This window comes from Bombina bombina, chromosome 8 (assembly GCF_027579735.1).
Source record: "Bombina bombina isolate aBomBom1 chromosome 8, aBomBom1.pri, whole genome shotgun sequence".
NCBI classification, from domain to species: Eukaryota; Metazoa; Chordata; class Amphibia; order Anura; family Bombinatoridae; genus Bombina; species Bombina bombina.
Window position 1 is genome coordinate 135,381,357 of NC_069506.1, and position 72,089 is coordinate 135,453,445.

The 72,089-nt window shown below is 36.9% G+C and overlaps 1 long non-coding RNA gene across 1 annotated transcript; it reads right to left on the bottom strand.

Moving 5' to 3' along the window:
- Window positions 1-906: 906 nt before the first annotated feature.
- Window positions 907-48,566, bottom strand: LOC128638560 (uncharacterized). Its single transcript, XR_008399106.1, has 3 exons — window positions 48,303-48,566; window positions 1,740-1,835; window positions 907-1,120 (listed from the first exon to the last, which is right to left on the bottom strand). It is a non-coding gene; the product is annotated as an uncharacterized LOC128638560 (long non-coding RNA).
- Between the last annotated feature and the right edge of the window lie 23,523 nt (window positions 48,567-72,089).

Below are 72,089 nucleotides of genomic sequence, written 5' to 3' on the forward strand. Positions count from 1 at the left end.
GTTTGAGGCTTGTCTCTGTGCTGTTTGGCATATGGTAAGCAGGATACTTTGTGGCATTTGCGTAGTAATGACTTTCTTCTGGCGACTCGACCATGCAGCCCATCTTTCTTCAAGTGCCTGCTTATTGTGCATCTTGATACAGCCACACCACATGTCCTGTATTTCAACTGAAGTTTTTTTGTGGGTTTGTCTTTGTATCCTGAACAATTTTCCTGGCAGTTGTGGCTATAATTTTAGTTGGTCTACATGACCGTGGTTTGGTTTCAACAGAACCCCTCATTTTCCACTTCTTTATTAGAGTTTGAACACTGCTGATTTGCATTCTCAATTCCTTGGATATCTTTTTATATCCCTTTCCTGTTTTATACAGTTCAACTACCTTTTCCCACAGATCCTTTGACAATTCTTTTGCTTTCCCCATGACTCAGAATCCAGAATCGTCAGTGCAGCACTGGATGAAAGATGCAAGGGTCTGTCAGGAGTCCAGAAACTCATTAACCTTGTACACACAAACACTAATTACAAGAAAACAGATCACAGGTGAGAATGGTTACCTATAATAGCCATTCAAACCTCTTTGTGTCAACTTGTGTGCATGTTATCAGGCCAATATCACCAGGGTATGTAAACCGGTTTAATGGAATACATTTTTTTGTGGTTTTTTTTTAATTTAATTTTTAGTAATGGTTTTAATCTTTTCAGTTATGTTACATATACATATACTATTTTACATTTTACATAACTATGAAGATTTTGAGGATTTTAATATGTTTTCAACCATTGTTTTCCTAGAAAGCTTACATTACATAACAAATACCATAACTTTTTTTCCCTTGATCTCACTCAAAGTATCTGGCTCTACCACTTTGGCGGTTCCCTCAGAGATGCATTAAACTTAAAGGGAGATGAAACTCAAATTTTTTATTTGATTTAGAAAGAGCAAGCAATTTTAAACAGCTTTCCAATGTACTTCTATTATCTAATTTGCTTCATTCTCTTGCTATCCTTTGATGAAAAGTATATATAGATAGGCTCAGTAGCTGCTGATTGGTGGCTGCACATAGATGCCTCGTGCGATTGGCTCACCCATGTGTATTGCTTTTTCTTTAACAAAGGATATCTAAAAAATTAAGAAAATTAGACAAGTAAATTGAAATGTTGTTTAAAATTATTTTCTCTATCTGAATCATATAAGAAAAAAATGGGGTTTAATGACCCTTTAAATGGACATAGAAGTATGCAGCATATAATAATAATAATAATAATAATAATAATAATAATAATAATAAAGGTTTTTTTGGTATCTTTATTGACACTTAACTCCTTTCCACAAGAGCAGGCTAAGGCCGGCTTAGGAGAAAGATTTTTAAAGTGAATGTATATGAATGATGAAAGTTTAAAGGAACATTACACACTAAATACATTTTATAAGCTTAGTACTGACGTGGTTCCCAACCTCCCTCTAAGCATGGGTGCTGCCATGTTGAAATCTAGCTTTCACTTTTTTCCCAGTGCTGACATATTTGAACATGTGCTGCAACTCACATTCCCATACCTGCAGTGAAATATAGGTTTTAAAATGGTGGCACCCATAATTAGAGGGCAGTGCATGAAATGTATGAAGTGCTTAATGTCCCTAACTTTAACTTTATCTTCCATATCTATTTTACCACTGCTAAATCTTCTACACATGGACATTTTCACAACTGTTATTATGTGATCATGGATTATGAACTTACCTGAGCTTACATCAAATTTGTAAACCAAGGGATTTCATACATTCTTTATAGGCTTGAATTAGATCATGACAGTTTTCTTCCCCTTTCTCATTTGCACTGTAAGAATAATATACACAAATAATGAAAAAAAATTCACAATGAATTTATTTAACTGACAGAACATGAAAATATACTAAACTATAGGCAAAAGCAAGTTAAATTGTAGTGAAAATATTTCAGTTAAATTTGTATTTGCTGCAAACTGAGGTTTTATATCAGCTCCATTGAATTTCTCTCTCTCCTGGGAAATTCTGTATCCCAGATAGCCTCATTACTTTGTGTGGAAAGCATCTCTCATCTCTCAGTGAGTTCAGCACCTATGAAGTCTGCACTATAATTTCTCTCAAATCTAGAGAATCTTTGCTTATCGGGCCAATAGAAAATAATGAAGCTGTCAGTTTTTCAGTTTTATTTTAAATAGAAGAAATAAAAGGATACACATACAGTAAATATACAAAGTGTGATCCAATTTGTTACAGTTACACAGAAACTGTGAAAGCATAATCAGAGTTTGTAAAATCACAATCCTAAATACACTGCTGTAGATAAATAAAATACAAAATAGAAAGTGCAAACCTTAAATGTAATACAACGTAATTTAAAGTCTAAAGTAATATAATAATTCACTTTGGTATCCAAGCACAAAGCTATCCATTTGCATTTGTCCTTAGATATAAGTGACGCAGCTGTTGCAGTTGGCATTATGGTCCAATCTAAAGAGGGGCAGGCATTTAACAGACCTCTAGTGGGTTCATATACCCATATTCTCTAGCACCGAAAAATGAGTGATTAAATTGTAGAATCACCACAACAGAAGATAAAAGATAGTGTAGTTAGTAGTTTATATTTAGGAAGGGGTGAGTACCCTGGAACATCACATTAAAGCCTTATGCTGTTTTAAATCCAGAGTGCTGGTCCTTTTCTGCTATATATAAATCTAGTCCTGCACTCTTGTGCCAGTGACTTGAGTTTGTGAGAGTGCATCTACTGGGAGTTATAATAAGACTCAAGACAGTTGGCAGTAGGGGCTGTGCATGAATATGTGGGAATATCAGACACTCTGCATAATAACTTGTGTTCTGGCTTTATAGCATGCTGTGGAGATAAGAGAACTGTTTAGCACTTTTCTTTTTTTTATTTACCGAGGACATTTTATTGACATTTTTAAAAATAAACACACATAAACCTGTGGGTCCAAATAATATTCATCCAAGGATTTTAGGAGAAGTTTGATAATCTGTGCTAGATTGACTATTAAAAGATCTGTTCAAATAGTCAATGTTGACAGAACCTGTTCTAAATGACTGGTGAATTGCTAATTTAATACTCATAACATAAATGTTTAACATATTTATTAGTGAAATTGGTAGGGTGCTTGAGTGGAAAGAATGCCTTTTTGTAGATTATATAAATAGTTGATGCTGTTAGGTAGGGAAGAGGAATGCATGGTACAGATAAAATGAAAAATTAAAAGAACAAGATGATTGGACAAAGCAGAGCATCCAAAATGTCTTTGTTCTGCTACTTTGCAGATTGTGAAATGGATCTCAGTTCGAGTACCTTGTACCGTTCTAAAAAAACATATCTTCCAAAGGATATAAATATACTAGTAACTAAGAGGTCTACTAAAATGGTAAATTATATGAACAGGCTTTTCATTAAAGGGTTATTACCTCAAGTTGGAAAGTAGTCAGTTCAGGAATAATTTGCATGGAACTTTTAATAGAGTCTTACAACAAACAGAGCTGGTTAGAACAAATTCATAGAGCAGGAGAATAATGTCTAGGATATGCAAGAAGTAACAAGAAGTTACACTTCAAAAGGAAATATTATGGGCTTTCTGGTTCATGTTTTTCCATCAAAATCTATGTTTATAGCTACTTTTGGATTCTGATTTTGGACATATTTTCAAAATTGCTAAATTACAGATTTCTGAAGGGTCTTAGCTCAAACATTTTGAAGGTTTGGGTCTCAGTTTTGTTTGCAAATTTTGGAGCTAAATGAACTCAGAATTCGTTTGTCATTTCACATAGTTTAAACCAGATATAATGTATCCATGAAATTTATCCTAATTCCTGGAAGCTTTGATGGCCTTTTCCTTTGAACATTTGTGTGGAACATCCCTCTTGAATCTTAAATAAAAGACACTTCTCTCTAAGGCCTAGATTTGGAGTTCGGCGGTAGCCGTCAAAACCAGCGTTAGAGGCTCCTAACGCTGGTTTTGGCCGCCCGCTGGTATTTGGAGTCAGTGATTAAAGGGTCTAACGCTCACTTTTCAGCCGCGACTTTTCCATACCGCAGATCCCCCTACGCCATTTGCGTATCCTATCTTTTCAATGGGATCTTTCTAACGCCTGTATTTAGAGTCGTTTCTGAAGTGAGCGTTAGAGCTCTAACGACAAGATTCCAGCCGCCTGAAAATAGCAGGAGTTAAGAGCTTTCTGGCTAACGCCGATTCATAAAGCTCTTAACTACTGTACCCTAAAGTACACTAACACCCATAAACTACCTATGTACCCCTAAACCGAGGCCCCCCCACATCGCCGACACTCGATTAAAATTTTTAACCCCTAATCTGCCGACCGCCACCTACGTTATATTTATGTACCCCTAATCTGCTGCCCCTAACCCCGCCGACCCCTGTATTATATTTATTAACCCCTAACTTGCCCCCCACAACATCGCCGCCAGCTACTTAAAATAATTAACCCCTAATCTTCCGACCGCAAAGCGCCGCCACCTACGTTATCCCTATGTACCCCTAATCTGCTGCCCCTAACACCGCCGACCCCTATATTATATTTATTAACCCCTAATCTGCCCCCCACAACGTCGCCGACACCTGCCTACACTTATTAACTCCTAATCTGCCGAGCGGACCTGAGCGCTACTATAATAAAGTTATTAACCCCTAACCCGCCTCACTAACCCTATCATAATAGTATTAACCCCTAATCTGCCCTCCCTAACATCGCCGACACCTACCTTCAATTATTAACCCCTAATCTGCCGACCGGAGCTCACCGCTATTCTAATAAATTGATTAACCCCTAAAGCTAAGTCTAACCCTAACACTAACACCCCCCTAAGTTAAATATAATTTTTATCTAACGAAATAAATTAACTCTTATTAAATAAATTATTCCTATTTAAAGCTAAATACTTACCTGTAAAATAAACCCTAATATAGCTACAATATAAATTATAATTATATTATAGCTATTTTAGGATTAATATTTATTTTACAGGCAACTTTGTAATTATTTTAACCAGGTACAATAGCTATTAAATAGTTAAGAACTATTTAATAGTTACCTAGTTAAAATAATAACAAATTTACCTGTAAAATAAATCCTAACCTAAGATATAATTAAACCTAACACTACCCTATCAATAAAATAATTAAATAAACTACCTACAATTACCTACAATTAACCTAACACTACACTATCAATAAATTAATTAAACACAATTCCTACAAATAAATACAATTAAATAAACTAGCTAAAGTACAAAAAATAAAAAAGAACTAAGTTACAGAAAATAAAAAAATATTTACAAACATAAGAAAAATATTACAACAATTTTAAACTAATTACACCTACTCTAAGCCCCCTAATAAAATAACAAAGCCCCCCAAAATAAAAAATTCCCTACCCTATTCTAAATTAAAAAAGTTACAAGCTCTTTTACCTTACCAGCCCTGAACAGGGCCCTTTGCGGGGCATGCCCCAAGGATTTCAGCTCTTTTGCCTGTAAAAAAAAACATACAATACCCCCCCCCCCAACATTACAACCCACCACCCACATATCCCTAATCTAACCCAAACCCCCCTTAAATAAACCTAACACTAATCCCCTGAAGATCTTCCTACCTTGTCTTCACCATCCAGGTATCACCGATCCGTCCTGGCTCCAAGATCTTCATCCAACCCAAGCGGGGGTTGGCGATCCATAATCCGGTGCTGAAGAGGTCCAGAAGAGGCTCCAAAGTCTTCCTCCTATCCGGCAAGAAGAGGACATCCGGACCGGCAAATATCTTCTCCAAGCGGCATCTTCGATCTTCTTCCATCCGGAGCGAAGCGGCAGGATCCTGAAGACCTCCAGCGCGGAACATCCATCCGGACCGACGACTGAACGACGAATGACTGTTCCTTTAAGGGACGTCATCCAAGATGGCGTCCCTCGAATTCCGATTGGCTGATAGGATTCTATCAGCCAATCGGAATTAAGGTAGGAATTTTCTGATTGGCTGATGGAATCAGCCAATCAGAATCAAGTTCAATCCGATTGGCTGATCCAATCAGCCAATCAGATTGAGCTCGCATTCTATTGGCTGATCGGAACAGCCAATAGAATGCGAGCTCAATCTGATTGGCTGATTGGATCAGCCAATCGGATTGAACTTGATTCTGATTGGCTGATTCCATCAGCCAATCAGAAAATTCCTACCTTAATTCCGATTGGCTGATAGAATCCTATCAGCCAATCGGAATTCGAGGGACGCCATCTTGGATGACGTCCCTTAAAGGAACAGTCATTCGTCGTTCAGTCGTCGGTCCGGATGGATGTTCCGCGCTGGAGGTCTTCAGGATCCTGCCGCTTCGCTCCGGATGGAAGAAGATCGAAGATGCCGCTTGGAGAACATGTTTGCCGGTCCGGATGTCCTCTTCTTGCGGATAGGAGGAAGACTTTGGAGCCTCTTCTGGACCTCTTCAGCACCGGATTATGGATCGCCAACCCCCGCTTGGGTTGGATGAAGATCTTGGAGCCAGGACGGATCGGTGATACCTGGATGGTGAAGACAAGGTAGGAAGATCTTCAGGGGATTAGTGTTAGGTTTATTTAAGGGGGGTTTGGGTTAGATTAGGGGTATGTGGGTGGTGGGTTGTAATGTTGGGGGGGGGGTATTGTATGTTTTTTTTTACAGGCAAAAGAGCTGAAATCCTTGGGGCATGCCCCGCAAAGGGCCCTGTTCAGGGCTGGTAAGGTAAAAGAGCTTGTAACTTTTTTAATTTAGAATAGGGTAGGGAATTTTTTATTTTGGGGGGCTTTGTTATTTTATTAGGGGGCTTAGAGTAGGTGTAATTAGTTTAAAATTGTTGTAATATTTTCCTTATGTTTGTAAATATTTTTTTATTTTCTGTAACTTAGTTCTTTTTTATTTTTTGTACTTTAGCTAGTTTATTTAATTGTATTTATTTGTAGGAATTGTGTTTAATTAATTTATTGATAGTGTAGTGTTAGGTTAATTGTAGGTAATTGTAGGTAGTTTATTTAATTATTTTATTGATAGGGTAGTGTTAGGTTTAATTATATCTTAGGTTAGGATTTATTTTACAGGTAAATTTGTTATTATTTTAACTAGGTAACTATTAAATAGTTCTTAACTATTTAATAGCTATTTTACCTGGTTAAAATAATTACAAAGTTGCCTGTAAAATAAATATTAATCCTAAAATAGCTATAATATAATTATAATTTATATTGTAGCTATATTAGGATTTATTTTACAGGTAAGTATTTAGCTTTAAATAGGAATAAGTTATTTAATAAGAGTTAATTTATTTCGTTAGATAAAAATTATATTTAACTTAGGGGGGTGTTAGTGTTAGGGTTAGACTTAGCTTTAGGGGTTAATCAATTTATTAGAATAGCGGTGAGCTCCGGTCGGCAGATTAGGGGTTAATAATGAAGGTAGGTGTCGGCGATGTTAGGGAGGGCAGATTAGGGGTTAATACTATTTATGATAGGGTTAGTGAGGCGGATTAGGGGTTAATAACTTTATTATAGTAGCGCTCAGGTCCGCTCGGCAGATTAGGGGTTAATAAGTGTAGGCAGGTGTCGGCGACGTTGAGGGGGGCAGATTAGGGGTTAATAAATATAATATAGGGGTCGGCGGTGTTAGGGGCAGCAGATTAGGGGTACATAGGGATAACGTAGGTTGCAGCGGTTTACGGAGCGGCAGATTAGGGGTTTAAAAAAATATGCAGGGGTCAGCGATAGCGGGGGCGGCAGATTAGGGGTTAATAAGTGTAAGGTTAGGGGTGTTTAGACTCGGGGTACATGTTAGAGTGTTAGGTGCAGACGTAGGAAGTGTTTCCCCATAGAAAACAATGGGGCTGCGTTAGGAGCTGAACGCTGCTTTTTTGCAGGTGTTAGTTTTTTTTTCAGCTCAAACAGCCCCATTGTTTCCTATGGGGGAATCGTGCACGAGCACGTTTTTGAGGCCGGCCGCGTCCGTAAGCAACTCTGGTATCGAGAGTTGCATTTGCGGTAAAAATGCTCTACGCTCCTTTTTTGGAGCCTAACGCAGCATTTGATTAAACTCTCGATACCAGAGTTAAATTTATGGTGCGGCCAGAAAAAAGCCCGCGGAGCGTTAACAGCCCTTTTACCGCCGAACTCCAAATCTAGGCCTGTGCGTTTATTTCTTCATCTCAGAAGAGTGGGCAGATTTAACTTTGACTTTTGGGATGGCCATTCCCAGTTGTCGCTGTATGACCTGATTAATCTGGATTGTTTAACCTTTTTGCTTCTTGGTGCTATTCCTTATATACACAAAACATCAAAAAACAGGGGTCTCAGTTATCCCAAATTTTCCATGATTGTAAATTGGAAAGTTGTTTAAAATTACATTCCCTATTTCAATCATGAAAGTATTTTGGGACTTGACTGTCCCTTTAATCACTGCACAGTGTAGGGTACTGCTATATTAGGGTTAAATCCTTGTATTTTGTGAGGAATCCTATGTACAGTATATGGTAAAATCCTACCAATAACATTTTGGGGTATTAGCTATATTTAGTATAGAAGTCTGGCTGCATAACGTTTCAGGCAGGAACAAGTAAATATCTGCTTTTTATTTGTGATAGTGAAATGTGGTTAAATTACTTAACTGTTTAGGGTACTGACTATATAGGGGTTTAATCCCTGCACCATGAGGTGTGTTCCTATATTCTGGTTAAATCACTGAGTTTTGGGAGGTACTATTTGTATAAGATTAAAGGGACAATAAAGTCAAAATTTTACTTAAATTGATTGGCTAGAGCATGAAGTTTTAAACAACTTTCCAATTTACTTCTATTATCAATTTTGTTTACTTCTGCTGTACAGTAATCTTAGGTGAGCTCAGGTGCGTGCATGTGTCTTAAGTGTTTGCAACATTGTTTATAGCAGTCTCTTACATAGTTACAAACACTCCTGCAATAGACTGCTATAGACACATAAAAAGGAACATTGTTTAAATTGCATGCCCTATCTGAATCATGAAAGTTTCCTTTTGACTTTACTGTCACTTTAAATCTCTGCTTTGTGTTAGTTTCTGGCACATTAGGGGTTAAATCTCTATTTTATTTTGGTTAATTACAATTTGCTGCTAAATCACTACACTGTTTGGGTGCTGCCATATGGGGGTTAAATCACTATTCTATGTTGGTTAGTAATAATATGGGGGTTAAATCACTTATCTGTGTGGGTTACTGGAATAAATAACTGCACTTTATGAGATGATGAAACAACGCTGTTTATATGCTGTAACAGATCCAGCACCAGTCTAAATCTTATTCACAAGTGTGCACACTTAAAGGGACAGTCAAGTAAAAAAAAAAAACTTTCATTATTTAAATAGGGCATGCAATTTTAAATAACTTTCCAATTTACTTTTATTACCAATTTTGCTTTGTTCTCGTGGTATTCTTAGTTGAAAGCTAAATCTAGGAGGTATATATGCTAATTTCTTAGACCTTGAAGGCCACCTCTAATCTGAATGCATTTTGACAGTTTTTCACCACTAGAGGGCATTAGTTCATGTGTTTCATATAGATAACATTGAGCTCAGGCACGTGAAGCTCCTAAGAGCAAGCACTGATTGGCTAAAAATGCAAGTCTGTCAAAAGAACTGAAATAAGGGGGCAGTTTGCAGAGCCATAGACGCAAGGTAATCACAGAGGTAAAAAGTATATTATTATAACTGTGTTGGTTATGCAAAATTGGGGAATGGGTAATAAAGGGATTATCTACCTTTTTAAACAACAAAAATTCTGGTGTTTACTGTCCCTTTAATTTAAGGAGAATCCACAGACTGATATCACTAACATGGGATATAGTAAGCTAGCAAAGATATGGCTTCTGAATTACATGCTGCTACTTTAACAGAATATCACAGAGTCAAGTGCATCCTTAGGCATCTGAGAGTGAGTACTTGCCTTCATTGCTAGCAGATGATGCTGAATATTACTATACGTTTAAGTGTATTCTGAATAAGTGTACCTTGGATCTGTTAGTGTTAACTGGAATAAATAAATTTGCCAGTAAAAAAATCTACTGCGTATTTGAAATTCAGTAGGTGTTATTGCATTGTCTTTTTACTATGCAATTGTTAGTTATGCAATTCTACTGCATTAAGTGGTCCTTTACGTTTACCCTTACTTGGAGTGAAGATGAGGAGTTAAAGGGACACTGAACCCAATTTTTTTTTTCTTTCGTGATTCAGATAGAGCATGCAATTTTACGCAACTTTATAATTTACTCCTATTATCAAATGTTCTTTATTCTCTTGGTATCTTTATTTGAAATTTAAGAATGTAAGTTTAGATGCCGGCCCATTTTTGGTGAACAACCCGGGTTGTTCTTGCTGATTGGTGGATAAATTCATCCACCAATAAACAAGTTCTGTCCATCGTCTTGAACCAAAAAATAGCTTAGATGCCTTCTATTTCAAATAAAGATAGCAAGAGAACGAAGAAAAACTGAAAATAGTAGTAAATTAGCAAGTTTCCTACAAATGCATGCTCTATCTGAATCACGAAAGCAAAAAATTGGGTTTAGTGTCCCTTTAAATAATAACTGCACATTTGTGGGAAAAACAAATTAGGCAAATATGATAGCACCGGTGTTATCTTTGTTCAATATAATTTGCATGTGCATAGAATTTAAATAAAATATATCTAGAATTACTGAACTGATTTAGATATTTTTTTTTGTCAGATAAAAAAAGTTTGTACTACACAGGCAAAATATATTAAAAACAGCTTTTATTTAACAGTCTTACAGTACCAGTAAATAGAGCTCAATTTTAACATGATGTTGTAGATATAAAAACAAAACTTTAGCAATGTATATTTAAATAGATTTTGTTCCATTCCTCATTGTTCAGTTTTCCTCTTCGCATATGTTATCCCTAATATATTAGCAGAGTTTAATACAAACTATTGTCAGGCGTTAGGAATGTCAATCAAAGCTTTAACATGCAATAATCTTTTCAAATATAATGACTCTGAAACAGGATTAAGTTCATAGTTAATAATCAAGTAAATAAGTAACATGACACATCATAGTAAATAAATAACATGACACATCATAGTAACTTCACAGACATTTACACATACACATATATATATTTATTAAAAGAATGATCTACATATATATATTGTATATAATTATATACTATATATATAGTTATGTAGATATATCTTTATATATATATGTTTATATATATATATTATGTATGTATATACATACACAATTATTTAATAGACTCCTTTATTTTTAATTTTAAAATACTACTTATTTAAAAAAAAAAACATAGAACATTACCATTGTTTGTATATTTTTAACATAAGCTTCAGTCAGAACGCATAAGTTTATTTTTTGGACAGTAAAGTCCAAATTAAACGTTCATGATTCAGATTGGGCATGTCATTTTAAACAACTTTCCAATTTACTTTTATCATCAAATTTGCTTTGTTCTTTTGTTATTCTTAGTTCAAAGCTAAAACTAGGTAGACTCATGTGCTAATTTCTAAGCCCTTGAAGGTCGCCTCTTATCTGAATGCATTTGACAGTTTTTCACAGCTAGAAGGTGTTAGTTCATGTGTGCCATATAGATAGCATTGTGCTCACGCCCGTGAAGTTATTTATGAGTCAGCACTAATTGCCTGAAATGCAAGTCTGGCATAAGAACTGAAATAAGGGGGCAGTCTGCAGAAGCTTAGGTACAAGGTAATCACAGAGGTAAAAAGTATATTAATATAACTGTGTTGGATATGCAAAACTGGGGAATGGGTAATAAAGGGAATATCTATCTTTTTAAACAATAATATTTTTGGTGTTTACTGTCCCTTTAATTGAAAAAATTAAAAAAAAATTACAAAAGTTTTTATATTTATACGTTTATATTTATATATATAGTCACATTTTTGAACACACATATATATATATATATATATATATATAAATGTAAAAAATAAATAAATATGTATATACCGGTATATATATATATATATATATATATATATATATATATATATATATATATATATATATATATTTGTACATATAAATAGTAGTAGGGTAGCTACAATTCTATAGGCAATGTTACCGTCTTGTGTCAGGTTTTATCAGGACTATAGATATAAAAGTGTTATTGTTATGTATAAGTGTCGTAACAAGTAAAAATGAAGTTCCCCTCTCCATAGAATAAGATAATCATCTATATATCTGTGGTAGAATGCATACTTTTGTAAGAATGCATGCTTTATTTTTTTACAATAAATTATTGAAATGAAATACATGTATATACTGTGTATATATATATATATATATATATACACATATATATATATATATATATATATATATGGGTGTGTGTTTCGATATAATAAATGTGTTTTAAAAAGTTTGGCTAGGTTTTGCTGCACAATAGTGTTCTTATATCAGTCAGAGTACTATTCCTCCTTGAAAATTGAAAACAACTTGATTGTCATAATGCTACCTTATATCAGGATCCAATCAGAAGCTAACTATGGGTATAAATATTTGGCACCAACATTCAATGACATCCTTGATAAAGCCCAGAAGCCGGGCAAAACGCGTCAACACATTGGTTGGGGTGCCTGGTCCACCACAGATTACCACAGGACAAGTACTTGTTGAAGTTACAGAGAATCTGACATCCAAAATCAGAGACGTAAAGAACTGACCAATTGGAAAGCCGCAAGAGGGTCACGTGATAAACACAGAAGTCGAAGTTGTACTCATACGCTGAGGAAAAGTACACAGCGGAGCTGGAGGGTAACAAGAGCAGCAGCTAACTGCTATATGAGCCCTATCCATACCAGGTGATACTCCCGGTGGTGAGTCTATTCAACATAAGACCTGAAGGTATTGTGTCATTTAACGTCTCCGGGAATTTCTGAAAATTGATCAGCACTTTATTGCTTCTTACCGTTTTTGTTTTTATGCAAATAGGATCCTAAAAAGGACACATTGAACTTTTTATCTAATTTCGAACAAGGTGGTTATATGGACTTTAAGCTGCATGCAATTTGTATATGCCAAAGGGAGACGTCCCTGAGTTTTATTCTATGTGGAAGTTTTGTATTTTATGTGCATAGATTAGCACTCGCATATAGTGCTTATTAAATATATATATTTTATTAATACAGTGTTATTAGATTGTGATATTTTAATCTCTCTCCAATAGTTTTTTAATAGTCAGAAGTATACAATATAAGGTTTCTCATATGATCTCTCTCAAATAAAGTTTTTTTAATAGCCAGAAGTAGACGTTATAAGGTCTCTAATAAACAATATAACAACATTTGTGATATTGGTGTTTAAGCTAACCAGCGCCCTCTAACATACAATATTTCTATCATACCTTATTGGAACTTTTTGAGGAGGTTCCTAAAGAAAGGCTTACACCCCCCTAGCACACCCACTTCCTAACTTTACCTCATTAACTTTTCATCTTTTTGCAGGTTGCCAGCAAGGGGTCATTCTATAAAGTGATGGATCTCTTTAACACTAGAGACAAATTTCTGCTAGAATTTAGTTTGGAGGAGCATACAGAGGCAGAGATAGAAAATGGTGATATAAAATCAACTATGGACACGTTGAAAAAATTACTAATAAAGGAATTAAAACATTAAACAGAAACACTCTATTAGATAATTATATTACAACCAAAATAGTACCTAGAGGTCTAAGACTGTTAGATGAGGATTTACAGAAAGAATGGGAAGAGAGACAATGGATAATGCTTCCCTAAATCTCCTGGAAATCCTAAAGAAATCTAGAAACAGATCCCTAGATCAATTAAACCAAGAAAATGTAACTTGCATGATTCAGACAGAGCATGTCATTTTAAGACACTTTTAAATTCACTTCTATTTTTAAATGTGCTTTGTTCTCTTAGTATCCCTTGTTAAAAAATAATATGCACATATCATACACCAGTGGGAGTTGCTGTTAATTGGTTCCTGCACACATTTGTCTCTTGTGATTGGCTAACTAGATGTGTTCAGCTACCTGACAGTAGTGCAATACTGTTCATTCAGCAATGGATAACAAGAGAATGAAGCAAACTTGATAATAGAAGTAAATTGGAAAGTTGTTTAAAATTGTATGTTCTATCTGAATCATAAAATACATTTTTTGTGTTTACTATCCATTTAAGAACAATGTATAAAACTTTAAAGAGAAGAAATAGTATAAGGAATGTCAAAGCCAAATTATAAAAGATCTAGGCAACATTAAAAATGATTTATTAAGGGTAAAATGGGGAAAAATGAAGAGGGATAAAGATGATTATACAAACAAAGGCAACAATCTAAATAAGGATAGAACACAGAGTTTTGGTAGAACAAAAGAAAACATTACCCATATAAACTAACAGATTTAATAAGGTTGAAAATAAAACGAGACTAAACATAATAGACAATAGATAGAGAGAAATAAGAGGAATGAGGAATATACAGAAGAACTAGAGAATAGACATAATTTCAATAAAGAAATATATGAGGGTAGAAAAAACTATTGGAGAGACAGATATATTACAGACAACCCTCATTTTTAAAATAGAAACAGACAAGAAAGAACATATAGAGGAAATAGGTATTATGGAGAAAAAAGAGACACTATGTTCAATAGATTCAGACCTTTACAGTCGGTAGATACATAATGAGGATTTTTTAGGGAACAGCTCACTGATAGAAGGGGGGTGGAGACCATCAACACAACATGAAAGAACAGAAAGTGAGAAAGGAGACAGATACTATCATATTCCGACACATGGCATAAGAGAGGAAAGAGGGGAAAGGGTAAAAAGAAAATAAATTAAAAACACTTGGTAGAAGATGGAGGAACTGAGAAAGAAAACACAGAGATTTTCAACATCAGCAGTAAGATTCTAAACAAAGAAGAAGAAAATATTCTGAACTTAGGTCTATATTTTGCACCCACTAGTATACTCAACAAGTTTGAGACACATATTCATGTGAAAACATTTGTCAGAAATCTCACATTAAAACGATACTTCATGAAAACACCATTAGAAAGACAAAGTATAAATGAGAAAACTAAAGATATTGGAACTTTCCAACATACGAATTGGAAACTAAAATCCAAATTCTACCCTACCAATGATAAGGGACAAAATTTAGAATTGTTTGAATCAAATGCGCTTAAAGACCTAGAAGAAAAGATTTTCCCTAGAAATGGAAGAAATAATCAAAACATGAATAGACAAGAACAAGAAAAATTGAGAACTTTACAAAAAAACTGAAATTATCATCAAACCAGCTGACAAGGGGGTGGGTGGTTGTCATGGACACCAATGCATACCTAAATTAGGCACATAGACTATTAAATGATATCACCACCTACGAAAAATTGACACAAAATCCCACAGAGAAATATAAAAAGAGACTAATGAAACTTATAGATGATGCAAAGATGAAAGAAATATTGAAAGAAAGAGAATACAAATATTTAATACCCATATTTCTAAGCATCCCAATATTTTACTTCCTCCCGAAGATATAGAAATCCCTTGAAAACCCTCCAGGGAGACCGATTATCTCGGGGATTCAATCGATTACAGCTAATTTATCACAATACGAGGACCAGTTCCTTCAACCATATGTAAGGGGACTACCTTCTTATTTACAAGATTCAACCACAGTCATAAAAATATTGGAAAATATCAACTGGGATGCTAATATGTTCTTAATTATGTGTGACGTAACATATCTATACACAAACATACCACATAATCAGGGAAATGAGGTGATAGAGTATTTTCTTAATAAAGATGAAAAAATTCATCCAGAACAGGGGAAATTCATAATAGACAGCATATATTTTATTCTTCAGCACAATTACTTTTAATTTGGTAACACTTTTTACAAATAAATCAAAGGCACAGCTAATGGGACCAGGTCCGCCCCAAGTTACGCAAACCTATACATGGGAAAATTGGAACAAGAATTCCTAAGAGATGGCGGACTTGGGGAGAGCCTGGTCTCCTACCACAGATATATAGATGATATTCTTATTCTATGGAGAGGGGAAGCAAATGATTTGGATCATTATATGCAAACCATGAATAGGAACAATAAAGGTTTACAGTTCACATATACAGCAAGTAAAGAAATAATTGTTTTCTTAGACTTAGAAATAAAGGTAAGAGAAGAGGGCCTAAATACATGTACACACTTTAAAAAATGAAAAATTAATTATATACACGCAAATAGTTGTCAATATTCCATATAGACAGACATTGAGAATCCGTAAAAATTGTACACAAATTCTAGACTATGAAAATCAGGTAAAAGTGCTGGAGAAGACATTTAATGAGAGGGGTTATAAACAAGATATTATACAAAACCCGATAAACAAGGTTAGAGACAAAGATAGAAAAAAGTTGATATCAGTAAATAAAATTAGAGTAACAATGAGGCCAATGACTTTAATATAGATACACCATTTGTAACTACTTATAATAGTGACTTTAAAATAATGGAAATGTAAAAAAAAAAAAACACTGGAATCTGGTCCAGAGAGATCCTGTAATAGGGGATACATTTACCACTTTTCCCAGAATTATATACAGAAAGAATAAAAACCTAAAAACATACTGGCCCCTAATGAGTTTAACAATAAAAAAGAAAGAAGAAACAAACATTTATAGGACTAAACTTGTTTCACATGTAAGGCCTGTCAACATGGGGTGAAAACAGAGGGATTGATATAATCTGAAACCAAAGAAAAAAATTAAAATCAAAGACATAATTAGATGCTCTGACAAAGGCGTAATATATGTTATAGAATTCAGCTGTAAACATTAATATTTAGGGGAAAGGACTAGACCCCTAAAAGACAGAATCAGAGAGCATATATACTGTATAAGAAAAGACAATCTAGACACATATATTTACAAACATTTTTAGGGAGGTACACAACAACAGAGAAAGAGATCTGAAATACTGGGGGGTCTGTAAAGTAAAGCCCAATTGGAGCGGAGGGGATTATGAACACAAATTATTACACAAAGAAGCAGAACTCATCTATAAGATTGAGATTGACGGGGGGCGGAGCCAGCTATCATGCAGAGAGGATGTGTTTGAACATGGCTCCTGCACTAAACAATAAAAAATTTATAAAATGTAGCTAATTCGCACAGCACAAGAGATGTACTCATTCTAAAAGAACCCTGCAATAGCTGAGGACCTCACTGGCGATTTATAAGAAGATTTTAGGTGCCAGAGAGGAGCGACAGATTGAGGCCTGGCCGTGCTCGGGGTCTCCCTGAGAGCACCGTATACTACGTATCTCGCAGCAAGATAACAGCAAGAGGGCCTGAGTTCGCTCTGTGGAGCGGTGTCTGCTGGAGTGTGAGGACTCTGTGAGCATGGAGGGGCTGTTAGCGGCATTGCATGACTGGCAGGAGGACTTCGAATGCAAGATGGGCCGCAGATTTGACCGCCTCCTAACCATCATGGCGGACACCCATACAGAAATTGCTGCTGAAGTCTCGGAGGTGGCACCCCATGCAGCTTTGAACACACAGCGCAGTGATTCTCAGGAGGATATTGATCAACCCCTGGCTAACTTACCGCTCACCGCAGAATCGGAGGCCTGTGGATTACCAGCGATCCGGAACAGGTCAGATCTCTTGATCCGGAAAAAGTCTTCACTCTGCTGTGAATCCGAAGGGCTGCGTGCAGCTGGATATTAGTGGGATCTCCCTGCTTCCCTTTGACCCCTTCTGGGGAGTTGTTGTTGGCTCCTTGAAGGCCGGAGGTAACATGTGAGCTGAGATGGTAACGGGGGAGACTTTCCATGCACAACCTGCCATGTCGACGATAAGACACTTCCCACCTCATACTATTACTGCCGGGTTACTAATTAGAGGAGCGGTCATGTGGATGGTTATATGGGCTCACCCTGGTGACCCATCCGTGATCAGAGACGATCAGGTCTATCACAATCCCTTTGTCTTCTCAGCTCCCCAGACTGGAATAGGGTAATTGCACATGGCCCTGGCCTGGGGTACCTGCTGATTCCCTGATCTATGAGGCTCTGGATTTGAGAGGCTTGCTGCGGGACAACTCTATGAGAGACCTTTGCTACTGAGACTTTGGGGGTTAAGCCTTTATTGCCCCATATATGTATATGACTTTGAAGCACTTAACATAGTTTAATTTGACACTGTTTATATATGTTAGAATGATGTTTTAGTTTACCCTCGCTTGAAGTATATGTTTGGGTTGTTTCAGCACACGCCTAATAATGAGAGTCTTTAAGTGTTTGTTCTACTCATGTGTGCGATTTTATGGAGCTGTGAGTGGGACCGTACATGTCATTCCCCTGGTAAGCTACAATGTATGTTACTCTATCTCATGTTCCGTTTTTTTTTTTTTGTTTTTTTTTTGAGGTCCAGCACAGCTTACAGCAAGAGTGTAATATTATTCAGAGCCTAAGCAATATAGTGTATGCTCCTGGAACGCTGCAGCTCCTCTCATATTTGTGGAGCTAAAGGAATTCTTGTGTGTACTGAGTTCCCTAGCACTTTATATAGCAATATTATGTGTCCCTGCCCTGTAATTTATCTTGTGCTATAGGAAATGATCTGTTTTTGTTTGTATCTCATGTATGTGTGAAAGTGTGAATGCATTATCACTGGTTACTGTGCACTGCTGATTTGAATGAGTATACATTTCCATGCTAGGCTCTGACAATTTATGGATGTCTGGTGATCCATTTATGGATTGTTAATGAGTTAATTTAGTGAATCACACTATATTATTAGAGAGATATTGAACCCAGCATTCTAGGAGCCTTTATTAAGTGAATATTGAGCTACTGTGGGGGATATACTTACTCCTCAAATGCGAGCTTTCGCCAGACTTGCCAAGATTTATACTCCCAGATTAATTTAAACATAATCAGAATTATTGTTACCCCCCTGCACATAAGAGATTTAGGCAGGGGATAGCTTGAACCTTAGGTTTAGAGCTGCAACGTCTTGTTGCAGCCAGCATATCTTGCATACATTTGCTTGTAGGTACGCTAGTATCACTACCCACAATGTGTCAGACGATACTTTATGAAGGCTTGAAGAGTTGGATATGTGTATGTACAATGTGTGCTCAAACTAGTTTATTGCTAATTCTGCACCGAAAATATTTGAATATTTATTTCCACTATTCATGTGTTCTTCCAGAAAACTGTGTGTATATGTATATGTATGTAGATTCTCTCAAGTGTCATTATACACTGGGTTCTGAATCTTGTGGCTCTCAAGAGGTTACTCCCTGTCTGTGCTCTTTAGGACCAGCTATTTATCTAATGTAATATAAACATGTGTGTGCCTGCTTTAGAAATGCTGTTTGAGACTATAATTGGGAGACCAGGTGTATAGAATCATACTAGCTTCTCCTGATATGCGAAGAGATAAACACCTATTTAGTTACACTACTCATGTGCTCCTCCAGAAAACTGTGTGTATGTGTATATGTATGCAGATCGCTTAAAGTGGCATTATACACTGAGTTTTGAATCTTATGGCTCTTAAGAAGTTACTTCCTGTCTATGCTCTTTAGAAGCAGCTATTTATCTAACGTAATGTAAAAATGTGAGTAACTGTTTTGTTGGCTGTACCTGAAACCTCTCTACAACCCTATCTACAATATTAGTACTTATGTAACTGTTGAGTATCCTATCCAGCAAAGTTAGAGTAACTTATTGCTGGACTATCTCCCGCCCCCCACCATTCTTGTGCGGTAGGGACGAATACCTTCTCCTCTGCACTCTCTTTTGGTAGAGTTGAGCAGTCTCTACCCAGTCCGAAGTCCTAAACCTATGTTTTCCCCTGCATACATGTGAAAAGGCTCTTCGGGCCCCAATATAGGAAATTCTCCTTTGTTTATTGTATTTTGGTTAATCAAAGAGTTTTGGAACTATAGTTTCATTAATGTTCAAGTTTCTATTAATGTTCAGTATGAATGTCAAATCTATCCTATAACGGCAACTATGACCAGTTCTGGTACATCACTGTTATTATTTAGTAGAGTAATTTTGATAGTGTTGTTTTGTACTTTATTTGTATGATTATTTACTTCACTCAAAGTTTGCCTATACTCTATATGCAATAACAAGCTAACATATGATGAGGACTCTTTGAATTTCTATAGATGTCTTCAGATTGACCCTTGCCACCAGATCCCATGAGTGGATCTCTAATATATTGAAAATGCCAGTGTTTAAATATTGAGAATCTTTATCCCTGTGAGTTTTGTCTTCAGACAAGTACTAATTACCAGGTCCCATAAGTGGATCTATTTTACTTTGTTGACACATGTTTGCCCTACTATTAAGTTATAAAATGGGGCTCCATTAGGGTCAATACCGTGCTCCTATTACTGTCTACTGTATTTATGTTTGAATGATGGATCTGTTGTCATGTAATTTTGTTTGAGATATTGCCCTACCTACTATGTCTGTACTTTGATGTATTTTATTGCCTCAATAAAAACATTTAAAAAAAAAAAAAAAAAAAAAAGATTGAGATTGACCTTAGTCCAATTTTTATAATTTACTTTTTTTTTTAATTACTTTTTATAATTACATTATACTGTATAATTAATTATATTCACATGAAACTATCCACATCATAAAATTTACTCACGTGACTTCATATATTACTTAAATAAATAAATGATGTTAATTATCACATAGAATGTATTTGTATTAGATTATTAACAGATGTATACACATTGCAATCATATTTATTATTATTTTATTTTGTTTATATTTTGTATATATTGAGATTGTGATCGATACTCTTAGAGTACACTGCAAATTGGATATAATTTATTTAATATATCTATATATGTACACACACTTTTTATTCACTTTATATATTCACTATTAAGGATAGACTAAGATCTATACTCTATTTAACCTTACACCCAAATAAAATAATATATTATTCTAGTTTTCTGGGATATTGAATTTTATCTAATGTTATGTAATAAAAGAAAGAAATGCTATTACAATCTTTGTCAGAATACTATTCCTCCTTAAAAATTGAAAACACCTTGATTGTCATAATACCACCTTAAATCAGGATCCAATCAGAAGCTAACTATGGGTATAAATATTTGGTACCAACACTCAATTACATCCTTGATAAAGCCCAGAAGCTGGGCAAAATGTGTTGACACTTGTTTGGGGTGCCTGGTCCACCACAGATTACATACACACAGAGAGAAGCACACTCACAGGAACGAACAACTGGCTCAATACTATTGTTAGCCTGTTCTATGGCGATTTACCACCTGGGTGCAGCTTCTTTTAGCCCAGTAATGCTTTTCACAGAGAAGAACTTTCCTGTAGTATATCAGTCTGATCCCGCCTATTACGGTCAGTCCAGCGCCGAAATACCAGGCAATTCCTCTCTGAACAAGGAACACAGCAATCCCAGACGATCGTTTCGGCCTTCTTTGGGCCTCGTCAGTGAGGTGTAGCCATATTCCTCTAAGCACACTGAGCAAGGAGTCCACATCTGGTTTCCCCTTTTTTCCCATAGGGAGACTAAATACACAGAGAGAGAAGCACACTCACAGGAACGAACAACTGGCTCAATACTATTGTTAGCCTGTTCTATGGCGATTTACCACCTGGGTGCAGCTTCTTTTAGCCCAGTAATGCTTTTCACAGAGAAGAACTTTCCTGTAGTATATCAGTCTGATCCCGCCTATTACGGTCAGTCCAGCGCCGAAATACCAGGCAATTCTTCTCTGAATAAAGAACACAGCACAGATTACCACAGGACAAGTATTTGTTGAAGTTACAGAGTATCTGACATCCAAAATCAGAGATGTAAAGAAATCTGACGGAGCGCTATCTGTATGTGTCTGCTCTCGTTCACCGCTGGCTTCGCCTCCCCAAATTGAACTTTTTAACTAATTTCGAACAAAGTGGTTACACAGACTTTAAGTTGCATGGAATTTGTATATGCCAAAGGGAGATGTCCCTGAGTTTTATTCTATGTGGAAGTTTTGTATTTTATGTGCATAGATTAGCACTCACATATAGCGATTATTAAATATATATATATATATTTTATTAATACGGTGTTATTAGATTGTGCTATTTTGATCTCTCTCCAAAAGAGTTTTTTCATAGTCATAAGTATACGATATAAGGTCTCTCATATGAGATTTTGATCTCTCTCAAATAGAGTTTTTTTATAGCCAGAAGTAGACGTTATAAAGTCTCTTATAAACAATATAACAACATTTGTGATATTGGTGTTTAAGCTAACCAGCGCCCTCTCACACACAATATTTCTATCTTATTTGCAGTGATTAGACATGGCATGCAAAGTGGCCGCCAGACCCAGAGCTGCTGTTCTCACCTTACAAAGCTCTGCACATAGTAGCTTGACTTACAGACCATATGCAGAGGATTGATTTGACAGTGCACCAGTAGTAGCTACTAGCTAGCGGATTAAGCACAGATGTCCCTCCCCCAAGGTCTTATATGAGGTTGACTGATCTAATACCTGTGCTCAGAAGAAAGAGAAGTCATTTTTAGTGGTGATTTAAATGGGAGCCATAAGAGTAGCAGACTTAGCTCTGCTGACCCCTGGGTTGCCAGCTATCCTCCATATAGATACTGGACAAATGGGTGACCCGGGCAGGAAAGGTTCGCGCAATTTCAACCTCAGATCAAACTCCAGGCCCTGAACCACATACCAAATCAAATCAGACTCCTGACCCTGTAACCCTTCTACAAGCCACATACCTACATCAGATTTCCGATCACACCCACAGCCCTTAATGCACTGAAGCGGTGGGGGAAACTATCTGTATAAAGTATTTTCTTCCCTTTGCTATTAAGCAACTGAAAAGAGCTGCAATATTTTTGATGCAATATACCTATGTGATCTTTTTATGTTTTGCTGTATACTTAATACTACTATGCAGGTGCATATACTAAAGCAAAATATCAGCAAAAGAGACAGACATCTGAAGCAAATTTACATTTTAAAATATGCAAACGTCTACCTTTTAATGTAAACACTGCATAACCTACAAAGCAAAATGCACATAACACAAACCACATTTATATACATTTCAGACCAGCTTGTTTTGTCCTTGTGACGCTTTAATTTTACATAAACAAATACAGTGGTAGAATTTAGGAAAACATTCAGACAACAGGAGTGTGACCTTGTTTCTAAATAATCTAAACTTACTTTCTCTCATTGGAGCAAGGACTCTTTTCTCTGGGAGCAGGATACGCGTGTTTGTACACTGAAAGTAGTCAGACATAGAACTTATTGTTTATATCTAAACATCCGTAAAAGGGACATGAAACCCAAAAAATTTCTTTCATGATTTAGGTAGAACATACAATTTTAAACAACTTTCCAGCTTACTTCTATTATCAAATTTGCTTCATTCTCTTGGTATCATTTGTTGAAGGAGCAGCAATGCACTACTGGTTTCTAACTTAACACATGGGTGAGCCAATGAAAATCTGTATATATATGCAGCCACCAATCAGCAGCTAGAACCTAGGTTCTTTGCTGCTCCTGAGCTTTCCTAGATAAACCATTCAGCAAAGGATAACAAGAGAAGGAAGGAAATTAAATAAAAGAAGTAAATTGGAAAGTTATTTAAAATTGTATGCTCTGTCTAAATGCTCTGTCTAAATCATGAATGTCTAGTTATGACTTTACTGTCCCTTTAAAGAGACATAAACACCCATATTTTTCTTTTATGATTCAGATGTAGCATGCAGTTTTAAAGGGACATAAAACCCCAAACAATTCTTTCATGATTCAGATAGAACATAGATAGAACATACAGTTTTAAACAACTTTCCAATATACTTCTATTATCAAATTTTCTTCATTTCTTTCATTTTTTATCCTTTGTTAAAAAAACAGGAAGGTAAGTTTAGGAGTGTGCATGTGTCTACCGAACAATATGGCCGCACTATTTTCTGTCATGTAGTGCTCCAGACATGTGCACGCTACCTATCTTGATATTTGTTCAACAAAGAATAACAAGAGAACAAAGCAAATTTGATAATAAAAGTAAATTGGAAACTTTTTAAAACTTGTATACTCTAGCAATACATATTGCACGCAATATTTTAATTTCGGCGCAGTTAGCACACAAGTGAAAGTGCTAAATAGCCCTCCACTCGTAATCTTGCCTTTTCATGAGGAAATCTATTTTGAATTTGATGTCCCTTTAAATATGTGTTTAACCCATTTGCAAATTAAAGCTTGCTATGATGTCAGCATATCCCTTTAGCACACATGTCAATAAAATAAATCTGCAATATCTCCAGTAACATAAAACTTCTGAAGTGTATTACATGAGATTCTTAGCATTACAGCCTGCAGGCCTAGATGTCTCCTCAATTTCCTGCACATTTAAATATTTCTGAGGACAAAAGAAAAACACCCGTCAACTGAAAATCCCCAAATATGTAAGAAAATGTATATTCTTGTCTTCCCCATAACTATGATGTAAAAATACAGCAAGCAGTATTCATTCATTTTATCCAAATACTTTATTTTTGTTACACATTACTGAAAAATAAAATTCACTAATATCACCAGACTTCAAAGAACTTAAAAGAAGATGGTTATAATGTTTAGCACGTGTTGGTTATTCTCAAACTCTTTTTCTTAATTTAAACTACGTACACTGAGTTATTTATATCTGTAAAGTGACATGGAACTCAAAATATTGCTCATAGTTGCAGGAGGTTTACAAAGAAACGTGCACTTTCACCATAGTCATAATTTTAAAAAGTGTTTCTTGTTTTTGGTGCATTTTATAATGACATTAAAGCCTTCTTTGGACAATGGGGCTGAATTATTAAAGGGACACTAAATCCAATATTTTTCTTTAATGATTCAGATAGAGCATGAAATTTTAAGCAACTTTCTAATTTACTCCTATTATCAAATTTTCTTCATTCTCTTGGTATCTTTATTTGAAATGCAAGAATGTAAGTTTGGATGCTGGCCCATTTTTGGTGAACAACCTGGGTTGTCCATGCTGATTGGTGGATAAATTCATTCACCAATAAAAAAGTGCTGTCCAGAGTACTAAACCCCAAAAAAGCTTAGATGCCTTCTTTTTCAAATAAAGATAGCAAGAGAACGAAGAAAAAATGATAATAGGAGTAAATTAGAAAGAAAAAAATGTGGGTTCAGTGTCCCTTTATGCTGCGAATGCAGCATTTTCCGTGCGAGCCTTCTTAAGACCGCTGCTCCTTAACTCATCTGCCACCTCTGAGGGGGCGGATATGATCGGGATGATTGACACCCCCTGCTAGCGGCCGATTGGTAGCGAATCTGCAGGGGGCGGCATTTCACAAGGAATGCTTGTGCAATGATAAATGCCGACAGCATATGCTGTCAGCATTTATCGATGTGGGATGGACATGATCCACTATAGCAAATCCTGTCCACCCGCACATTGTTAAATTGACCCCAATGTGTCAACAATTAACCAAGGTAGAGACTGAGGTGCAAAAACAGGGTTTTTATTTTACAAATACACTGAAGAAACATGCACATTTTTAATGCTTGCGGTGCTGCATTATAAGGGATATAAAATACAATTTTCTTTTCTTTCATGATCAGATAGAGCATACATTTTTAATCAAGTTTCCAATTCACTTCTATTATTAATTTTGTTTCACCCTACTAGTATCATTTGTTAAAGGTGTAGTACTACTGGGAGGTAGCTGAACACCTTGGTAAGCCAATGAAAAGATGCATATATGTGCAGCCACCAAACAGCTCCTACCTCCTTAGCCTACATAGGTGTGCTTTTTAAAAAAGGCTACTAAGAAAATGAAATATTAGAAGTAAAATGAAAACTTGCTTAAAATTTTATGCTTTATCTGAATTTACAAAGGTTTTATTTCCTTTTAACTAGGCTCTTAATTAAAAGGGGCATAAAAACAGCTCTCTTCTGCTGCATAAATTACTACTACTGATATTAATCTGCTTGTGGAATTTTATTTCTTTCATGTAATTAGCAAGAGTCCATGAGCTAGTGACGTATGGGATATACATTCCTACCAGGAGGGGCAAAGTTTCCCAAACCTCAAAATGCCTATAAATACACCCCTCACCACACCCACAATTCAGTTTTTACAAACTTTGCCTCCGATGGAGGTGGTGAAGTAAGTTTGTGCTAGATTCTACGTTGATATGCGCTCCGCAGCAAGTTGGAGCCCGGTTTTCCTCTCAGCGTGCAGTGAATGTCAGAGGGATGTGAGGAGAGTATTGCCTATTTGAATGCAGTGATCTCCTTCTACGGGGTCTATTTCATAGGTTCTCTGTTATCGGTCGTAGAGATTCATCTCTTACCTCCCTTTTCAGATCGACGATATACTCTTATATATACCATTACCTCTGCTGATTCTCGTTTCAGTACTGGTTTGGCTATCTGCTATATGTAGATGAGTGTCCTGGGGTAAGTAAGTCTTATTTTCTGTGCCTATGGTTGGGCACTTTGTTTATAAAGTTCTAAATATATGTATTCAAACATTTATTTGCCTTGACTCAGAATGTTCAACTTTCCTTATTTTCAGACAGTCAGTTTCATATTTGGGATAATGCATTTTAATTTAACATTTTTCTTACCTTAAAATTTGACTTTTTCCCTGTGGGCTGTTAGGCTCGCGGGGGCTGAAAATGCTTCATTTTATTGCGTCATTCTTGGCGCGGACTTTTTTGGCGCAAAAATTCTATTTCCGTTTCCGGCGTCATACGTGTCGCCGGAAGTTGCGTCATTTTTTGACGTTATTTTGCGCCAAAAATGTCGGCGTTCCGGATGTGGCGTCATTTTTGGCGCCAAAAAGCATTTAGGCGCCAAATAATGTGGGCGTCTTATTTGGCGCGAAAAAATATGGGCGTCGCTTTTGTCTCCACATTATTTAAGTCTCATTTTTTATTGCTTCTGGTTGCTAGAAGCTTGTTCTTTGGCATTTTTTCCCATTCCTGAAACTGTCATTTAAGGAATTTGATCAATTTTGCTTTATATATATGTTGTTTTTTCTCTTACATATTGCAAGATGTCTCACGTTGCATCTGAGTCAGAAGATACTACAGGAAAATCGCTGTCAAGTGCTGAATCTACCAAAGCTAAGTGTATCTGCTGTAAACTTTTGGTAGCTATTCCTCCAGCTGTTGTTTGTATTGATTGTCATGACAAACTTGTTAAAGCAGATAATATTTCCTTTAGTAAAGTACCATTGCCTGTTGCAGTTCCTTCAACATCTAAGGTGCAGAATGTTCCTGATAATATAAGAGATTTTGTTTCTGAATCCATAAAGAAGGCTATGTCTGTTATTTCTCCTTCTAGTAAACGTAAAAAATCTTTTAAAACTTCTCTCCCTACAGATGAATTTTTAAATGAACATCATCATTCTGATTCTGATGATTCCTCTGGTTCAGAGGATTCTGTCTCAGAGGTTGATGCTGATAAATCTTCATATTTATTTAAAATGGAATTTATTCGTTCTTTACTTAAAGAAGTACTAATTGCTTTAGAAATAGAGGATTCTGGTCCTCTTGATACTAATTCTAAACGTTTAGATAAGGTATTTAAAGCTCCTGTGGTTATTCCAGAAGTTTTTCCTGTTCCTAATGCTATTTCTGCAGTAATTTCCAAAGAATGGGATAATTTGGGTAATTCATTTACTCCTTCTAAACGTTTTAAGCAATTATATCCTGTGCCGTCTGACAGATTAGAGTTTTGGGACAAGATCCCTAAAGTTGATGGGGCTATTTCTACCCTTGCTAAACGTACTACTATTCCTACGTCAGATGGTACTTCGTTTAAGGATCCTCTAGATAGGAAAATTGAATCCTTTCTAAGAAAAGCTTATCTGTGTTCAGGTAATCTTCTTAGACCTGCTATATCTTTGGCTGATGTTGCTGCAGCTTCAACTTTTTGGTTGGAAACTTTAGCGCAACAAGTAACACATCGTGATTCTCATGATATTATTATTCTCCTTCAGCATGCTAATAATTTTATCTGTGATGCCATTTTTTATATTATCAGAGTTGATGTCAGGTTTATGTCTCTAGCTATTTTAGCTAGAAGAGCTTTATGGCTTAAAACTTGGAATGCTGATATGGCTTCTAAATCAACTTTACTTTCCATTTCTTTCCAGGGTAACAAATTATTTGGTTCTCAGTTGGATTCCATTATTTCAACTGTTACTGGTGGGAAAGGAACTTTTTTACCACAGGATAAAAAATCTAAAGGTAAAAACAGGGCTAATAATCGTTTTCGTTCCTTTCGTTTCAACAAAGAACAAAAGCCTGATCCTTCATCCTCAGGAGCGGTTTCAGTTTGGAGACCATCTCCAGTCTGGAATAAATCCAAGCCAGCTAGAAAGGCAAAGCCTGCTTCTAAGTCCACATGAAGGTGCGGCCCTCATTCCAGCTCAGCTGGTAGGGGGCAGGTTACGTTTTTTCAAGGAAATTTGGATCAATTCTGTTCACAATCTTTGGATTCAGAGCATTGTTTCAGAAGGGTACAGAATTGGTTTCAAGTTGAGACCTCCTGCAAAGAGATTTTTTCTTTCCCGTGTCCCAGTAAATCCAGTAAAAGCTCAAGCATTTCTGAAATGTGTTTCAGATCTAGAGTTGACTGGAGTAATTATGCCAGTTCCAGTTCCGGAACAGGGGATGGGGTTTTATTCAAATCTCTTCATTGTACCAAAGAAGGAGAATTCTTTCAGACCAGTTCTGGATCTAAAAATATTGAATCGTTATGTAAGGATACCAACGTTCAAGATGGTAACTGTAAGGACTATCTTACCTTTTGTTCAGCAAGGGAATTATATGTCCACAATAGATTTACAGGATGCATATCTGCATATTCCGATTCATCCAGATCATTATCAGTTCCTGAGATTCTCGTTTCTGGACAAGCATTACCAATTTGTGGCTCTGCTGTTTGGCCTAGCTACAGCTCCAAGAATTTTTACAAAGGTTCTCGGTGCCCTGTTGTCTGTAATCAGAGAACAGGGTATTGTGGTATTTCCTTATTTGGACGATATCTTGGTACTTGCTCAGTCTTTACATTTAGCAGAATCTCATACGAATCGACTTGTGTTGTTTCTTCTAGATCATGGTTGGAGGATCAATTTACCAAAAAGTTCTTTGATTCCTCAGACAAGGGTAACTTTTCTGGGTTTCCAGATGGATTCAGTGTCCATGACTCTGTCTTTAACAGACAAGAGACGTCTAAAGTTGATTGCAGCTTGTCGAAACCTTCAGTCACAATCATTCCCTTCGGTAGCCTTATGCATGGAAATTCTAGGTCTTATGACTGCTGCATCGGACGCGATCCCCTTTGCTCGTTTTCACATGCGACCTCTTCAGCTCTGTATGCTGAAGCAATGGTGCAAGGATTACACGAAGATATCTCAATTAATATCTTTAAAACCGATTGTTCGACACTCTCTAACATGGTGGACAGATCACCATCGTTTAATTCAGGGGGCTTCTTTTGTGCTTCCGACTTGGACTGTAATTTCAACAGATGCAAGTCTCACAGGTTGGGGAGCTGTGTGGGGATCTCTGACGGCACAAGGAGTTTGGGAATCTCAGGAGGTGAGATTACCGATCAATATTTTGGAACTCCGTGCAATTTTCAGAGCTCTTCAGTTTTGGCCTCTTCTGAAGAGAGAATCGTTCATTTGTTTTCAGACAGACAATGTCACAACTGTGGCATACATCAATCATCAAGGAGGGACTCACAGTCCTCTGGCTATGAAAGAAGTATCTCGAATTTTGGTTTGGGCGGAATCCAGCTCCTGTCTAATCTCTGTGGTTCATATCCCAGGTGTAGACAATTGGGAAGCGGATTATCTCAGTCGCCAAACGTTGCATCCGGGCGAATGGTCTCTTCACCCAGAGGTATTTCTTCAGATTGTTCAAATGTGGGAACTTCCAGAAATAGATCTGATGGCGTCCCATCTAAACAAGAAACTTCCCAGGTATCTGTCCAGATCCCGGGATCCTCAGGCGGAGGCAGTGGATGCATTATCACTTCCTTGGAAGTATCATCCTGCCTATATCTTTCCGCCTCTAGTTCTTCTTCCAAGAGTAATCTCCAAGATTCTGAAGGAATGCTCGTTTGTTCTGCTGGTAGCTCCGGCATGGCCTCACAGGTTTTGGTATGCGGATCTTGTCCGGATGGCCTCTTGCCAACCGTGGACTCTTCCGTTAAGACCAGACCTTCTGTCACAAGGTCCTTTTTTCCATCAGGATCTGAAATCCTTAAATTTAAAGGTATGGAGATTGAACGCTTGATTCTTGGTCAAAGAGGTTTCTCTGACTCTGTGATTAATACTATGTTACAGGCTCGTAAATCTGTATCTCGAGAGATATATTATAGAGTCTGGAAGACTTATATTTCTTGGTGTCTTTCTCATCATTTTTCCTGGCATTCTTTTAGAATACCGAGAATTTTACAGTTTCTTCAGGATGGTTTAGATAAGGGTTTGTCCGCAAGTTCTTTGAAAGGACAAATCTCTGCTCTTTCTGTTCTTTTTCACAGAAAGATTGCTATTCTTCCTGATATTCATTGTTTTGTACAAGCTTTGGTTCGTATAAAACCTGTCATTAAGTCAATTTCTCCTCCTTGGAGTTTGAATTTGGTTCTGGGAGCTCTTCAAGCTCCTCCGTTTGAACCTATGCATTCATTGGACATTAAATTACTTTCTTGGAAAGTTTTGTTCCTTTTGGCCATCTCTTCTGCCAGAAGAGTTTCTGAATTATCTGCTCTTTCTTGTGAGTCTCCTTTTCTGATTTTTCATCAGGATAAGGCGGTGTTGCGAACTTCTTTTGAATTTTTACCTAAAGTTGTGAATTCCAACAACATTAGTAGAGAAATTGTGGTTCCTTCATTATGTCCTAATCCTAAGAATTCTAAGGAGAAATCGTTGCATTCTTTGGATGTTGTTAGAGCTTTGAAATATTATGTTGAAGCTACGAAATCTTTTCGTAAGACTTCTAGTCTATTTGTTATCTTTTCCGGTTCTAGAAAAGGCCAGAAAGCTTCTGCCATTTCTTTGGCATCTTGGTTGAAATCTTTAATTCATCTTGCCTATGTTGAGTCGGGTAAAACTCCGCCTCAGAGAATTACAGCTCATTCTACTAGGTCAGTTTCTACTTCCTGGGCGTTTAGGAATGAAGCTTCGGTTGACCAGATCTGCAAAGCAGCAACTTGGTCCTCTTTGCATACTTTTACTAAATTCTACCATTTTGATGTATTTTCTTCTTCTGAAGCAGCTTTTGGTAGAAAAGTACTTCAGGCAGCGGTTTCAGTTTGAATCTTCTGCTTATGTTTTTCGTTAAACTTTATTTTGGGTGTGGATTATTTTCAGCAGGAATTGGCTGTCTTTATTTTATCCCTCCCTCTCTAGTGACTCTTGTGTGGAAAGATCCACATCTTGGGTAGTCATTATCCCATACGTCACTAGCTCATGGACTCTTGCTAATTACATGAAAGAAAACATAATTTATGTAAGAACTTACCTGATAAATTCATTTCTTTCATATTAGCAAGAGTCCATGAGGCCCGCCCTTTTTTTGTGGTGGTTATGATTTTGTATAAAGCACAATTATTCCAATTCCTTATTTTATATGCTTTCGCACTTTTTTATCACCCCACTTCTTGGCTATTCGTTAAACTGAATTGTGGGTGTGGTGAGGGGTGTATTTATAGGCATTTTGAGGTTTGGGAAACTTTGCCCCTCCTGGTAGGAATGTATATCCCATACGTCACTAGCTCATGGACTCTTGCTAATATGAAAGAAATGAATTTATCAGGTAAGTTCTTACATAAATTATGTTTTTTTACCCCCTGGAAAAAGTCTGCGGACACCTCAACTTATAGCTTCATGATAACCAAGTATATCTGCTTATATTAGCTTTCCTCATTAATTTCAGCTACTAATGTAATATAATGTAACTCAGAAATATTAATGATTGAATCCTTTAGGTTATACTAACTCACAATATTGATATCTACTTTCTTTATATAGCTTAACATAACAACATTTTGAGATACCGCTTTGCAATCCAGACTCAAATTCCTATTTTATTTGCAAATAATGTACATAAGAGACTTCACATAAAAGTTAAATTTAGAGCATGTAAAGGTTAAACAAACAAATAGCAGCTATATACATAACACAGAACTTTAGTAAATATCGCTGATAAAAAGCGTGAAGGGTTGCAGGTTGTAGAGTGTTTTTTCGTCTGAGCACAGCTGTAGTTACACATTAGCCATAAAAAAAAAATAGCACAGACCATTAGTTACAGCGTGCTCATGCAACTGTGAAGAAATGCTGCCAACCCTCTTTTTAAAACTTTACAAAATAGTTTACATAGGGCTAGATTACAAGTGGTGAGTTATTTGAGGCTTTTGCTCGAGCCTAAACTTCGCTAGAATTAAGCTTTTTTGGGTGGGTCAGGTAGAGTATTACAACTTGAAAGTAAAATGTTTGCATGCGAGTGAAACCCACTGTGTGCTAACCAAAGGACTTTGAATTTCATGAATGCAATGTTATGCTCTCCATATACTTCAATAGCGCATAAGGACAAAAACTTAAGACTCTATGAAATATAACATATATACAGAGCTCTGTACCCAATATTAGCGTGGCCACGTCTCCTGTTATTAATGTTTGAAGTTTTTTCTACGCTTTACTACTTGTTGAGAGCACAGACAACTTAGATCCCTTCTTCCTGTCTCAGCTAAGCTGTTGCCTCCACAGTTTTTCTGGGGGTTCTGAGTATTTGAGTTGGTATAGTTGGTCTGTGCATATCTCCACAACTTATATTATTTGCAAGCTAATCTTTGCTCCATGTGCAGGAATACAATTTGGGATGCTACCGTAACTTGCTTTGTGTCGTACAAGGACCGGTCCTGTTCTAGACAGATTTTGTTTGTTTTTATCTTGCCTTATGTGTTATTTTCAGTGCCTTTTTTGAATACTGTCATTGCAGCGAGTTCATGCTCGATACCATGTATTAATAAATCTGTTTTTGATACTTATCTTTGAGAGTGTTGCATTTACTATTTACCAATTTAACAGGGGTTAACAGTGGTGATGGTGTCACATTGGAAAAAGAAAAATGTACAGCACTAAAGTACCGGTAACTGCTTTAATAATTTGTCCGGATCAGTACAGATGGTGTCACATCCCCTAAATGAGTTCCACTTCCTGTGCGCGGGGCGCAGGTTACTGGTATCTGTCACTGTCTGAGTGAATGAGGAAGCACTGTATAACCAACACACAGTGTCTGCGGGAGCAGGGCAGAGCTTTTCAGCCGAGACTGGGGGCTAATCTGAGTGAAGCTGCTGTGTGAAGGCCTGCTGCAGCTAGTGCTACGAAACTTATTCCGGTTTAAGAACACTGTTAACAGGTGAACCTTATGCTGCACTAGTTTTACAGTTTGAGGAGCAGGTGATTTTTTTTTATGGTACGGTGAATTTAAAATTAGCACTTAAAGTTTTAAAAATTGGCACTGCGGCTTGCTTGTCAGTGAGTGCAGGAAGTGACCTTGTTGGTAACACGTTTGCTTCTATCAGGCTGATGCCTGGGGTCTCATTGTTCTGTGTTTCCCGGCTATGCTGCTTATCATTTAAACGGTGACAACTAATACGGTATATACCGGTATTCATAAGACATGGCTAGTACTATGATAGCTGCTGGGCTGACCATAGCTGTTGCAGGATTTGCTGGTCGTTATGCGTTGCAAGCTATAAAACACATGGAACCTCAGGTGAAGCAAGCTCTTCAGTCTCTGCCAAAATCCGCCTTCAGTGGCTATTATACAGTGTATATTTTAAAGGTTTTTTTCTTTTTTTTTAATAAGGGGAATTATTGAATTGTTACATAAATAAACTGCTCTACTAATCACAACCACAGAAATTGATAAATAAAGTGGGTAATATGCACTAACAATTTATTTCCTCTTCTGAAACACCTGGAAGTACTGTCCAATCTGTGTTGCTGGTGAAAAAAAAGCTGCATAAACTCCAGGGAACGTCTCCTAAACTGACCAGGGTCCTGTTAGTAACAAATTAAGTTTGTATAACATGTCACTTCCTGATTGTAAAGAGAAGCCATCAAATAAAACTTGTTTTCTACAAAAATTGGCACTGCGGGTTAAGGTTTAGGGTTATTAGGGTTTGGGGTTTAGGGTGATTAGGGTTAGTATTTTTTTTTCTTGTTTTCCTCCTCTAAAAACTAGGTGCGTCTTATGGTCAGGTGCGTCTTATGGAGCGAAAAATACGGTATTTAACTTTTGAAATGAGTGCTGAACTCCCAGTCTTTAAATAGTGTTATTAATACGTACCACTACATCTCCCCATATATATATAATAATGTTAATGTAAAATAGATATCTACACCTATATATCTATAGGAATGGATATATATGTATAGGTGTATATAGATTATATGTATATATATATATATATATATATACACACACACACATAATATATTAACAATAAAAATAAAGTTTTCCTGTATGTAACGAACATTAAATATTAAATATATATACAGTAAACACAAAAATGCATATGTACACACACACAAATATATATATGCATATGTACACACACACAAATATATATATACATATGTACACACACACAAATATATATATATACATATGTACACACACACAAATATATATATATACATATGTACACATATTTAGACGTATATGTACAGTATGTATTGCTGTCAAACACCTAGTCATATACCATATACCTTTGACCTTTATAACTTTTTTAATTAATATTTATGTGGCTAATTGTTATCAGATGGAGGCCCATTTATCAAGCTCTGAACGTAGCTTGAGGGCTCGTGTTTCTGGTGAGCCTTCAGACTCGCCAGATACAGCAGTTATAAAGCAGCGGTCTAAAGACCGCTGCTCCATAACCCTGTCCGCCTGCTCTTAGCAGGCGGACAGGAATCACCACAATTCAACCCGATCGAGTACGATCGGGTTGATTGACACCTCCCTGCTGGCGGCCCATTGGCCGCCGGCCGCGAGTCTGCAGGGGGCGGCTCACAAGAGCTGCTGGTGCAATGCTGAATACGGAGAGCATATTCCTCTCCGCAATCAGCGAGGTCTTGCGGACCTGATCCGCACTGTCAGATCAGGTCTGCAAGACCTTTGATAAATAGGCCTCATAGTGTTTATATGAGTGCAATTGTAATTTTCAATGTATTTTTGTTGTGTTTGGTGCAACTTTCTTTTACACATTAACCTTGACACAAAGGTTTATACAAACATATAGATATTTAGACATGTATATGTATGTATCTCTTTGTTAAAGCCCTTTGCCTGCTGATTTCATATCTTTGGGCCTTTATAACTTTTGTGTGCAATATTTTTTTTAATAAGTTTGATTAGATTGTGTTATTATGAGTGTAACTATACTTTGTAATGTATTTTTGATGTGTTTTGTGACACTTTTTTGTTTCACAAAACAGTTAGCCAGAGCTCTGAAGTTGTGTAATCACTCTAGTGAAAATCGCGATTGCGCTTGCATGTTCACATTTACTTTCAACTTGCAATAAGAGTGCAATTTAACTTGCGCTCAAATGAACGCAAAAACCCTATATCGCTCGCACGCAAATGATAGCGCTGGCCCTAAACGGGAACAGGTCTTTGAACTTTCTTCTGCGAATCCAACACATGAATTTTCCCAGATAAGGAGTCTAAAAGAGGCTTTCCCAATAGGATAGGGATGACAAACATTAGAACAGTTTAAATAAATAACTTATCTACATGTAATATAGTCAATCATATATTAGAATTTTAAGATGAATAACATGACGTTTAACTTTAACTGTAATTACAATCTTTTGAATGAGAGGAATGGGAACATTCAAAAATGTATAAACAGGAAGTTTTTATCCCTTATCTTGATGAACCAACCCAGCAACAGATTTTAACTTTGTATGTTAAAATGTGTTGGGTAGATGGGTTTGAGATTAGGTTTGAGATTAGGGGTTAATAGTTTTATTGTAGTGTTGGTGATGCGGGTGGGTGGCGGATTATGGGTTAATAGTTTTATTGTAGTGTTGGTGATGCGGGTGGGTGGCGGATTATGGGTTAATAGTTTTATTGTAGTGTTGGTGATGCGGGTGGGTGGCGGATTATGGGTTAATAGGTTTATTGTAGTGTTGGTGATGCGGGTGGGCGGCGGATTAGGGGTTAATAGGTTTATTGTAGTTTTGGCGTGGTGGGGGGTCGCCGGTTTATGAGTTAATATCTTTATTTAGTGTTGGCAGATTAGGGGTATTTAGATTAGGGGTTTATGTTAGGGTGTTTATACATAACCCTCTTGTCCCCATAGACATCAATGGGGATTGCGTTATATCGATCGCAGGTGTTAGTTTTTTTTCTAACACTTTTTCTCCGTTGATGTCAAGTCAGGACTTTGCTTTTGTGTGGTATGAAGCTTAACGCACCATATTGAACAACAAAAGATGTTTTTCCTGTAACTTGTAATGGTTGCGCTATGGAAAGTGTGATACTGCTAAATTTTTAACCTTAATTATGCACCGGGTTTAGCGCAAAACTTGTCATTTAGGTGTATATTTGTGAAACACTCCCCACACTCCTGCAACACAAACACAACACACACTCTCATAGAACACCCCACACACATTCTCACACAACATACACACTCATACAACACACACACCACACACACAAACTCATGCAACACAAACTCACCACACACACTCTTATAAAGCACACACACACCACATGCACTCTCATGCAACACCCACACCCCACACACTATCATACAACACACACACACACACACACACAACACACACATTTATAGAGCACACACCACACACACACTCATGCAACACACTCCACACACACTCATACAACACACACACACACACACACACCACAAACACTGTCATGCACCACACGCACAACACACACACTCCCATACTGCACACACACACACTCCCATACAACACACACTGCACACACACACACACTCCCATACAACACACACTGCACACACACACTCCAGCAACACATACACAAGTTGTGACCCAGTAAACATGGTGTTGCGACCCATTAATAGGTCCCAACCTGTGACTTGAAGAACCTTGTCCTAATGTATGCAGTTTCTTAAGAATTTGACATTTAATTCTGAAATAGACCTTCCATCTAAATTGTGTATATTTTTAAGAATATATATTTTTTCACCATAAGTAATGTTAGTTTGCTGAAGAATACACAACAGTTAAGACTACACACACATCATTTTAATTAAATAGAAATAGCAACATTTTATTCCCCTTTATTTGTAAAAAATAAAGGCCTTTTAGTACAATGTCCACTATACACCCATCATGAAGAATTAGAGTTGTATCTATAGCACTACTTTTTAATAATATTTCACTCAAGTAAGAAACTGCGTGTGTTTATTCTGTATCTCCAGTGGCAATTAGCCTTCTGGATATATTACATGTCCCTTTAAGAGTGAGTGCTTCTTCATGGATCTCTGTTACCGTGGCTTTCCCTTCCTTTCTTTTGTCAATAACGGAGGGAGCTTTATAACTAAGACAGACTGTAATAGCACCATGAGCTCATAGCAGCAATTTCAAATAAAGTTATTTTATCAAAATCAACTCTTAGAATCTTGGATGTTTAGGTTTTGGAACTACATTTCCCATGATGCTCAGCCAGCTGATATACTGGCTGAGCATCATGGGAAATGTAGTTCCAAAACCTCTGGAGGGTCACGTTTGAGGATGTCCGCTGTAGACATACCCATGTTTGAGCATTGACAGAACAGTGTTTATATCAATTCAATATTTTCATTAATTAAAAAAGGCTTGGGGTAAAGATACTCAAAAATATATGATAATGTGTTGAAGATGATCATATCTATCATATACTGACGCCTTTATAACATATAAAATGGTGTGTATAGCATAATCCACAGCTGTATCTTCTGGGTTATAGGCAATAAGATTAAAGGGACACTGTATCCAAAAATTTTCTTTCGTGATTCAGATTGAGCATGAAATTTTAAGCAACTTTCTAATTTACTCCTATTATCAAATTTTCTTCATTCTCTTGGTATCTTTATTTGAAATGCAAGAATGTAAGTTTAGATGCTGGCCCATTTTTGGTGAACAACCTGGGTTGTCCTTGCTGATTGGTGGATAAATTCATCCACCAATAAAAAAGTGCTGTCCAGAGTACTGAAACCAAAAAAAAAGCTTAGATGCCTTCTTTTTCAAATAATGATAGCAAGAGAACGAAGAAAATTTGATAATAGGAGTAAATTAGAAAGTTGCTTAAAATTGCATGCTCTTTCTGAATTACAAAAGAAAAAATTTGGGTTCAGTGTCCCTTTAAAGCTGTTGTAAAGCATATCTTAATATTCCATATGCTTGATTAGATAAGAAAATAGTACACATGCTAATGTAGATATCAGCTGAAGTGTTATTACATCAATGCATTTTACATTTCTAAGATAAATTTCATAATGTAGCAATATGCTGGTGGCGTATACAGTACATGGTGTAAAGTACCTGTCTTTAATAAAGGAGACACAAACATTTTCTGTCATCAATATGAAAGACCATCAATGAAACACTAAAAAAATAGTTTTGCTTGAAAGGATAAAACCATTTAAACTGATATACAAACTAAATAAAAAAATGCATATTGTATACAATTTATCTTTTGGGACAAATTGAGGAGAGGAACATCCATTAGCTAAACTGATACAGCCAACTTGAAAGAACAAGCAGTTTTTCCTTCCATAAGGCAACAGGCACTGAGCGTGAGGCCACTCAGAATAATATGGCTTCTGATTAGCTGTAGAGCCTGCAGCCTAATTAATAAAAAAGAAAAAAAGTTTGGACTGGGGCAGTTCAGAGGCTGCAAGTACTGTATTATTGTTATTAATTGATGTCACATGATAAAAGGGGAAGCAAATTAACTAAGCAAATAGTGACATTTTGTGACTAAAATTCTACTGCTCATGTAGTAATGTCAGTCAGAGTAAGGATATTTAAAGGGACAGTGTACACCAATTTTCATATAACTGCATGTAATAGACACTACTATAAAGAAGAATACCAACAGATACTGATCTTTAAATCCTATACAAAACATTTTAAAACTTACTTATAAGTTCCCAGTTTAGCACAGTTGATAAGGGTAGGCTGGGACACCAAGTGAAAGGGGCTGGGAAAGCATGAAGAGCAGACCCCCCCCCCCCCCCATATGAAAATACAGATTACACAAACAATAGCAGCAAGAATCTGTAAACCTGGGTCTACATACAATACTTTGGGGCTTGGTTAGCGGAAATTTATTAAAAAATAAGCAAAACTATATATTGTTACAAAAACACTCCCAGTTGGGCTATGTAAATGTATCATCTACAAAACATTTATGCAAAGAAAAATCTAGTGTATAATGTCCCTTTAATTTACCATTGACAAAATATTTATATATATGCATTGTAATAATATTTCTTATGTCAGTTTGTATAACGAAGTAAAATATGTATAATAATGTATTTGTTAATAAACAGAGTTTTAAAGTTTGTTACTAAATAAGAACTTCCCTGATGTCAAACACATAGTGATATAAGGATGTTAAAGAGATATTTAAAGTGATATTTATATATTTAATGCATACATAATTTAAATTATATTTTCTGTGCAAGGTTTAGAGAAAATGTAGGCAATTTTTAGGGAAAATTTACTTTTATATAATCATAAACATTCCTATAATGTTGACTTAAAGGGACACAAAACACTAAAGAATGATAAATATAATAATTTAGTCAGCACAAAGATTGACTTGATAACATTATACAGATGTATTTTTTAATTGTTTAAATATTGAAAAAATAAGTTGACTATTTTATTTCCTGTAGTGTAATGAGTGCGGCCATATTGTTTTTAAGTTATCCTTTGTTAAAACATCTGCCCTGCTGATGCTAATTAATGACAATTATAAATGAGCGGAAAAGTAACAATGCCAGAATTGTTCATAGTCCCTTTGAGTACTGGACTACTAACTAATAAGGTTTTTAAAGGGATAGCAAATTCAAAATGTAATCAGATCAGAGCGCATGCAATCTCAGAAAATGTTTCAATTTATTTCTATTATTATATTTGCTGCATTCTCTTAGTATCCATTTTGGATTTGGTGAAAAGCATACAGTAGGTAGGCTCAGGAGCAGCAAAGCAAAATAGTCCTGGCAGCTAGCTGCTGATTAGTGGCTGCACATATATTACTCTTTTTATGGGCTCACCCACTCTGTTCAGCTAGCTCCCAGTAATTAATTGCTGCTCCTTTACCAAAGGATACCAAGAGAGTAAAGCAAATGTAATATTAGAAATACATTGACAAGTTGTTTACAATTGTATGCTCATGAAACAAAATGTTGGGGTTAAATAAATGATCATACCATAATAGCACTTTCATTTGTTGCAGTAACTTATAATATAACAGGTAGGGCCTATCTCCTGAGGGAGTACATGACACTAGGCATTCACAGCTGCCCTGTTTCAGCAGATAACTGAGGGTGCTAGAAAGCACAGCCGCAAGCTGAGTTTTGGGTATAACATTTGGTTCTCCATATTAATCTTGCATAATTGCACACTTACTGACCCACCCTCTTTATCCGCAGCTAATGAGGCCCAAACTGACTCAGCAAACTCTCTTTTTATTCATTCTCACCCCAGGCTGCTGCTGGCTCTGCACAGGGAGTGTCTGGCCTGGGGCTGCTCGTGCAAGATAAACACGAAGCTCGCTGTCAGTCTGTGTTATGCCATGAGGCGTAAAGGAAGGTTCGGGGTGCATAGTAAAACTTACACAACATAGGAAAGGTGCATTGCACACTGAGCATGCAAAGTCTGTTGCAAACATAATTTAATTGTAATACAACACAGTATTTGAATATGGTTTACATCTATTTGCTTGATATAAATCATTAAATCTATTGATAAAAAAACACACAATATTTCTATAAACCTTCTCTTATGCTACCAGCCTGAAGCCAGTTGTTTGGTCAGAGACCAACCCTTCTCTGATGAGCAGATTTGCTGTAACCATAGCAATATACCCATGGAAATGTGGGTCAACAGCAGTGTTGGTTGTGACAGTCAGATTAGGAAGTACTGCAGAACACTAACAAACTGGAATGGCGTCAATAGCGTTCATTATGTATGATGCCGTGGTGGAGAAAAAGGTCAAAGAAAATCTTGAAACAAGTTTTTTAAAATGTACAATTTATATCTAATGGTACATGAAACCCAACATTTTTTTGTCATGGCTCAAACAGAACATTTATTTTTAAACAATTTTCCAATGTACTTCTATTATGACTTTTACTTTGTTCTCTTGGTATCCTTTATTGAAGGAACAGCAATGCACTTCATTGGTAAGCCAATAACAAGAGGCATATACGTGGAGCCACCAATCAGTAGCTCCCAACTCCTGAGTTTACCTAGGTATACTTTTGTTCAAAGGATAACAAAAGAACAAAGCAAATTAGATCATAGAAGTGAATTGGAAAGTTGTTTAAAATTGTATACTCTTTCTACATCATGAAGTAAACATTTTGGGTTTCATGTTCCTTTAAACTCATTACTCCTTATGTTATTGTCCTGTTTCCATCAGTTTCAGCTCACAAAGCAGCTTTTGTCAATGTCAAATTGATCTTACTAATTTATGCACATGTGTTTTAAAGGGTTATAGTTAAAACGTGTTTATACAAGATGGGTCATGCCATCATTATGCTGACACACCTCAAAGGACTTATTTGATTTGAGTACATGAATAGATGGTGATAAAGCTACAGTTTAATACAGCTAGAAATAAATTACATGGTTTTGCTATTATGAAACTGTGTTTTGAATGTGAACTTTTTTTTATATACTAGAAGCAGGGACAGGACTTTTACCTAACAAGGGGGGGGGGGGGGGGTGGTAGTAGGGAGTCATTGACCTTAATGATATTACAAAGGTCATGGTATCCGGTTGTTAATAAATGCTGACTTCAGTAGTAGTTTTTAAATGATGATTGACTATCTCTCGTAGGTGTTTGCAAGGATTGGAAAATATCACTACAGTTTGTCAGTGAACGGGACAAGTTACTGATACTCATAAGCTATATATACTAGATCCCATTCTGCATGTAAATTTAGCAACCGGTAGTAAATATGTGAAACAAAGGGACATTCTAAAGCAACAATGACATGTTACAAAAAAAGTAATGACCGCTCCATGTTACCAAGATATTTAAAGGGACAGCAAACCCACATTTTTCCAAGTTTAAAGGGACACTGAACCCAAATTTTTAATTTTTTTGTGATTCAGATAGAGCATGTAATTTTAAACAACTTTCTAATTTACTCCTATTATCAAATTTTCTTCCTTCTCTTGTATCTTTATTTGAAATGCAAGAATGTAAGTTTAGATGCCGGCCCATTTTTGATGAACAACCTGGGTTGTCCTTGCTGATTGGTGGATAAATTCATCCACCAATAAAAAAGTGCTGTCCAGAGCACTGAAACCAAAAAAAAAGCTTAGATGCCTTCTTTTTCAAATAATGATAGCAAGAGAACGAAGAAAATTTGATAATAGGAGTAAATTAGAAAGTTGCTTAAAACTGCATGCTCTATCTGAATCACAAAAGAAAAAAATTGGGTTCAGTGTCCCTTTAAACAACTTTCCAATAAATGTCCCATTCATTTAAAGGGACATAAACCAAACATTTTTCTTCCATGATTAAGATAGAGAATACAATTTTAAACAATTTTCCATTGTACTTCTATTATCAAATTTTCTTCATTTTCTTGTTATCCTTTGTTGAAAAGCAGTGACTTAAGTTCAGGAGTATGCACGAGTCTGCAGCACTATATGGAAGCAGTTACCTAGATATCTCTTTAACAAAGAACAACATGAGATTGATGCAAATCTGATAATAGAAGTAAATTGGAAACTTTTTTTTTTAACTTTTTATTCTCTTTTTAAATCATTAAAGATTTTTGGGTTTCATGTCCCTTTTAATATATAATTAATCTGATGGGTAACAAAAGTTTGTACCTGAGCAGTACTCAAATAAGATACAGTACTTATTTAATGTATGCAGCAAATCGCACACATTTTTGTGAATACTTAGAATAGGAGCAAGTAAAAGAGACACTTTAAAACAGAATATGTGAACTGAAAAATAAACATTAGCATTTTCTTTCTTCCCAGCTTTCTATTAAAACTCTTCTCTCCACAGTTTATTCACATATCAAGTATGTTCTACGTGTTCTGTGCTCCCTAAATATATCTGCTGTGTCTGTGTTTCCTTGATACTTGGGTTACCTAATGACTCTCTAAATATGCGGCTTCCTCTTACCTCTGTAAGCAATGCATTTGATCGCCAACTCTGTTTATATATACGGTGCTGGATGTCGGTTCCCAAAATCTAAAGCTCTTAGGAGTTAGCTGTTTCTAACAACTTATGAGTTAGCTTTTAACAATAGCAGTAATTAGGCTGACCATATTGCTGCTTTAAAAAGGGACATATATGAAAAATACATGTCAGGGCTGTTTAAAGAAATGCTTTGAATAATGTTCTGTTATAAGAACCCTGACATATGTATTTTTCATATATGTCCCTTTTTAAAGCGGCAATATGGTCAGCCTAAATAGTGCATTTAATTTAATTTCAAGGGACATTAAAGGGATTGGAAAGTCAAAATTAAAACCTGTATGATTCCGACAGAGCATGTAATTTTAAGACACTTTTAAATTCAATTCTATTTTCAAATGTGCTTTGTTCTCTTGGTATCCCTTGTTGAAAAAGGATACGCACATATCCTACACTAGTGGGAGCTGCTGCTAATTGGTGCCTGCACACATTTGTCTTTTGTGATTGGCTGACTAGATGTGTTCAGCTAGCTGCCAGTAGTGCAATGCTGTTCCTTCAGCAAAGGATAACAAGAGAACAAAGCAAATTTGATAATGAAAGTAAATTGAAAAGTTGTTTAAAATTGTATGTTCTATCCAAATCATGAAAGAAAATTGTGTGGTTTCCTGTCCCTTTAAAGCCGCGTATTTAAATATGTTAATTATATATCAACAATTACGTTATGCAATGCAGAGTATCTGCCTTCACAAAAATATTTTAATATAATTTAAACATGTCCCTTTTATTAATGATTTTCCAAACCACTTGAAAACTATGGTGTATTTATCTTATCTCCCCTAATTGGTACCAAATAAGTTTGTCTACTCCTCTAAACAATTGTATCTATTTTAAATAGATATAAAACCCAAACATTTTCTTTTGTGATTCAGACTAAGCATTTAATTTTAAAAATATTTCTATTATCAAAGTTGCTTCTTTCTCATAGTATTCTTTGTTCAAATGATACCTAGTTAGGTGGGTGGAGCACTATATGGTAATAAATACTGCTGCCATCTTTTGCAAATGGATAACATTCTTGCAAAATTGCTGCCATATAGTGGTCCAGACACTTGCACAACCCAGATTTTACGTCCCTGCTTTTCAATAAAAGATACCACGAGAAAAAAGAACATTTTATAACAGAAGTAAATTAGAAAGTTTTTTTTTTAAATTGTATGTTCTATCTGAATTACTAAAGACACATTTGGGGGTTTAGGTCCCTTTAAACAATTTGCAGCATTTTGCAAAAACTTAAATGACAGAATTTGCTTTTTAGCCTCTCTCGTTAATGATCAATGACAAACTGAATAAATTAAATTAAAAAAAAGGCCTAAAATCTGCCTAGGGATAAATGCCAAAATAAGGATTCAATCAAGTATGCTTAGGAAAACCGCCATATTGGTTCTTGAAAAAATAAAACAGTTGTAACATGTAACTTATTTGTACTTTCAAGAAATAAATCCCTATATGGTAACTTTTGGAATATCATTTGAAGGTCAAATTTTTCAGATTTAGAAAAATAACACTTTAAGTTGAGTAAGCACTGAGAACACAATAACGTGGAGAAAAGTAACTACAGTTAAAGGGACACTCAATCAAAATTAAACTTTGATTATTCAGATACAGCATGCTATTTTAAACAACTTTCCAATTTACTTCCATTAACAAAATGTGCACATTCTTTTTATATTTAAACGTTTTGAGTCACCAGCTCCTACTGAGCATGTGCAAGAATAAGTCTGTATGTATTTGTGAATGGCTGATGGCTGTCACATGGTACAGGGGGAGTGGAAAAAGACATAACTTTTAAAATTGTCAGAAATTTTTTTTACTACTCATTTGAAGTTCAGACTAAGTTCTAATGCATTGTCTTGTTTTATCTTGCATTTGTTGATTATGCAAATCTACTGTATTGACTGGTCCTTTAACAGTTATTATAGCCTGAACTCTGCAAATCATTTATTTATAGGGACACTAAACCCAAATTATTTATTTCATGATTCAGGTAGAGAATACAATTTTAAACAACATTCCAATTTACTTCTTATATCTAATTTGCTTCATTCTTTAGATATACTTTGCTAAAAAAATAGCAATGCATATGGGTAAGACAATCACCTGAGGCATCTATGTGCAGCCACAATCAGCAGATAATAAGCCTATCTAGATATGCTTTTCAGCAAAGGATGTCAAGAGAATAAAGCAAAATAGATAATAGAAGTAAATCATAAAAGAAAACATTTGGGTTTCATGCCCTTTAAGTCTAAAATATGGACAGTGTCAGAAATGAAAAACAATATTTGTGTATAATAAATATTATTTATTGATAAAAACATAATACATAAAAAAATACCACAGACACCATAAACAATGTAAGGTATAAATATGATATAAAGCAGTGTATAAATATATATGCCAAATATTCCAAAAAAGATAAAAACAATAAAAATCAAACATGGACAGACAAAAACACTGCTTGTCTGGCCAGGTTTCAATCCACACACTGCGTTTTATGGCTCCTCCCCCTTCCTAAAGTGTGTTTGGATTGCAGTCACTGGTGGTGTCTGTGGTATTTTTTTATTGATTATATTTTTATCAATAAATAATATTTTTTAGATACCAGTATTGCTTTTCCTTTCTGGCACTGTCCATATTTAAGACATTCTAACACTGTACTGTTTTAAATACAAAACAAAGTCCACACCCCATTTGATTTTTCTATCTATGCTCTTTTTTATCTTAGATTGCTCTCATTTATTCCTATTATTCATTTATATAAGTATGCTTTTTTAATCTTCTAATATTGTTAATCAGATTCCACAGGAGACCAGAACATGTCAATGACAGATTATTGCAAGCAGTTGTAATCTGCCCAAATGGTGCAATTTTATAATTAGAGTTAGTAGAAAATTAACAAAAATAATCTACATCTAGGGACTGTGAACCTACTAAGCAGGTTAAAGACCTATAAAAGCATAGTGTAACTTATGCCTGGAGCCACAATATTGTGCTGAAATTTATTTTTGTGTAACCACTTCTCACCTCAAAGTACTTTCCAATCTCTCCTCATTTGCAGGACAGTTTGTCCCTAAAGACATTGCTTTTATATTCCTTCTGTGTTGATCCAATGTGTTTTGCCTCTGTTTTGATCCAATCTATATGTTTCCATATCTAAGTGTATGTGTAAGTTGTAGCTTGTGTTTTGCTACAGAACTGATTATTTAACATGGTTTGGTTATACAAAAGTATGTATTTTTGTTAAAGAAAAAAGTTCACTGGCTCTGCAAATGGGGAAAACAATTAAATGAATATACAATTTATTATTTGAAAGGTTTGTGTCACCAAATTCTTAACATCTACTCTAAAAATGTATACAAGCTCACAGCAATCAAATAATTTGCTGCTGACAAAATTTGATATTGAAGAAATATTATGCAATTCATTATGTCTTTATTCTAATATTATTTTAACTATTTTTATGTTAGTGTTTTGTGCAAAACATTGAATATCACTAAAACAAAAGTGCTTTATTGTATCTGTTATGCAACATAACTTCAATAGGGCTACAGATTAAACAATACACATTTAGTTATATTTTCATTTGATGACAAACTGTGTTTAGTTATAAGTACAAAATGTCTCTACGAAATACAACCTTTTATTTTTCTTTAAGAAAAACTTTTAGCTTTTTTAGCTATAGACTATTGGTTCCATATACTTAGCACTGTGTATAAGCAAGCATCCCTTTCATAAAATTTACCACAAGCAGGAATATTATTTCAAGAAATTCATAAATAATATTCCAGTAAATAAATATATTTTAAGTCCTGAACTGTGGATAGCTGCCATTTTAGACTGAAGAAAATGGCGTACATTTTGTGGAAAAAATTATTTGCTTAAAGCTATTTTCATATTGCAAATCGCTGCTTCCAGAAATGTGTAACATTTGGATTAAAAAACCATACACTTATGGGTTTCATTTTTTAGATGACTGAAGAATTCTTACAAAGATGTATTATTTATAATTATATCAATCATTTATTTCGTACTGTTTATACTTGTTTTACGTTTTGTTTCAATTGGAAATTATTGGTGAAATTCCTTTACGATTAATTTTCCACCCCAATACACATAATACACCATCTTAATTTTATCTTCTCCGTGCTTCTATTTAACATTTATTACTTTAAGTTTATTAATAACAATTCCGCAAATTTAAACTATGACTGTATATAAGTGACTATGGGAAATAAATTAGGTCAGAATATAAGTCAAAAGAGTGTTTTGTCAGGTTATGAAAACATTGTCTGCAAGCTGTATTTGTGTATGTTCAGTCTTCCGTATGAGCCAATGGATTACCTAAATATGCAATTTAATCAGCATATGAGCCTGCAGATATACTGAGGAATTAAAGAAAGAATACATTTGTGAATGTATTTTACTGGTAATTTTTCCCCCCATAGACATTCTTAGTAATATTCTGAGTTAGATGTGTACTTTACAAATAATATACATACTAAATAAGAACGCAAAGCTTAGACCACAAAACTAACACAATTAGTTAGACTTTGCCTTTTTGACTGTGCCAAAAACTCATTTTGGAATATTATTCACACAACAGTAACCATACATATAATCAGTACTAAACTCACAAATACTTAACTCACCATTTTTCCATTGCAATTTTGAGCTCTGCACATGGGTTCTCGGTAGGTGTCTGTCCCACTTCTTCAGCTGTCTGTGCTGATCCCTCTTTTGGACTGTCAGACATAGTGAATATTATGTGTTGATGCTATTTGCTGTGAATAAATTAACTACTGAGCCCAGTTCCCTATGTAAGTGTCCTAAATTCCCCTGCTGATTCCCCTGTCTTGCAGCCACTGGACTGAGAGAATTTGTGTCAACTCACTCGAGTGCTTGCAGTCCTGCCCAGTTATAGGGAGGGAAGATAAAAAGGGAGGGCTGGTTGGCAAACTTGGTTTATTTTCAGTTTGCATTAACCTTACTTTGGTTAAAGGGACATTAAAATAATAAAATACAATCTATCAAGCATATGAAAAAGCACTTTTTAAATGTTTCAAAATAGTTTTGTTGCCTGAAAAGTTTTAAACTGATAGTGAAACTAAAAGAAAGCCCATGTTAAGTACTTTGTGGGACACATTGCACACTGGGAAATACATAAAAATCCCCCATTTCTACTGGTGGAGAGTGACATCCTTCATGTACAAATAAAAAAAAAACCTGTTAAACGTTATACAATGTCTTGTTTCAAATGCATTAACATAAAAAGATGACAAAACTAGAGGCTAAAATTCAGATAAGATGTCCATTACAGGCGTACCTCAGAGATATTGTGGGTTTGGTTCTGAACAACCGCAATAAAGCAATTAGAGCAATAAAGTGAGTCATACTCATTTTTTGGTTTCCCAGTGCATATAAAAGTTATGTTTACACTATACTGTAGTCTATTAAGAGGGCAATAGCATTATGTCTAAAAACAATGTACGTACCTTAATTAAAAAATACTTTATTGCTAAAAAGTGCTAACCATCATCTGAGCCTTCAGTAAGTCGTAATCTTTTTGCTGGTGGTGTATATACAGGGAGTGCAGAATTATTAGGCAAGTTGTATTTTTGAGGATTAATTTTATTATTGAACAACAACCATGTTCTCAATGAACCCAAAAAACTTATTAATATCAAAGCTGAATAGTTTTGGAACTAGTTTTTAGTTTGTTTTTAGTTATAGCTATTTTAGGGTGATATCTGTGTGTGCAGGTGACTATTACTGTGCATAATTATTAGGCAACTTAACAAAAAACAAATATATACCCATTTCAATTATTTATTTTTACCAGTGAAACCAATATAACATCTCAACATTCACAAATATACATTTCTGACATTCAAAAACAAAACAAAAACAAATCAGTGACCAATATAGCCACCTTTCTTTGCAAGGACACTCAAAAGCCTGCCATCCATGGATTCTGTCAGTGTTTTGATCTGTTCACCATCAACATTGCGTGCAGCAGCAACCACAGCCTCCCAGACACTGTTCAGAGAGGTGTACTGTTTTCCCTCCTTGTAAATCTCACATTTGATGATGGACCACAGGTTCTCAATGGGGTTCAGATCAGGTGAACAAGGAGGCCATGTCATTAGATTTTCTTCTTTTATACCCTTTCTTGCAAGCCACGCTGTGGAGTACTTGGATGCGTGTGATGGAGCATTGTCCTGCATGAAAATCATGTTTTTCTTGAAGGATGCAGACTTCTTCCTGTACGACTGCTTGAAGAAGGTGTCTTCCAGAAACTGGCAGTAGGACTGGGAGTTGAGCTTGACTCCATCCTCAACCCGAAAAGGCCCCACAAGCTCATCTTTGATGATACCAGCCCAAACCAGTACTCCACCTCCACCTTGCTGGCGTCTGAGTCGGACTGGAGCTCTCTGCCCTTTACCAATCCAGCCACGGGCCCATCCATCTGGCCCATCAAGACTCACTCTCATTTCATCAGTCCATAAAACCTTAGAAAAATCAATCTTGAGATATTTCTTGGCCCAGTCTTGACGTTTCAGCTTGTGTGTCTTGTTCAGTGGTGGTCGTCTTTCAGCCTTTCTTACCTTGGCCATGTCTCTGAGTATTGCACACCTTGTGCTTTTGGGCACTCCAGTGATGTTGCAGCTCTGAAATATGGCCAAACTGGTGGCAAGTGGCATCTTGGCAGCTGCACGCTTGACTTTTCTCAGTTCATGGGCAGTTATTTTGCGCCTTGGTTTTTTCCACACGCTTCTTGCGACCCTGTTGACTATTTTGAATGAAACGCTTGATTGTTCGATGATCACGCTTCAGAAGCTTTGCAATTTTAAGAGTGCTGCATCCCTCTGCAAGATATCTCACTATTTTTTACTTTTCTGAGCCTGTCAAGTCCTTCTTTTGACCCATTTTGCCAAAGGAAAGGAAGTTGCCTAATAATTATGCACACCTGATATAGGGTGTTGATGTCATTAGACCACACCCCTTCTCATTACAGAGATGCACATCACCTAATATGCTTAATTGGTAGTAGGCTTTCGAGCCTATACAGCTTGGAGTAAGACAACATGCATAAAGAGGATGATGTGGTCAAAATACTAATTTGCCTAATAATTCTGCACTCCCTGTATGTGTATATATGTGTGTGTATATATGTATGTGTATATATATATATATGTGTGTGTGTATTTACCTGTTTATATGTATATATGTTTGAAAAAATGGTGCCAATAGACTTGCTCGACACAGGATTACCACTAACTTCAGTTTGTAAACAAAAACACGCAATATCTGTGAAGCACAATAAAGCGAAGCGCACTAAAACGAGGTACACCTGTAATTGCTAGATCTTGACTTTCTTGCTTTTGTTCTTTTTGAATGTACCTTACTGGTGCATCCTACACAAACATGCACGTACACATACATCACATTATTTAACTAGAAACCAGAAGAAAAGATTTTGGAACAGATTTCATAGTCAATATGTAAGAAATCTGTCAATTTGTGACATCCTGTTGCTTTTTTCACACCATGAGGTGCAATGGGATAAATTTTTGCATTCACATATGATACACCTGAACATTCCCATTGTGATAACCAAAATTAGAATATGAAAAATAAAGGTTTTTTTTTTTTTTTTTTTTTATTAAATATTTTTTATTATATGCATAAGTTATCACAATTCTTTCAAACGTTACAAATATGAAGTAAACACAGAAATCACAAAAATGGTATCTCGCATTACATTGAAATGACATAAATATTGCATAATTTAACCAGGTTTTCATCTCCATTCCTAGCAGATCTAAAGGTCAAACTATATCTGAGTGGGAGGTGAAATGAGGAGTGAGTAGCAGCGTTCACAAATTAGAAGAATCGTTGTCAGTTGGTAGGTTAAGGTTTTGGCGTTTTTTCCGCCTTTTGTTCTGCTTTTTGTAAAAGCGGAATTACGCTAGTAGCCGGTTGTTATGTGGGTATTGCCTGTATAGGCAGTTGAGCTGATGCAAGGGCCAACAAGGGCCACCGCTCCAAAGAAGTGAAATCAAGATTCAGTCATCCTTGCGCTATCGTGGGCTAAAGTACCCCCTATGAGGGGGGAGAGGATATTAGATGAGGGGGGGGGGAGGGGGGAGGGGCTCATTGAGTGGAGGGGGGGGGTGGAGGAGGGGGGGGGGAAGGGTGGACAGACCGTCCTGGACCCGTATCAGGGGCCAGTGACACTAAGGGGCAGGGAATCCTAAGATTTAGCTCTGAGACTCTGTAGGTAAGCTTCCCAGGGTTCCCAAACAAGACAGAAAGTTTCCGACTTGCGCCGGATTCTGTAGACAAAGTCTTCCATGGACTTGACATAATTCAGGTATTCCAATACACTCTGCCATTTTGGGGGGTGCACTTTTTTCCAGTTCCTGGCAATTGCCATTTTAACTGAGGTGAGTACGTATATAAGAAGGGTTCTCTGGTGCGGAGGCACTTTCTCCAAACCCAAGTGTAAAAGAGCCATTCCGGGGTCCTTTATCTCTGGAAGACCCATCAAGCAACAGATCTTACTGGTCTTATTCCAGAGTGACTTTAGGTTAGGACAAGTCCACCAGGTGTGTAATGGGGTGCCAATGCCACCACAGTTCCTCCAACAGGAGGGGGGGTGATTAGGATAAAGGGTTTGCAGTCTGGTTGGGACCAGATGCCACCTAGTGAGCATTTTAAAGTAGAGTTCGTACATCGTGGTGCAATGTAAGGCATCCTTGGTTTTGGCGATGGCCAATGTCCATTTCTTAGGTGAGTATACCGTCTGCAGCTCTGCCTCCCAGGAAAGCATATGTCTCGTCTTAGGAATTGCGGGGGGAACCAGTAGGCATCGATAGTGTGCCGTGAGGGGTTTATAGGTCTGAAGGCCCGTTTTCCATCGAGCTTCCCAAGCCGTAAGAGGCCGCGGGGCATCACTCAGGAACCCCCAGGCTTTTAGAAGAGATCTTAATCTTAGAAGTTCAAATGCCAATTGCCGCGGGACCTCAAAGTTTGCCACCATCTCGTCTTGCATTAGAAGCCGATCTTCTACATAAAAGTCACCTACTGTCCAAATTCCGACCTGCCGCCACCGGTTCAGACTCATATTGGGGAGGGTCTGAAGTATGGGGAGTACAGGTTGGATAGGAGAAGGATGGGGGGCGATCTGAGTGTGGTGTCGTAATTTATACCATAGCATTTGGCATCCTCTAACAATTGAGTTAGAGATGGTGTGGACGGTAGCAAGATGCGGGGGAAACCACAACAAATCAGACAGATCTATATAGGCAGGCAATGATGCCTGCTCCAGGACCCTCCATCTCGTGGGGGGGAGGTCTCGTCCCCAAGCTGAGACATGAGAGATCATTGCCGCCTCGTAGTACATCTTCACACTTGGCAATCCCAGCCCCCCCTGGTCTAGGGGGGAATGTAAGATTGAGGCCGCGACTCTGGGTTTCTTGTTGTTCCAGACATATCTATTGAATAGGATCTGAAAATTTTTCAGAAGTTTATCTGGGACTGGGAGGGGAATACATCGCATAATGTACGTTAGCTTGGGTAGCAGCATAATTTTCAGGGCTGCAATTCTACCCATCCAGGAGAGTTCGTCATATTTCTTTGCTCTCAGGTGTTTGTCAACCGTCTTCAACAAGGTGTGGTAGTTCTCATGAAGGACCGTCTCTTTATCATAAGACAAGAAGACACCAAGGTGCCGGATACCTTTGGTAGACCATTTGAAGGAGTATTGCTGTCGCAAAGTACTCTGTTCTTGGTGGTCCAGATGGATCGGGAACGCCTCCGTCTTGGCTACATTTATTTTGTAGTTAGAGAGTACACCGAATCTTTCAATAAGAGCCATCAGCGGTGGGAGCGATAAGGTTGGCTCGGCAATGAAAAGTGTAAGATCATCAGCGAATAATGCCACCTTCTGAACTGAATCATGCAGCAACAGACCCTGGATTTGGGTGTCCTGCCTAATGGCTTCCGCTAATGGCTCCATGACCATCGCAAAAAGGAGCGGCGACAGGGGGCATCCCTGCCTCGTTCCATTTCGTATGTGTATCTTAGGGGAGCAAAAACCCAACCCCTTGACCACCGCTGTGGGAAGGGTATATAGGGCCTCAACTGCCCTACAGAATGAGAGCGGGATCCCAAATGTTCTCAGAGTCTCAAACATATATTCCCATCTCACCCTGTCGAAGGCCTTTTCGGCATCTAACGACAGGGTGAGAAGGGGCAAGCCCATGTCGTGCGATTCAGCGAAGATGTTCAGCAGTCTACGGGTATTATCAGAGCCCTGTCTGCCTTGAACAAATCCGACTTGGTCTAGATGGATTATAGTAGGGAGGTGTTTCCCTAGTCTTGTCGCAAGAACTTTAGAGTATATCTTGATGTCCACATTGATAAGGGAAATAGGTCTATAGCTCCCTCATTTCCTGGGGTCCTTCCCCTCTTTAGGAATGGTCATAATAGTGGCCTCCAAGAATTCCCTTAACATCTTGCCTCCTTTAGCCATATCGTTAAACAGTCGGAGTAGAAGAGGAGAGAGAAGAGACACAAAGGTTCTGTAGAAGAGGGTGGAGAAGCCATCCGGACCAGGGGCCTTATGAGGTTTAAGGGTCAGGACGGCAGCCTTTACTTCCTCTAAGGTAAATGGTCTATCAAGGTCTGCAACAGACTCCTCACTCAGCTGTGGTAGACGCAACTTGGTTAAGAATTGCCCCAATTCCCCACCGCTCACCGGTGGGTCATTAGAACCGCTGTCTAGATCATAAAGGGCAGCATAATAGTCTGAGAAGGCTTGACCGATCTCCCTAGGAGAGCAGACCATGCCCCGGACAGAATTGATGGCAAAAATAAAGGTTTTGTTGCTCTTTTCTTAAAATAAGCAAGAGAAAATGATTTATTAAACTTACTTATTTAAGGTGAGACATTAATTTTGTAATTGATTGAGTAATATGAAACTTCACTAAGATAGGAATATATATATAAATCAGGAATGAGTATAAGTAACTGAGATTAAAGTTCAGAGCAAGTCAGTTGTGTTTAAGTATAATGCAACAGTTAATGCTGATTAAAGCAGATCAAGCAAAGCAAATGAATGCTTTGTAAGGTAGAGGTAGTTCCTTCACGCACTCACACTTTCACGCAATAAAATATATACACAGTCCAGACATACTAGCTTGAATCCCAAACCGCTATATACTGAGTCAGATGTGAAACACAATATAGGTATTTGATATGTCCTATAACAAACAATGATGTTTAAGGATTAACCTTTATGCGAGAAGAAATTGTAGCGTGGAGAGCGGTACTTATCTTAACAGTTGCGGTGGTATGAAGCGTGGAGAGCGGTTATGCCTTTTAGTAAAAAAGGTTGAGAGGTAAGTTGCAGCTCTTAGGTTCGGCGTCTGTTTGGTGTGAGCGCGACTTCGGCGTGGTGAAAGAAGTTCCGGTTGGCGGATGAATCCAGAAAATGATCCCGGTCAGAATAGAGGTAACAGTTGATACCCAGCGGGTATCGAAGGCGCTGTATAAGACCTGAAGGTTAAAGCAACAATAACAAAAAGTGGTAGTAGCTCCACAGAGGAGCAAGGAGATCTGGTTAACAGCTTCAATTTTCAGGCCCTGATTGAGGGGTAAGCACTTCCTTAAATAGGAAGGAAGTGCTTATGCAGGTTCAGATTTAAAGGGATATCACATGCCCCCCTCCTCAGGGAATCACCCCTGGGGATTCTGCGTGAGGTTTAAGTGGATATTTCTAATGGAAGAACCTGACCAATCGGGGCGAATGGACTTCGGAATGGATGAGCCAAGAGTTTTCCTCAGGGCCGTAACCCTTCCATTTAATGAGATATTCCAATTTATTTCTGTGTATCCTAGAATCCAGTATGGATTCAACCTCAAATTCTTCTTGATGATCCACCATAACAGGAGGTGGCGGAATAGAAGAAGGATGGTCTTTGGTTGGAAATGGTTTCAACAATGAGATATGGAAAGAAGGATGTATTTTGTAGTCTTTAGGCAATTTAAGTCTAACCACGTTGGAATTGATCACATGTTCTATTGGAAATGGACCCAAGAACTGATTCGCAAGTTTCTTGCTAGGAACTTTGAGTTTAAGATTCTTTGTTGATAGAAGTACTAAGTCCCCAACCTTATAATCAGGACCCTTTCGATGTTTTAAGTCATAATATGTTTTTTGATATTGTTTGGCTTCATGAAGATGTCTTTTCAGGACAATTAACCTTTCATGGAGGTTAGATGTAAATTCCGTTGCTGTGGGAGAATTTACTGATTTGTTAGAAAGAGATATAGTGTTTGGGTGGTAACCATATGTTGCAAAAAAGGGGGAAGTTTTGATAGAGGTACTTATGGAATTGTTATATGTGAATTCGGCCATGGGAAGATAAACTGTCCAATCATCTTGGAGATGTGATATGTAACAACGTAAGAATTGTTCTATGGTTTGATTAAGTCTCTCTGTAAGTCCATTAGTCTGGGGATGGAAAGCAGTGGTATAAAGGTGGTCAATCTTTAACAATTTACACAGAGATCTCCAGAAAGAAGAGGTAAATTGCGTTCCCCTATCTGTAATTATGTTGGTAGGTAAACCATGTAGTCTGACTATGTGGTCGATAAATACCTTAGCCGTAGTCATAGCTGAGGGTAATCCCTTAAGTGGGATAAAATGAGCTAGTCTGGTTAAATGGTCAATTATTACCATAATAGTGTTATATTGTTGAGTAAATGGAAGTTCAACAATAAAATCCATGGCTATGGTACTCCATGGTTTATCTGGGATAGGCAGAGGTGTAAGTAGACCAATTGGTCTCTTATGAACTAATTTATTTCGGGAACAATTCTCACATCCTGATACATAATCATAAATATATTTGTTCATGCCAGGCCACCAGAAATGACGTCGGGTTAGTTCAATGGTCTTTTTAATTCCAGGATGACCAGACATTGTATCATCATGGGTGTGTGTGAGTATTGAAGATCTCATGCTCTTGGGTATATATAATTGACTGTTATGATAGTACAGTCCAGATAGAGAGTCTTTAACACAAGTTTGGTGGGGTATTGAATCTTGTTTTAGAGCCTTATGAACCTCTTGTTCTATAGGTGTCAGGACGCCTATGATTTTTTCAGGAGGTATAGTAAAATTAGGTGGTTCATGAGTTAAGTTTTCGTTTATACGTGATAAAGCATCAGCCTTAGTATTTTGACTGCCTGGTTTGTAGGTAATTATAAAATTAAAACGGTCTAAAAATAGAGACCATCTCGCTTGTCTGGCTGTCAAAGTCTTGTTTTTTTTTAAATATTCAAGATTCTTATGGTCAGTAAAAATAATGAATGGAAGTTTAGATCCTTCTAGGAGGTGTCTCCATTGTTCAAGGGCACTCTTTATTGCTAACAATTCTTTGTCCCCCACACTATAATTACTTTCTGCACTAGTTAAGGTTCTTGAATAAAACGCAATGGGGTGAATTTCCCCATTCTCAACTTGTTGTTGGGAGAGTACTGCTCCTATGCCAGTATTAGAGGCATCTACTTCAAGTTGGAATTGGAGATCAAAGTTGGGTAGTGATAAGATTGGGGCTGTAGAAAATAACTCTTTAAGTTTTTCGAAGGTTTCTTGAGCTTGTTGAGACCATTTAAATCTTTGATTAACACTAGTCAGTTGTGTCAGTGGTCTAACTATTGAAGAAAAGTTTTTAATAAACTTTCGATAAAAATTAGCGAAACCTATGAAGCGTTGTAGTGCTTTTACAGTAGTGGGAGCAGGCCAATCTTTAATGGCGGACACTTTGTCAGGATCCATTTGTACATGGTTAGGAGTTATTATATAACCTAAAAATTTTATCTTAGAGACATGGAATACACATTTTTCTAATTTAGCATATAATTTGTGCTCCTTGAGACGGGTGAGTACCCATCTTACATGCTTTTCGTGATCAGAGGGTGATTTGGAGTATATTAAAATATCATCTAAGTAAATTATAACACAGATGTCCATAAGGTCGTGGAATATTTCATTAATAAAATGCTGGAAGGTTGCAGGAGCATTGCTTAAGCCGAAGGGCATTACATTGTATTGAAAAAGCCCATAACGGGTTCTAAAGGCGGTTTTCCACTCATGACCTTCTTTCATACGGACAAGATTGTAAGCCCCCTTAAGATCAAGTTTTGAATAGATTGTAGCATCGTTTAAACGTTCTAATAATTCGGGTATGAGGGGTAGAGGATACCTGTTTTTAACAGTAATTTCATTTAAAGCTCTATAATCAATAATAGGTCTTATTGTTCCGTCCTTATTACGTACTAAGAACATTCCAGCAGCAGCTGGAGATGTTGAATGGGATATAAAACCTTTTCGAAGATTGTCGTCTAAATAGGAACGTAAGTAAGTAAGTTCCTCTTGTGAAAGTGGGTATATTTTTCCGTGAGGTATTTGAGAGCCAGGTATCAAATCAATTGGGCGATCAAACTCCCTATGAGGGGGGAGGTTTTCTGCCTCTTTTAAATCAAACACCTCTGCCAGATCCTGATAAATTTCTGGTAGTTCGGATTCAATAGCAGAGATTAACTGATATGGAAAACAAGTTTTTAAACAGAATGGTGATGCTAATGTTATCTGTGGAGTGGACCAGTCAATGCTGGGGTTATGTTTTTTTAACCATGTAAAGCCAAAAATAAGTGTATGCATGTGGATGGAAATTAAGTCAAAAGAAAGATATTCAGTATGTCCATCGTCAGTTGTCACTAGTAAAGGTATCGTTTGATGGGTAATGGGACCATGTTGTATGAGGGAGCCATCAATGAGTTTAACAGAGACTGGTTGTGCCTTGCAAACAATAGGTATTTTATTTAAATCAACAAAAGAAATATTGATATAATTTCCGGCTGCCCCAGAATCGATCAATGCATTAGACTGTATGTTTTTCCGATCCCACTGTAAAGAAAGGTTAAGAGTCAGTTGAGGGTTTTGAGTGAAGTATAAAATATTATGTTTTGAATGAATCTTACCCTTCTTCTGCTTTTGAAGGATTGGGCAATTATTAACGGAGTGTTCTTTTTGCCCACAATATAAGCAAAGATTCTCAGATCTGCGTCTGGCCTTTTCTTCAGGTGTTAAAGGTCCTTTTATGGCTCCAATCTCCATTGGGGTTTGATTAGAAGTACCCTTTTCCTGGTTGGGTGTGTAAAGATACGGACGTCTAGGTGGTACGTCATAGGTAGCTCTCTCAGCCTTCCTTTCACGTAATCACCGATCCAGGGTAGTGCTTAATTTCATCAGTCCGTTCAGGGTTTCGGGCATCTCCAAACGGGACAACTCATTTTTTAACAATTCTGAAAGGCCCAGTCTGAACTGGTTCTTCAAACTAATTTCATTCCATTTGGAATCAACTATCCACATTTGGAATTCGGTAATATAGTCTTCTTTATTCCTCTTACCCTGTTTTAGGGATCTCAATTTCGTTTCTGCCGTCATCTGGGAGTGTGAGTCCTCATATAGGGATGTCATGGCTAAAAAAAACTCTTCCAGGGAATCCAAAATTGGATGGTTATTCTCAAAGTATCTATTAGCCCATGAGCGAGGCTCCCCCTGGAGGAATGAGATGGTGGTACAAACCTTGATTCTCTCAGAGTGATAAGTTTTAGGCCTTAGTGAAAAAAGTAATTTGCAAGCATTTTTAAAGTCTCTATATTCACTTTGTTTACCAGAAAAGGGTTGTGGATAGTTAATGTGAGGTTCAGGGACTTCTGAGCTCTTTGCTGGTAAACATTCTTTTACTAAAGTTTTAAGTGCTTTATTTTCTGATTGTACCTCAGTTAAGGCCCTGGCTAAATATTCCAATTTTTGATGAATATTGGTGAATTCATTTTTTATTTCACTAGGATCCATCCTATATATTACAGGTTATAACCTTATAGGCCTGAAAATTCTGTGATAACCAAAATTAGAATATGAAAAATAAAGGTTTTGTTGCTCTTTTCTTAAAATAAGCAAGAGAAAATGATTTATTAAACTTACTTATTTAAGGTGAGACATTAATTTTGTAATTGATTGAGTAATATGAAACTTCACTAAGATAGGAATATATATATATAAATCAGGAATGAGTATAAGTAACTGAGATTAAAGTTCAGAGCAAGTCAGTTGTGTTTAAGTATAATGCAACAGTTAATGCTGATTAAAGCAGATCAAGCAAAGCAAATGAATAGACTGCTTTGTAAGGTAGAGGTAGTTCCTTCACGCACTCACACTTTCACGCAATAAAATATATACACAGTCCAGACATACTAGCTTGAATCCCAAACCGCTATATACTGAGTCAGATGTGAAACACAATATAGGTATTTGATATGTCCTATAACAAACAATGATGTTTAAGGATTAACCTTTATGCGAGAAGAAATTGTAGCGTGGAGAGCGGTACTTATCTTAACAGTTGCGGTGGTATGAAGCGTGGAGAGCGGTTATGCCTTTTAGTAAAAAAGGTTGAGAGGTAAGTTGCAGCTCTTAGGTTCGGCGTCTGTTTGGTGTGAGCGCGACTTCGGCGTGGTGAAAGAAGTTCCGGTTGGCGGATGAATCCAGAAAATGATCCCGGTCAGAATAGAGGTAACAGTAGATACCCAGCGGGTATCGAAGGCGCTGTATAAGACCTGAAGGTTAAAGCAACAATAACAAAAATTGGTAGTAGCTCCACAGAGGAGCAAGGAGATCTGGTTAACAGCTTCAATTTTCAGGCCCTGATTGAGGGGTAAGCACTTCCTTAAATAGGAAGGAAGTGCTTATGCAGGTTCAGATTTAAAGGGATATCACACCCATTTATGTTAAGGACATGTAGGTCATTGCCTCTGCACTCTTCTGTAATGGAGGAAATGATACATTGCACTTGACCTTACCCTTAAGTAAAGAGTACACAAGCTGTATACCGACATTTCATTGGACACCATTGTTCATTTAGGATGAAAAATAATACATATTTTCACCTCTTGAAACAGCTGTAGCTTTTAATCAAAGCATTTTTGCTAATTCATGTATATTGCAAAAATGCTTCTATTCAAAAGTGAAATGTACTAGTGTGAATTCCAATATTGTCTGTAATGTCCCTTTAATAATGACTACAATATGTAAATGTACATTACATTTATTTATTATATTCTCTCTTAAAGAAAACATATTCCTTATGTTATATGACATCAATTAAGAGATATAGAAATAGTTACTGAATATAAAGTAATCTATAATATCAGTGCATATTAAAACAGATTATATTCATAGCATGTCCTAAATTAATGTAAAAGTATTACATTTAGTGGCAATTAAATTTGACATCATATGCAACATATATTAAACGAGCAGTAGATATGCATATATTATTATAAATCTCATATTATCATAGATCCTTTGCTAAATGAATATATATATAATGATATTTATTTATTTAGTTATTTTCAATTTAAACAGAATGCATGTGTGTAACGTACCATATCATTTTTTTTTTTTACAGCAATGAACAACAAGTGATGAAAGGTAAATGTGAACAACAACTAATAAAAAGGCAAGGATGCATGACACAATACTAGGAATGGTGTTCAGGCCAACTTCTATGCACACCCAGAAACAGAACTCTCAGCCTTAGATGTCTGCTGCAAGTTATCTTTGACCAACTTATAGAGAGCAAGAATACTTTGATGGGTTCACCTATACTTTTTAATTATTTCCACATTCCTCGGCTACTTAGGAAAAAACTTTTGATCCATTACATGAAGTGCTTTTTGTTTTATGGGCCTACAATAATCCTTTTCTAGATATACCACAGAATGGATCTCTTTTTCATGACCATCAACCCCTCTCCCACTGCGCAAGCTCTTGACTTCTTTGTTGCCCTCTCAACCCTCTTGCTCTTGTCCAGTCTCTGTCAAAGCCCCCCCCCCCACTCTCATTCTCACTAACCAATCCACAATATGAGACTTATCCACTCTCATTACTCTCTGCTGTCCTGGACTAGCCCTTGCCACTGGATGTACCCCTTTGGTTCTTCTCAGTCTGTCTGGCCAAGACCCACACGTAAGCTTTTCCCCCCTCCTATTCTCCACAACAGCACAATATGCTCAAGCATAGCAGGAATGAAACTGGGAATTGACTAAGCTGATGAAATAATTGTTCAGAATTAAGCTATTTCTTATGATGATATGAAAGTAATTTATTAAAATGTATGTAAATGGTTAGACATGTTATCTGTATCTATCTAATGTAGTCAGTCATGATTGCTATGCTAAGATAGCCTGGATACATGTTTGTTTTTGTTTGCTACCCACCTGGAAGTGTTTTTTTCTTGTTTAAATGTTTTCTGAACATGTGTTACTGAGTGTGAGTGACTATTTCATCCAAATCATATGAAAACTACTACATTTCCCATGATGCTCAGACATTTTATGCTGTCAAAGCATCATTGCAAATGCATCATGGGGAATGTACTTATAAAACATCTATAGTGCCAAGGTTACAGACCCCTGCCCTAGATGATCTTGGATGTATGGGATAGACATTTGTTTATTTATATGTGTATATATATATATATATAAAGTTCCTGATGGTTCAGCACTCACAACTCAAATCCGGGATGCACTGCAAACAGTATTGCATACAGAAAGAGGGATGAGATAATATACTTCAAGAGATTCATCGATGATCTCATAATAATCTGGTCCGGAAGGGAAGAGGATCTACTTGTTTGGTTCAATGAGCTGAATACAGAGCATACTACGCTTAAATTTAAGATGAGTCAGAGCCAAGAAGAAATTGAGTTCCTAGACTTAAAAATCTATAAGGATAATGGGAGATTGGGCACTATCTTATTCCGTAAACTAACGGACAGGAACTCTCTCCTTGAAGCGACAAGTTGTCATCCCCCAGCACTTAAGAAGGCATTGCCGAAATTACAGTTTGTAAGGGTAAAGAGGAACAACACTGACAAGAAGAGAGCAGAGGAACAAACTGATGAGATGAGGAGTCGTTTTCTGAATAGGGGCTATCACAATCGGCTATTGGAACAACACATAACAGAGGTGAATTCAAGTGAAATAAGAGGAGCACAAGGGAACACTGAAGAAGGCCAAGAGAAAATGACGATGGTGACCACTTATGCGGCAGACAAGAATGGTTTAAATGTTATCTTAAAAGAAAATTGGAAGCTACTGAGTATGGAAGACACCCTCCCCTTTAAGGGAATGGGGATGCCTAGGATTGGCTATAGACGGGGGAGATCGTTAAAAGATATCTTACAGTTAACTGATCCTGTACATTGCTATTCAACCAGAACATGGCTGGAAGATGCTAAGCCCGGATGCTTTAAATGCAAAGGGTGCACTACCTGCAACGGGATGATTACGGGTCAGTTTTTCCACCATCCTAGGAATGGAAAGAAATATACCCGTAAATATAGGATGACATGTACCACGAGCCATGTGGTTTACCTGCTACACTGCCCGTTTAGTTTATTCTACGTGGGTAAAATGGGGGACAATCTGAGAATCCGTATGGCAAATCACAAGAGCTCTATCCGGGCAGCAATTAAAAATCAGGAGTCAGATCAGCCAGTGGCCCGCCATTTCATGCAGAGTGGACATAATGTGTCTGATCTTCGTTACACATTGATTGATCATGTCCCTAACCCCAGAAGAGGGGGTGATAGGGATAAACATCTATTACAGAGAGAAGCGAGATGGACATATGAATTAAACACTTTAACACCAAAAGGTTTAAATGTAAAATTGGACTGGCAGTGTTTCTTTTGAGAAAGATTTAGCCTAGATTAGGGTTTAATCTAAGATTTACCTATGTGTTTACCTTTCAAGTAGAGGTTTATTTTCACCTAAGGTTTCTGAAAAAGTTTAAAAGTTTTTCTGAAACAGTCTTCCAAAAAGTTTTCCTTAAAGTTTTCTTTAAAGTTTTCTTTAAGATTTACCTATGTGTTTAAAGATTTACCAATGTGTTTAAAAATTTGAAAATTTGTGTATTTACTCTATTGTCAGTATAGGATTCTACTATATTTAAGTCTCATGATCATTAGGAGACAGACTGGCCACTATAGGATAGAGTGATAACATGGATTGTATTTAACTTACAGGTAGATAGTATACAAGAAGTAAAGTATATTGAATATTATGATGTCAGTTGGGTAACATACTGCATATGATGTTTATAAATGCATTTTTCTTTCATGTAATTAACAAGAGTCCATGAGCTAGTGACGTATGGGATATACATTCCTACCAGGAGGGGCAAAGTTTCCCAAACCTTAAAATGCCTATAAATACACCCCTCACCACACCCACAAATCAGTTTTTACAAACTTTGCCTCCAAGGGAGGTGGTGAAGTAAGTTTGTGCTAGATTCTACGTTGATATGCGCTCCGCAGCAAGTTGGAGCCCGGTTTTCCTCTCAGCGTGCAGTGAATGTCAGAGGGATGTGAGGAGAGTATTGCCTATTGAATGCAGTGATCTCCTTCTACGGGGTCTATTTCATAAGGTTCTCTGTTATCGGTCGTAGAGATTCATCTCTTACCTCCCTTTTCAGATCGACGATATACTCTTATATTTACCATTTCCTCTACTGATTCTCGTTTCAGTACTGGTTTGGCTTTCTACAAACATGTAGATGAGTGTCCTGGGGTAAGTAAGTCTTATTTTCTGTGACACTCTAAGCTATGGTTGGGCACTTTATTTATAAAGTTCTAAATATATGTATTCAAACATTTATTTGCCTTGACTCAGAATGTTCAACTTTCCTTATTTCCAGACAGTCAGTTTCATATTTGGGATTATGCTTTAAATTATCATATTTTGTCTTACCTCAAAAATTTGACTTTTTTCCCTGTGGGCTGTTAGGCTCGCGGGGGCTGAAAATGCTTCATTTTATTGCGTCATTTTTGGCGCAGATTTTTTTGGCGCAAAAATTCATTTCCGTTTCCGGCGTCATACGTGTCGCCGGAAGTTGCGTCATTTTTTGACGTTATTTTGCGCCAAAAATGTCGGCGTTCCGGATGTGGCGTCATTTTTGGCGCCAAAAGCATTTAGGCGCCAAATAATGTGGGCGTCTTATTTGGCGCCAAAAAATATGGGCGTCGCTTTTGTCTCCACATTATTTCAGTCTCATTTTCATTTGCTTCTGGTTGCTAGAAGCTTGATGTTTGGCATTTTTTTCCCATTCCTGAAACTGTCTTATAAGGAATTTGATCTATTTTGCTTTATATGTTGTTTTTTCTCTTACATATTGCAAGATGTCTCACGTTGCATCTGAGCCAGAAGATACTACAGGAAAACCACTGCCTGCTGGATCTACCAAAGCTAAGTGTATCTGCTGTAAACTTTTGGTAGCTATTTCTCCAGCTGTTGTTTGTATTAATTGTCATGACAAACTTGTTAAAGCAGATAATATTTCCTTTAGTGATGTACCATTGCCTGTTGCAGTTCCCTCAACATCTAAGGTGCAGAATGTTCCTGATAACATAAGAGATTTTGTTTCTGAATCCATAAAGAAGGCTTTGTCTGTTATTTCTCCTTCTAGTAAACGTAAAAAGTCTTTTAAATCTTCTCTCTCTACAGATGATTTTTTAAATGAACACCATCATTCTGATTCTTTGGACTCTTCTAGTTCAGAGGATTCTGTCTCAGAGATTGATGCTGATAAATCTTCATATTTATTTAAGATGGAATTTATTCGCTCTTTACTTAAAGAAGTACTAATTGCTTTAGAAATAGAGGATTCTAGTCCTCTTGATACTAATTCTATACGTTTGGATAAGGTTTTTAAAGCTCCTGCGGTTATTCCAGAAGTCTTTCCTGTTCCTAATGCTATTTCTGCAGTAATTGCTAAGGAATGGGATAAATTGGGTAATTCATTTACTCCTTCTAAACGTTTTAAGCAATTATATCCTGTTCCGCCTGACAGGTTAGAATTTTGGGACAAAATCCCTAAAGTTGATGGGGCTATTTCTACCCTTGCTAAACGTACTACCATTCCTACGTCAGATGGTACCTCGTTTAAGGATCCTTTAGATAGAAAAATTGAATCTTTTCTAAGATAAGCTTATCTATGTTCAGGTAATCTTCTTAGACCTGCTATATCATTGGCTGATGTTGCTGCAGCTTCAACTTTTTGGTTGGAAACTCTAGCGCAACAAGTAACAAATCGTGATTCTCATGATATTATTATTCTTCTCCAGCATGCTAATAATTTCATCTGTGATGCCATTTTTGATATTATTAGAGTTGATGTTAGATTTATGTCTCTGGCTATCTTAGCCAGAAGAGCTTTATGGCTTAAGACTTGGAATGCTGATATGGCTTCTAAATCAACTCTACTTTCCATTTCTTTCCAGGGAAACAAATTATTTGGTTCTCAGTTGGATTCTATTATTTCAACTGTTACTGGTGGGAAAGGAACTTTTTTACCACAGGATAAAAAATCTAAAGATAAAAACAGGGCTAACAATCGTTTTCGTTCCTTTCGTTTCAACAAAGAACAAAAGCCTGATCCTTCGTCCTCAGGAGCAGTTTCAGTTTGGAAACCATCTCCAGTCTGGAATAAATCCAAGCCTGCTAGAAAGGCAAAGCCTGCTTCTAAGTTCACATGAAGGTACGGCCCTCATTCCAGTTCAGCTGGTAGGGGGCAGGTTACGTTTTTTCAAAGAAATTTGGATCAAATCTGTTCACAATCTTTGGATTCAGAACATTGTTTCAGAAGGGTACAGAATTGGTTTCAAGATGAGACCTCCTGCAAAGAGATTTTTTCTTTCCCATGTCCCAGTAAATCCAGTGAAAGCTCAAGCATTTCTGAATTGTGTTTCAGATCTAGAGTTGGCTGGAGTAATTATGCCAGTTCCAGTTCCGGAACAGGGGATGGGGTTTTATTCAAATCTCTTCATTGTACCAAAGAAGGAGAATTCCTTCAGACCAGTTCTGGATCTAAAATTATTGAATCGTTATGTAAGGATACCAACGTTCAAGATGGTAACTGTAAGGACTATATTGCCTTTTGTTCAGCAAGGGAATTATATGTCCACAATAGATTTACAGGATGCATATCTGCATATTCCGATTCATCCAGATCATTATCAGTTCCTGAGATTCTCTTTTCTAGACAAGCATTACCAATTTGTGGCTCTACCGTTTGGCCTTGCTACAGCTCCAAGAATTTTCACAAAGATTCTCGGTGCCCTTCTGTCTGTAATCAGAGAACAGGGTATTGTGGTATTTCCTTATTTGGACGATATCTTGGTACTTGCTCCGTCTTTACATTTAGCAGAGTCTCATACGAATCGACTTGTGTTGTTTCTTCAAGATCATGGTTGGAGGATCAATTTACCAAAAAGTTCTTTGATTCCTCAAACAAGGGTAACCTTTCTGGGTTTCCAGATAGATTCAGTGTCCATGACTCTGTCTTTAACAGACAAGAGACGTCTAAAATTGATTACAGCTTGTCGAAACCTTCAGTCACAATCATTCCCTTCGGTAGCCTTATGCATGGAAATTCTAGGTCTTATGACTGCTGCATCGGACGCGATCCCCTTTGCTCGTTTTCACATGCGACCTCTTCAGCTCTGTATGCTGAACCAATGGTGCAGGGATTACACGAAGATATCTCAATTAATATCTTTAAAACCGATTGTTCGACACTCTCTAACGTGGTGGACAAATCACCATCGTTTAATTCAGGGGGCTTCTTTTGTTCTTCCGACCTGGACTGTAATTTCAACAGATGCAAGTCTCACAGGTTGGGGAGCTGTGTGGGGATCTCTGACGGCACAAGGAGTTTGGGAATCTCAGGAGGTGAGATTACCGATCAATATTTTGGAACTCCGTGCAATTTTCAGAGCTCTTCAGTTTTGGCCTCTTCTGAAGAGAGAATCGTTCATTTGTTTTCAGACAGACAATGTCACAACTGTGGCATACATCAATCATCAAGGAGGGACTCACAGTCCTCTGGCTATGAAAGAAGTATCTCGAATTTTGGTTTGGGCGGAATCCAGCTCCTGTCTAATCTCTGCGGTTCATATCCCAGGTGTAGACAATTGGGAAGCGGATTATCTCAGTCGCCAAACGTTGCATCCGGGCGAATGGTCTCTTCACCCAGAGGTATTTCTTCAGATTGTTCAATTGTGGGGGCTCCCAGAGATAGATCTGATGGCCTCTCATCTAAACAAGAAACTTCCCAGGTATCTGTCCAGATCCCGGGATCCTCAGGCGGAGGCAGTGGATGCATTATCACTTCCTTGGAAGTATCATCCTGCCTATATCTTTCCGCCTCTAGTTCTTCTTCCAAGAGTAATCTCCAAGATTCTGAGGGAATGCTCGTTTGTTCTGCTAATAGCTCCGGCATGGCCTCACAGGTTTTGGTATGCGGATCTTGTCCGGATGGCTTCTTGCCAGCCATGGACTCTTCCGTTAAGACCAGACCTTCTGTCACAAGGTCCTTTTTTCCATCCGGATCTGAAATCCTTAAATTTAAAGGTATGGAGATTGAACGCTTGATTCTTGGTCATAGAGGTTTCTCTGACTCCGTGATTAATACTATGTTACAGGCTCGTAAATCTGTATCTCGAGAGATATATTATAGAGTCTGGAAGACTTATATTTCATGGTGTCTTTCTCATCATTTTTCTTGGCATTCTTTTAGAATACCGAGAATTTTACAATTTCTTCAGGATGGTTTGGATAAGGGTTTGTCCGCAAGTTCTTTGAAAGGACAAATCTCTGCTCTTTCTGTTCTTTTTCACAGAAAGATTGCTATTCTTCCTGATATTCATTGTTTTGTACAAGCTTTGGTACGTATAAAACCTGTCATTAAGTCAATTTCTCCTCCTTGGAGTTTGAATTTGGTTCTGGGAGCTCTTCAAGCTCCTCCGTTTGAACCTATGCATTCATTGGACATTAAATTACTTTCTTGGAAAGTTTTGTTCCTTTTGGCCATCTCTTCTGCTAGAAGAGTTTCTGAATTATCTGCTCTTTCGTGTGAGTCTCCTTTTCTGATTTTTCATCAGGATAAGGCGGTGTTGCGAACTTCTTTTGAATTTTTACCTAAAGTTGTGAATTCCAACAACATTAGTAGAGAAATTGTGGTTCCTTCATTATGTCCTAATCCTAAGAATTCTAAGGAGAAATCATTGCATTCTTTGGATGTTGTTAGAGCTTTGAAATATTATGTTGAAGCTACGAAATCTTTCCGTAAGACTTCTAGTCTATTTGTTATCTTTTCCGGTTCTAGGAAAGGCCAGAAAGCTTCTGCCATTTCTTTGGCATCTTGGTTGAAATCTTTAATTCATCTTGCCTATGTTGAGTCGGGTAAAACTCCGCCTCAAAGAATTACAGCTCATTCTACTAGGTCAGTATCTACTTCCTGGGCGTTTAGGAATGAAGCTTCGGTTGACCAGATCTGCAAAGCAGCAACTTGGTCTTCTTTGCATACTTTTACTAAATTCTACCATTTTGATGTATTTTCTTCTTCTGAAGCAGTTTTTGGTAGAAAAGTTCTTCAGGCAGCGGTTTCAGTTTGAATCTTCTGCTTATGTTTTTTGTTAAACTTTATTTTGGGTGTGGATTATTTTCAGCAGGAATTGGCTGTCTTTATTTTATCCCTCCCTCTCTAGTGACTCTTGTGTGGAAAGATCCACATCTTGGGTAGTCATTATCCCATACGTCACTAGCTCATGGACTCTTGTTAATTACATGAAAGAAAACATAATTTATGTAAGAACTTACCTGATAAATTCATTTCTTTCATATTAACAAGAGTCCATGAGGCCCACCCTTTTTTGTGGTGGTTATGATTTTTTTGTATAAAGCACAATTATTCCAATTCCTTATTTTATATGCTTCGCACTTTTTCTTATCACCCCACTTCTTGGCTATTCGTTAAACTGATTTGTGGGTGTGGTGAGGGGTGTATTTATAGGCATTTTAAGGTTTGGGAAACTTTGCCCCTCCTGGTAGGAATGTATATCCCATACGTCACTAGCTCATGGACTCTTGTTAATATGAAAGAAATGAATTTATCAGGTAAGTTCTTACATAAATTATGTTTTATTTTTATTTTTACATAGATATACCCGGGTAGCACACGGTCACCAAATAGAGGGCTCCCTAGCAACAGGCGCGTCTATGATGATGAGTACTAGCTAGGCTGGCAACGGTAGTTGATTGACAGCTTCCGGTGGTAGCGCCTAACAACGTGCAGCGTCTCTCTGCTGATGACGTAATCAGATCGCCGGGCGCACACCACTGTTTGCTGAAGGTTGCACAAGGTGGGTTAAGTAATTGATTAATTGGCTAGTAGATAGAAAGGTTTAAGTATATAGTTATTTTTGTACACTACATGTAAGTCTGAAGACGGGGGTAAAACCCCGAAACGTCACTTTTGAATAGTAAAATTGTGAACTAAACGGAGAGTGCCTGCTTTTTCTTTCTGTATGTATATATATATATGTAAATATTAAACAAATCATGCTGCTATATGTTTTTCTATGGGCTTGTTAATAGATTTACAGTATTTATTATTGTCAAACTTAATTGAGAAAAAGTTCATGATTAGTAGAAATTAGTATTATTATTTATATTTTTATTTAAAATGAGCAAAGAGGCATGTGCTGCTCTGCCACAGCAACATGTTGCATCTATGTGTAATTTGTTACGGGTACGTAATTGGTGACACACTTTTCATAACTGGCTTTGTATTTTTCTTCTAAATCATTCTCTATTGCCTTTGTGGCATAAGGCATTGTGAAAAAAAGTCAATAAGAAAACAAACAAACAAACAAATAAAGACAGACAATCAAAAAACACAAATCATAACCCTAAATATAATACAACCAAATAATTAAGGAGAAAACAATTAGAAAACCAAAAGACAAAGCATTTTTATACAAATATAAATTTAACGATAGTCAAAGTAAAACCTTTCAGAAAGCAAAAAATAGAAAAGACTAAATATTTTTAACCCCTTGAGTGCTAACGACGGCTCTGAGCCGTCGCAGAGTTTCTCACTCAGGTGCTAACGACGGCTCAGAGCCGTCGCTAGCACTCTCCCAACTTGAGGGAGATCTGGGGGCTCCCAACCGCCAACTTGAGTGATAGGCATCGCCGGGGCTTCCCGTTTTGCTTGGAAACGTCACGCGTAATGACGTGATGACATCACCGCGCAACTTTATGTAAAAAAGACAATGGCCAATATAGGGAAAGGGGGCATGCTGCTTAGAAGCCTGTATATCAGGCATCTAAGCAGCTACAGACCCCCAAGACCCACCATTGGAAAGGTAATCGCCTAACCTTTCCAATTGTATAAGTCTTGGGGAAATGAAATGAAATGAAAAGAATAAAATGTAAAAAAATAAAAATAAATTAAAAATGTGAAATTAAAAAACCCTCAAATGTGCTTAGCACTCAGAGGGTTAATGTATTTGTAACTGGATAGAACTCCCTTCAAAAATGAGTTTTAGAAACACCATGATACCCAATTTGATCCCACACATTCTATTAAATATTCAATTTTTAAACAGAGAGTTAGAATTTGTCTTTGAGTATACCTCTCAACTTTTGTGGCTTGGTGTCAGGGATTCAAGAGGTTGATGAGGGCTCACTATTTGTGTTGGGAGGGGTGGGATCATGGCTGGTAAGTGGGATTGTGGATGTGTCTGGTTGGTCGCTGGTGTGCCTGGCCAGTTTTAGGTAATTTCTGATTGTTCTGTGAGTGGGGCTAAGGACAAATCTGCAAATTGGGACATTTGGCTGTCTCAGAGAGAGACAGTTCCATCTTAAATAGGCACAATTGGGAGGTCTGCATCTAAATAAATAATGTAGGACTCACACTTTTCAATAAATCTAGCAGTTCTGCTGATTTTTTTCACTAATAACATCATAATGTTATTTTATAAGCTGAGATAGTAGTATTTTGAATAGTATTAAAGTGAGAAACTTCTGGTTTCAACCACCATTGCAGGATACATTTCCTGGTGTATTTGTTTGTTATAATATTTGTAGACTTTGTATCAGTGATTTAGCTCAAGAGTGACCAACTACATAATAATGTAAAACAATAGGTTATGAGCATCAGGTCAAAGCTCTGCACTGTGATTGTGTCTGTGTGTTTTCCGTGTTTCAAGTTTGGCTTCACTCAAGAATAAAGTGCACACACATTTTAGTCATTTATTGGAAAAAATTGCGCAGGTCAAAGTGGGAGAGGGGCGCCCCAATCAGGGGTATAGTAAGGGCCCCCAAAGTTTCTAGTGACAGCCCTGGTGGCATTTATTTGTAGCTCTACAACTATAACTATATACATATATATATACACCCATATATATATACATATATATATATATACGTATATATATACACACACACAT